Consider the following 71,226-nt stretch of genomic DNA (forward strand, 5'->3'; position numbering starts at 1 on the left):
AAAGACCTTCAGAAAGTCTGATAACGATCGCTCAAGATCACATTTTCTTTGTAAATGACAAAAAAAAACCCAAACAAAAAAAAAACAACCCCCCCAAAAAACCCACCTGGCTTTAGAATCAAAACATGCAGAAACACAGGGCGGCTCACGAGTTTTGCTCAGTATGCGTAAAAAATGTGTCTTTTTTGTTGTTAGGAGAGGAACTGTAGAGAGGTGAGAAGACTTCAACGTATTTTTCACCCAAACAATTTATTACTTCAGCACAGTTTTCGTAAATATCCACGCCTTGGGTGCAGTCACCCCCACGCTCGTACAACACTTCAGCCCTGCCTCTGCTTGTGTCTTGGATTTGTCTTGCAGAACACAAACAAACGTCCCCTCCTTATAACAAAGAAGCAGTCCTTGCAGCGCCTCTTCAGGGCAGTTTTGGTTTTCATTCCTGCAGAGGGCTGAACGCAGGGAACATGCCAACACTGTCCCAACAGAGAGGTTTCACGACGAGCCGGGAAGCCAGAAGAAGGGCGCTGGATGGAGCTGATGCTGGCCGATGATGGGAGAAATGCACGAGAACCGCCGGTGAGCATAAAGAGAGATCTGTGAACAAAGGCTGCCGGTGAGGACAAGGTCAGACGCCAGTGGCTCATCTGGGCCACTTGCCTAGCTAAGGAGGTAGCCAGATGCTTTAGCAGAAGGGGGGCCATGGCGGAAAAGCTGCAAAGAGAATTCCAAAAAAGGATATTTTTTAGTTCCTCACGTTGTGATGCAGAGCTGAAAAGATTACTTAATTTTTTCACTAGGCACGTATTAGCCATTCCTCAAGCAAAAACTATTGAAAATGTGACAGTTACTGAAACTCCACGTTCTTAATTGGGTGGATTCACCATCTGTTTAAAATAAGTGCAACAAAATCTTTTGGTCAGGTGAAACAGGGCATCCAGAGAGGTCATCTTAGTCTGGGAAGGTGACATTTCATTGGGAATCAAACGGTCACACAAAATCACAAAACATTCATTCATTCATACGGACCTATCCTGGGGTCCTTAGTTTCTCATCTGTCTAAAACATCCTGTTTTGGCTCCCTCGCCCCTCCCTTTGAGCCCGCACTCATCTAATTGGCTGCCCCTCACAAACCTAAAGTTTTAACATGAGGTGGAGCTGCGTGCCTGACATGACCACATTTGGAATACCTGTCCTAACTGACATCATACAATGTTTAGAGTAGAAAAAAAAAGTATCAAATTTGAGTTTTTTGGTCAGAGTAAATTCTTGCACATATGCCGACTTCTTTACTTGAAACCTCGGCCTTTATAACACAAGCATCACCCATTGCAACATGACACAAATGAGAGGAAATAACAAAAAGCACAATACACCGCCTTAAATAACGTTCTAATACTATTTGAGATGAACAAACTAGCCTGGGCTAACAAAGGTAATCATATTAGCATGTTTTTTAAAATACAGTCAGCAACATATTGCAGAATAAGCACTACTCATGAGGCCTAGTACGTAACACATTAACCAGCTACACACCAATTTAATAAAATCTTCCATGGGCCTTTAAAAATGATATATTTATAGGCTACTACCTTCCTTGTACAAAAAAACTCTGTACATGTAAAAATTACCACCCGGTGTCCACACAGCAGAACTATGTAACGGCCAAGGAGACGAGCATGTCAGAGCTGACCTGCTAGCACTAGACCGAATAAGCATTCACACTGTGTGAATGCTTGCGCAGAAAACATTACAAAGTCAAACAACACAAACAAACCTTTCAGAAATCACTAGAAAGTTGAATTCATGAATTCATTTATGCCCCTGTAAGTACGTGTTAATCGCCACAACAAGAACCACACTGCTTTCTTGCTTCAAGTACATACAACAGCTTCCGGTGTATAGGAGGATAGTGAGGCCCTTATTTTTGCCTTTCAGGCAGTTTCCTCTCGCTAGTTTTGTGGGAGAACACTTCCCTTTCTCCATACTAACAGTCTCGGATTCCGTCTTTTTTAAATTTGAACTATTTTACATTTTATAATATATGTCAAAATAAAGAAAGGCACCTTGCTGAGGCTTGCCGCCGGTAAAGTTTGTTTGAGCCTGAAAAGCCAGACTCGGGGCGAAATTAACCTCGGTATTAGCGTCCTTTGCGAGGCAGTCTGGGAAAGCAGATTGTTGTAAACATGGCGGCCACAGTGGGCAGAGTTCTGTCCTTCAGTAAAAATGTTAAGCTGCTCGTTTCGCCTTTGAAGCTTTCTGCAGTACCTGCTCACCGTTATAGTGTAGATGTTTCCACTACCGGCGAGCCCATCACTCACACCGGACAGGTGAGCTGAAAACTACCTCTCTGTTACTGTTATTTTACCCCATGGAGCAACGTTAGCTAACCTTAGCATAGTGTTACTGACGCCTGCAGCTCCAAATTACTCTGCTTATAAGATGTTTGATGTTTGAATGCTGGTCACTGATTATATTGCATACACAATATGCAATATAATGCAATAAATCTAAAAGTTTCATTTAGTTCCGCTCTTAAAACAGTTCTCATATTAGGACCACAATGTTAAATCACAGATAAACAAAATAACAGGATGCCTGTAAACTGCTGCGTGTAACTTGTGTTTTTCTCCTAGGTGTATGATGAGCATGATTACAGGAAAGCCAGATTTGTTGGCAAACAGAAAGAGGTAAGAAATAAGCACTTAACAATTTATTCATTTGGCTAAGCTTAGTGTAACCCCTGCTAACTGGGTTTAGGGCCTAGGTCTTTCAGATCCAAGGCCAAAACTGTGTGAATAACAAATCAAGAATTGAGAATTGTAGTCTCAAAGAAGACAAGCACTGGAATCCTGAATAGACTGTGAGGTTGCAGACCAAGAAAAACTTCAGTTTTTCAGAAGATACAACTTTAAACCAGACTGAAGTATGCTAAAGACAACCTGGAGAAAGATTAATGCTTACTGGAAGCACGTCCTTAGGTCAGATGTGGGTCATCGCTTTGTCTTCAAACATGACAAAGAGTCAGAACATATGTTGCTCCTGGTGAAGAACTGCCCCCAAAATACCAAAGTGAACGTTATTGACTGGCCTGCACAAAGCCCTGATTTGAATCCCACTGAAGACAGAGGTCAATGCCAGTTTTTGTTTTTTGCGAAATAATTGTTTCTGTGTGCAAAGTAAATTAATGTAAGCATCCAAACTAAAACTACGATGTTTGGAAAAGCTGTTTTAAGTAGCACTTGGAAAATACTTTAAAAAAAAACAACGAAAACATGCACATCAGTGCAGAGTCCCCATACCACACCTAGCGACTTCCTCGCCGAGTTTTGGAAAGTACTTACACAATTGCTTTGTATTGTTGTTTAAAGGTGAATAAGAACTTTGCCATCAACCTGGTGGCAGAGGAGCCAGTGTCTGACATCGAAGTCAGAGTGGTATCTTGCGATGGGGGCGGAGGAGCGCTGGGACACCCCAAAGTCTACATCAACTTGGTAAGACCCTGCAGACACCATTAAGATAAAACTATTTCAAGTGCTTGGTATTCATATTGCTGGGATAGGCATGAATCTCCTAAACCTAGCAGCTTTGTGCAGTGAGGGATCTCAGAAAACACAAAGGTGCTGTTGCACTGATGAAGCTGGCAGCATGATGGTTAGCACCATCGCCTCACAGCAAGAAGCTCCTAGCTCTGAATCCTCCTTTCTGTGTAGAGTTTGCCTGATGCCTCTGTGCCGCCTCTCACCCTCGGACAGCTAAGACAGCCTCCAGGCCAACCAAAACCATGAACTAGATAAGAAAAAGAAAATAGACAGATGGAACGATGAAGTTTATTTAGCACTGAGGTTGAGTGATGACTCCAAAAGACTGTCAAACCCCGTTTCCCAAAATGTTGGGACGCTGTATAAAATGTAAATGAAATTCAGTTTAATATTTGGTTTAATATTTGATTCATGATGGTATACAAACCTGGGAAAAATATGATTTTATCTGAAAATAAAATTGATCAATTTCATTTTTCATGTTCTTTCTTTCTTTCTTTCTTTCGTTCTTTCTTTCTTTCGTTCTTTCTTTCTTTCTTTCTTTCTTTCTTGAACAAAGTTGAAACAGGCCAAACAAAAGACTTGAAAGTTGCGTAAGAACCAGAAACCATTATCTCACAATGGCTTTTACCTGATTGGCCATTTCTGTAGGCACAGGACGAGGCCATAAACTAATAGTAAAGATGGCTCCGTCTCTGGAAACAAAAATAAGCTACTGATGCTATCCAGACTTGTAAGCAGGACAAAGTGTACATGTATTCTAGCAGCATGGCTTTCTGAGTCTTTCTTCCACTTACCCATTTCCTGGTTGGGGGGGCTGAATCCTATCCCAGCTGCTACAAGTAGAGCGGCGGGTACGCCCTGAACAGGTTACCAGTCTGTTGCAGGGGTCACACAAAGAGGCTGACAACCATTAGTGCTCACACACACACCTATGGCCAATTTAAAATCACCAGTTAACCTCACCCCACTAACATGCCGCATGGACTGAGCGAAAAAAACAAACAAAGTAGGGCTCTTTAGCTGAAATCTTGTTTCAAGCAAGGATTTCAAAACTAGAACAGCTGCTCTCTTCACTTCCCGAATGTGTACAGTAGTGTGTTAAATATTAAATAGGGTTTGAAAAATATGAAGATCCTTTTTTTTTTTTTTTTTTTTTTTTTTTTTTTTTTTTTGCTTTGCAGAATATACAAATGATTTATAATGTCCCCACCTTTTACCAACAGTGTGGCATCATTGTTAAAATGGATAAACTCAGCGAATTCTATGATTTCATTAGGCAAACAGTAGGTTGGAGTAGAACAGTAGGAGAGATTATAGCCTGACTCTGCACATATAATCTGTAAAATTTTATTTAGTGTTGTTTTAATCTAAGATTATTTGATGTAATGTTCCCAAACTGTAAACGCTCTTGTTTTTTGTCTTCAGGATAAAGACACAAAAGTGGGAACGTGCGGCTACTGTGGACTGCAGTTCAAGCAGAAGCATCATCACTGAAACATTTCCTCTTTGCTTCTCTGTGTAAATCGCCATATTGCTCAATAAATTATATCTTGTCTGAGAGTTCATTCTTTGTAATTAAGCATCCTGGAATAAAGACAAAGACTGCACTACACAAAGTTTTGTAGACAGTCAAATGTGTACAGGCAGTTTCTAATTATTGCTCTTGTAGATTTGAAGGCGAAGCTCTGAATAAGTTGCTGCTCTTACTGTAGATTCCCCGATGCTGCTGTACGTTTGGTTAATAGGGTGCAGTTCCACCCTGTGACAGCCAGAGGTCAGCAGAGTCCTGCATATGTGTTTATTCTGAGGCTGGAGACAGGCTGAAGGGCTTTCTTTCAGGAAATAAGACAAGTTTTACATTTTCTTCTTTGGACACAGCAAAGTTCATTTTTTTCTAATATAATGCATTGAAAGGTGATGCAAACTTGTAATTAAAATCAATGAAAATACAAGTAGTGCACCAAAGTGTTATCTGCTTTAAAGTTATGATTATTTCTTTAGTACATGAAAGAGATGATAGATAGAGGACTTTTGTCAGTTGTTTACAATGAAGAGCGCTGAAAGGACCTTAACATTCCTCCGTCGGCTCCCGACGATCCAAGCTGGAAGGTCTTGCTCTGCCAGGATACTGTTGGGTGGGGGTGGAGGGGCAGTCTGATAGGACACAGCAGCGTGGAACAATACATGTTTGAAGAAGATCATATATATATTTCATCAGGCTTATTCTCCATAGACCTCTGCATGCCAAATTGGCCTGCGCTTGGCTCGGGCTCCAGACAGCACTACCCTGTTCTGTCCCCAGTGATGCAGGCAGTGGAACTGCATTTTCCACACCACGGATCTCAGGTTGGGAAGAGTTGTCAGGCTGATATAATTGGCCCTGGTGACTCCTGGAAGTGAGGCTTACGCTGTAGTTAACCTCATCTGTAGTCAAGACCACAGTGGATGATTGAAGGGGAGAGAGGTGCACTGTTAAAATGAGGCAGGCGAGCCGGGTCAGTGTCAGAGAGCTGACTGGTTGGTCTTGCGGTTGGTAAGTCTGAGTGGTTCAGAGGCGGTGCTTGGATGGGTTGGAGGCATTGCCGGGGGCAAAATCTTCAGATGAAACTGAGCGTGTGAATCGCACAGTGTTTTAGTCCTGGGTTTGACTGCACTGCTTCATTATTCAGCGCCTTTAAATGTGCTGCTCCAGCATAATGTAATATTCTTCAGCATCATACATATATATATATCAAGGAACTCCAGATTGCAAAGGTGGATTTAACCAATTTGCAGACTGGCTCATTCATGGGTGCCGTTTCCAACTGTCAAATCAGCGCGGGATTGAACGCTACATCCACTTACCTATTTTCCTTCTCCATAATATTAGATCGTAATTGGAAATAAAACCCTTAAGCATATTATGACCTACAGTGTCGGGTCAGACCATGCAGACAAAGATAAGCTCAAATGAGACTGTAATCACAGTGAAAATGTCCCCACCACCGAGCCTCACAGTAGATAATGGAGTTAAATGCCACAAAATTCCTTAGCACGGCGTCCTTCCACAACAATCACTCACTCCACACAAAACATCCTCCTCATCGCTGTAATTGCCCTATTAAAATATTTCTCCTTGAAGATGTGTCACATTACAGACCCCGCGGCTCATTAAGGAGCTCCCTGCAGCCAATTATCTGAGCCTCCATGTCTGGAAGCCAGTGTGACCAAAAGGGGCTCAGAGGCAGATCTGGGAGCAGCCTGTCCTCCTCAAATCTACACCTACTGTATGAGAGTCAAAACAGAAAACTGACCTTTGGTCATTGTCTCGGGGCGACTCCACTCAGCTCCACTTTAGAGTCAGGTGACAGAGCGTCTGACCTTTACCATGGAAATAATGACTTGTTCTTGTGCCAGGAGCTCAGAGGGTTACCGCAGGGAGCGAGACACCTCTGGCGACATGTGACAGTTTTTGGAGGAGAGAGTTTGCACTCAGCACTTTGATAGCCCCGGAAAACCAAAGTGTGTGTGACAAGACACAAGCGACTTAGAAGTGTGTGTATATCTATGGCTGCGTGTGTGTGTTTGATTGCGCACCAGAGACATAGTGTTGAAAGGAAATAGGTGTCAGACAAGAGGTGCAGAGAGGAGTAATTTAAAGTTGTCAATACTTCCTGTGCAGACATTCCACCTGAAATTTTAAAAATAAAAGTGATTGTGAAAAAAGGGTCTGATTGTGAAGGGAAGAAGAAAAGAAACAGAATCCGAACAAACAATACATGTTGATGAAATTCGGGCAAAACATTTGCAGCTTACTTTCCAAGGTCACAAAAAAAGCCCTTCGCACATGTCTCTGTGTCAACTATCCCTCGAGACACAAAGAGCCCAAAAAACTCCCGGTGCTGTGAGACAGACAGGTAAACAGAGAGTCTAACATTCCCCGACCTGTGCAGCAACACACTGAGTCTTAATCACATTATATGGCCCAGGGAGCAGGCCTGCGTGTCAGACTGGCTGTTGAGTCGTTCGACTGTGTCGACAGCAGACATAGGAGAGGTGAGACAAGTGGAGGGACAGAGGGAGGGAGAAGACGGAGGAGGGAATATGGAGAATGGTGGAATAAGTTGGGGAAGGAGGTAAGAGGAGACACGACATAGCTGGAGTAGTTAAAAGAGAAACGTGAAAAAAACAGGCTGTTAAAAAAGGGATACAAGAGAAATGTCACGAGGAAAAGATTCATGCTCAAAACTTTAGCTGCATTTCTAGTTTTAACATTTTTGACTGGGATTTCACTCAGTGTTAAGTTTACACACGATATCCTCCCCAAAAGCATTTATTTGAAAAAACTTTTGGTCTGATTTGATACTTTAACCATTAAAAGAAGTCTTCATCTTCAGTCATTCTTCTGACTGAAATGTCATTTCATTTTTGTAATAATTTAGGTGTTTAAATTCTTTTCATTACCATAAAATTAAAGAAGATTAAATCTAAAGCTGATTTATGTGGTTTTGCTGGTGAGAGTTGTGCCACGTGGGTTACAAAACAGGGAGCTGGTTGTACCGTTTTGCAAAAAAGTGATCCCGTCATCCCCTTCTGACTGGATCACTTACAAACTAGTCCCACTTTTCTACACAACTTCATTGGATCTCATTTCTCCAGAATATCTTCATTTAATTTTTAATCGCTGTTGCAAGTTTCAACATCTTTAAATCATAGTTTTTGGCCTTGTACCTTAGTTTTTAGTTAGTTATAAAATTGCTTTTATCAGAAAAAAAGGTTGTTGATGAAAACTGTGACTTAAAAATATTGGTCAACAAAATGAGCACTGGTTAACAGCAAACTTATTGAAGTTCATGCTGACCTAGCTGAGATTTTTAAAATGTCAACTTCGCATTCATTGATAACCTTTAGTTAGCTTTAGCTAACAACAATACAAATGATTTGCCCAAATTTCATTGACATGTATTGTTTGTTCATATTCTATAAGTGAAGTTTTTTTCCTCTTTTTTATTTAAATGAAGCTAACATGGAAGTGTAAATAACTGCAGTTCCTTGGAAAGCCACTTGAGGCTGGCTTAAAAAATTAAATTAGTCCAATAGACAGCATAAAAGATTGATGTAGCTACCTTGCTTTCCTTTTGGAACCTCAAAAAGTGCGTTTTTTTCTTTTTTCTCTTTTTCTGACTGAAGCCCCCTCATTGACAAGTTGTTAGCCAAAGAAGTTTCAGTTTCATATCACAAATAATCCTCCATTTTTTTTAAACATAGTATGAGTAAGATGTTGTCTGATTGTTACTCGGGTGACTCGGGAGTGACATCATTCCTGAGTTAGTGTGTCAGAGCAGGCACAAAAACCTTTTTTACTTCTTAGCAAGGTAGACCAATTCAAGCATCACTAGCAAAGACAATAATATGTTTTTGAGGGTGGGGGTTAAAAAGACTGCTGCAGCACATCCATGGATAGAGCCAAGTCAATGCTCTGCCTGTGGCACAAGTCACAGATCCACAACAGATTAAAAGTTCAACAGTTTTACTACTGTTTGCATCCGCTGCCTCCGTTTAGGAATGTAAACTTTAGGTTGGTGGGGCTGCTCCACCTTTCCAAACTGGAAATCCCATATCATTGAATGTTCCAGATGAAAATTTTTACTTGGCACGTGGAACTCAATCTGGAACACATCAACAGAGCTGTTTGTCTGCTAATCAGAAGGTCGTTGGCTGAATCCCCGAATCCTCTAGTTTGGATCCTGATGCATTTTTCGGGAGTAAATGTTAGAAAGTGCTTTGGAATATATAAAAGCACAGTATGAGTATGTTTGTCACTGTGTGAATGAGAGTTGCCCTAGAAAGCCTGACTGTTCTACTGAGTAGAAAGGTGCTATAAGTGGTGAGTGCTATATGGTGGTAAGTACCATTCCATTTACCATTTGCAGAATGTTAATTTTTAATTTTTACTATTATTAAATCTGACCAAAAAAGAGTGAGCCCATAAGCTCAGCAGGAAAGTGTTTACCGAGGTCAAGGCTGAAAGCTTTTTCCCCCATAGATTCTGTAGGACCATTGCTATAAGAGAGAATGCAGTTTAAGGTACTTCTGCATTGGCTTCGTTTTCCTAACTTGGAAGATACATCAGTGTTTTATGGTGTCTGTAGTCAGTCCTCATAGACTCCTTTTTTAAAATGTTCAGATATACCGCATTAAAACTTTTCTTACATGTACAAAAAACAGTTTGTTCTCTATAGCTAATTCTTTTTCTAATAGCTAATTTGTTCTTTCTGGCCATTGTATGGGGGATGAATTTACACAGTTCAGTCCTCTAACCCACAGGTGTCGAATTCCAGGCCTTGAGGTCCACTGTACTGCCCTTGTAGCTTCTTATTGGCAAAGCACACCTGATCTACATATTCAGCAGCTGGTAGGGCAGGGATATCTCAAAAACAAGCAGGATGTTGGCCCTTGAGAACTGGAGTATGACACCCCTGCTCTAACCTGTTTTATGCTTAAAGTTATATCTTATCAGTTGTAACTGCATCTGAGTGACAGTTGTTTTTTCTTCAGCATTTAGTCATCGTAAGACACACTATGTTTGTTGTTCAGTCTCTCCAGTTCCTCATTCAGTTTGAAAGCTGTTTTCTGCTAGCCAAAATCAGACTGCCATCCAATATGCTAGCACTGAATTACCGTAGTACCTTGCTAACCAAGCTAATGTTAGCTAATAGCTCTCCAGAGCTACTCTATCATCCAAATGTGGGTTAAAATGTATTTAAATTAAAAGACCCCCCCCCCCCCCCCAAACAATTAGAAAAAGAAATAATCTGGATTGTAACACCAAAATTACCAAAGGCTTAAAAAAGGCAGTCCAGAAACCAAAGTATGATGGCTTCAAGTCTTTTTTTTTTGTACTAAGGCTATGCTAATGTAATCAATAGATTGTTCACTTTCCAAGAGCTGGACTATTTGAAATGTTTTCCAGCTCTTTGATTTTGGTTTTTAAGATTATAGCTCTAACCTACTATTTTGGTTCTACTTTGAGTAACAAAGAAAAAAAATGAGCCAATTTTAGTGAGGCAGACTTGCAACCAGCTAGCGAGTACAGTGGAGTGTTTATCAGCAAAATATGAATCATTTTCTTAGCAGTTATTTTAGACCACAATAGGAAATGAGTAATGCGCTCAGTTTCTGGTGGCCGTAAATTTCCACTGAGTGCTAATGTTGCACAGTGATTGAATGTGTAAGTATGCAACCTTTAGCCATGTCAGTTTTAAGTGTACATGTCAGTACTGTGGTCACAGGTTCATGCTGCTGACCCTTAGTTGACAATAAATGTGTTGTTGCTTGTCTGAATTTTACAATAAGTTTGCATATTATTCATGAAATTATATAATGAAAACACAGGCACAAACACTGTATTGAAAACAATTGCCAATTAACATATAAAGGGAAGCTGGACCTTTTCCTAACCAAAGCTAAGTCACATTGACACAACTTGATAAAATGCATATTCCTCTCCCCGTACTCCCTGTTCTCTCTACCAGAGGAAAAACGTTTTTTCTCAAACGGCTAAGGGTGAGAGCAAGTATACCCTTATATCTCTTTCCCCACTTAGCACAAAGCCAACCTCTTATCTGGCTGTCATTCAGCGTCCTTCACAACACTAGTACTTCTTCTTTTGAAGTCAAATCTGCCTCAAGATTGTTTTTAAACCAGAAACAAAATTGTACCTGTTCTGGTTCATTAAATTTGGACTGAAAAATGTAAAAATTTGAGCGAAAATATGAAAGATATATCTGCAGCCTACCAAAATAAGATCCCAGTCGCCAGCAAGCAGGAGAAAGAAAACTTTCCAGAAATAAAACGTCAGATGTCATTATTTATCATCTTAGATCTTACTTATTTATGAAGCAGAAACAGAATGAAATTCTCGGTTGAATTCATCCTGAATTATTTAATTTGAAATGGTTAATTCCATACAAAGCCCAGGCAGATCCCTCCTCTGTTCTGATAAATACTTTATCACTGCTACTAAATCGAAAACAGGATGAGCAGAAATATTGTTGGGGGGGTGAAGGAAAAAGACAACAGCTCTTCACTGTTTCTTGTTGTGCTTTATTTGTGAAATTTGTGGAGGTTCCTTTAATAATTAAAGTTGATGAAAACGCATTTTTTCTTAAAAAAAAAGTTATTTAGGCTAATGATAACTGCCTGATTTCTGTTTATTATAGCAATCTTTTCTATTTATTGCCTGCATGAAAAAGAAATCACCAGAGGGGATAAAGACGTGACACTTAGTTAAAATTACTTAAGAGCTTTTATGAAGCATTTTGCTTGTGGTGGATTTTCTTGCAGTCCCAGGTTGACAAAGTCAAAAGCCGTCTAATGAAAAGGGACGCATCGCTGATTGCAGCTATATCTGGAGCCGAGGTGGAAGTGGCATCGATTTAACAATTTAGCAGCACCCTCCTCTGTGTGTTTCCATTAGTCACGGCTGAATACCACTCACATTCCCCCTTTCTTTCCTTCAAAACACACACAAATACCCTGTCTGTGGCACACTCACACACACGCATCCAAAACTGCCGAGGTATATTCCCTTTCCCCTGAACTGGATTTATATCAGCTAACGTGATTCTACTATTGGTTCCAGACAGTGGGCAGCTAATGTAAGGGCACAGTCGGAGAACTTTGCCATGCTAAGTAACACGCCTTTTATTTCTGTGACTCAGTGCATGTGCAGGCTATCGTGCAAGTGTACAACACTGTATTTTTTCATGTGTGTGCATCATACAGCCTTGGAGCAGAGAAGTGTGCCGTGACAGTTGATCGTTGATGTAGTTTGCAACAGTCTGTAACTTGTAAGAGAGCATTGGGGATATCAAATTGCCACATTAGGATCATACACCAATAACTGACCGTTCACTAAATTCCTTCAATAAAATAAACTATTTTCCAATCATAGCTTAGCAACTGTGACTATGCAGAGCGGGTCTGCCGGGCTTTGGATTTCCTGAAGCAGTGTGCATGGGCCTTTAGTAAAAGGAATGTCTTTTTTAAACCATTCTCTGAACGAGGAAAAACAGTGCAACGGGGGATGACACTGCCTTCACTTAAGCTTGTTAGCATGGCTCAGTCTGGATTGTGAGCTGGTAAAGATACTAAGATTTTACTCTAAGCATGACATTTTTACCCACTGTCTTCAAGCCCGCAAAAACAGTTGTTGAACTAGAACTGGCGGTCCTGCCTTAAAACAAAATGGAAACTTCAACAGGCAAACAGGGAGTGGCTCTTAGTGAACGGTCAGCTGATCAAGTCACACAGTCAAAATATCGACTTTCACATTAAGTCGAGTTTAAGTCAGTCTCTCCCAACGATGGCTTGTTGATGAACTACAAAGCTGAAGCAGACCGCCCAATTTCAAAGGACTGTCCAGGTGTTCTGCTCTCTATCGTAGCTTCGTTTAGGCCTTTCCATACCTCAGCCGGTTTGGGCTGTTGGAAAGGAGGGCCGTGGAAAACGCCATCCACCCATTCTCTGAGTGTGGCGACTGGAGATTCCTGTTGCCTTTCTGTCTTGGTGAGTGCCATGTTGGTCGGATACCCGGGTGACGAGGAAGTACCGGTTGATGACAGCATACATGGCGGGTACTCAGACTGCAAGCTGGCATCCAAAGACACAGCAGTGTGAGCGATGGACCAGATTTTGGGTTTGGCATCTGTGCTTCGAAGGTCTGCATTAAGATAGAAGGAGCTGCTTTGGTGCTGGACCGGTGTGAGTTTGGGGCAGTCAGGGGACAGTCTCTCTTTTCTGTGCAGTGTATCTGGGTTGTGTGCGAGATGCACGTGGGGTAGCTCTGTGTTTGGGTTCACTTCATTGTCCTCAGGTAGAAACTGTGGCTTTGGATCACAATCAGAAGCATCAGACTCCAGCAGATCGAAGTCCTCAAGATCACTCTGCAGGTCTGCGCACTGTTGCTCTGAGAAAAAAACAAACGACACCGACAGTAAAGAGTCTGTGCATAACAGTCAAAGCTCGGAAAACCATGAAACAAAGCAAACTTTGCTGGCAGACTGATTTAGGACTTGCATACCAGGAAGCTCCTTGTCACTTTTAAGTGGCTTCTCAGCTTCATCACTGTCATCTTCACAGCCTCGGTCATCTGAGCTTTTACAAGCCCGCGGTGACCACGTCACCTTGTTCTCCTTTTTCAATCTCCTGCGTGCATTTGCAAACCACGTAGACACCTGAGGGAAGGAAGGAGAAATCAGAAGCGAACTTAAAGTTAGAAAAGGAGGAGAAGGAAAGTTGAAATGTGGGAAAATGTACTATTTGTATGGAATTAGGAAAAGGTGAAAATCAGACACATTATCATGCAACAGAACCCAAAAATTTCCCGATAAACATCAAATATTTTACAAGAACCCACTTGCGTAAGCGTCATTCTGGTGATGATGGCAAGCATTATTTTCTCCCCCTTAGTGGGGTAGGGGTTCTTCTGGTGCTCCTGCAGCCAAGCCTTAAGGGTGCTGGTGGTCTCTCGGGTGGCGTTTTTACGACGCGAAGCGCCGTCTGAGCAGGAATAACTGAGCCAGATGATGAGAATCAAATAAACAGTTAGCTCATACCAAAAGTAAGTGAAAAACAGAGGGAAAGAAAACTCGATATTCGTAAGAATGTGGTATTATAAATTACAATTAAATTTGAGTAAATTACAATAAAACACTATAAATATAATAAATCTTATTATAGTATAACACTGACTCCATAAACCTGCTACAGACAGGTTTTTCCCATCATTCTGAAGTAAATGATAATGCTGACACAGATATTTTACAGTTATCATGTTAAAAATATGTTTTAATTTAAGAGCAGTGAAAACATTCTTGTTCACTTACCCATATCTGTCATAAGGATATTGTCCAAATGTGTATTCATAAGGATAATAGGCAGGAGTCTGAGATGTCCCCACATGCACAGATGCAGCTCCTTCTTTGTGATCTAGTGGCCCCTGAAAATATTGAAGAAATTAATGCCTAATCAAGGTTAAACAAACTTTTATTTATTTATGTGTTTTCAGAAATGTTCCTGCACAAGAGACAATCTTTACACGTTTTTACTGTAAGGGCAAAACGAATAAGAAAAAAAATCCGGAAGTGAACACTTTGAAATCCGAGAATTAAAGAGTTAGAAGTGAAGTGTGACACTCACTCTGGAATAGAGAGCGGCGTCCGCAGCGCAGGTGTTGTAATAGCTCTGGCTCTTGGGATAAGGGCCGCTGTAGACTCCGATGCCTGCTCCTGGGGTGAGCTGGTGGCCCGGTGAGCGCAGCACCGGGTGGGACGGGGGGGTTCCCGGCTCCAAGCAACCGGCCAGGGAGCCTGAAGTCATCAGAAACTAAGGAAAAATGTATGAAACGAACTCACTGATATCCATAAAGGAAAGGGAATCTGGTGTGTATAGAAACTCTCTTACGTACACTGGCGCTTTAAATGTCTCCTAACTTTCACAAAGGAGCAAATGTTTAATCTCAGTTATTTTCTCAAAAGCAAAACAAAAGCTGGAATAAAACAGCACCGATGTGCTGATTTTGTCACATTTTCTCCATTGTGGACTTGTTGATGGACTATTTTTTGACCAGTTAAAATCTATTTATCCTCCTTATTTAGCTCAGGCCCTCATCAATAACATCAAAGACAAAACAATATACTACCCGTACCTGTGGCGTGGTGGAGTAGGAGTATCCCAGCTGAGAGTAAGCCATGGTTCAAATGTGACCAAAGAGGAAATAAGTGGAGTGCAGATGTGGAGCGACTTCCAGCAGCATCCGTACCAAACGCAGATTTTTAAAAATTATTTTAAATTATTTTGCCCTGACACTAGTTCAGAGATACTTTCCGGTCAACTTTGCAGCTTTTTTTGTTTTTAATTAGAATTTCATCTACCATCTCGTCCAAAAGTGGACACGCGGACATTTACGCAGCGCTTTCATTTTACGCACAAGCGCTGACGGACTTTCGAAGTAACTTCTCGGCTTCACCCGCAGTTTCCACCTCATCCACCAGACTGCTCCTGCTCTTTAAAGTGTCCCTGCTCTCTTACAATCCAACGCCAGTTTGTGTGTGTGATCAAACCACGCATCTCTCCGTGATGCGCTCTTTGGTTTTTAAGGCGCGTCTGTCTGACGTCAGCCTGGACTCCGCGCGAGTGTGTGTGTGTGTGTGTGTGTGTGTGTGTGTGTGTGTGTGTGTTCATATCAAGATGAAGAAACTCACTCCTAATTAATTCCCTCCCAGTTTCCTTTCGCCTCTTATCCAAGAGAACAGCTCTGCGCAGCGATGCTCCCGAGAGTCCCCAGGCGTAAAGAGAGTTGTGATCAATTCTCCTCTCTCTCAATAAACACAGGCGCACAGCTGCACACGTCCACGCACGCATTTACACTGGCACACATGGCCAGAGGGGGTGGGATCGGGAACGTGATGCGTTGACACCACATTGACACGCGATGATTGATGACTACAACCTGATATTAGCATAATCGTTTTGCCCTGTTGTTTAGATAACTTGTCACCACGGAGAAATCTCGCTGTCACCCATATATTCATGAGTGGGGGAATTTCAGGTCTCCTCCAAGCAAATTAATCAAAGAATAAACATTCCATGCATTCCCTTGAGTAAGCACCTTTAGTGGCTGAATGGGTTGTCATGTTTTTAATAACAAACTCTTAAGCTGCCCCGACGAAGTGGAAACGTTTTTTCCCCTTCCTCTCTCTTTCTCTCAACCCACTTTAAGGTTTTCATCATAGAGGAGGAGGAAAAGGGCAGGTGTGAAAGGGCTGTGAGGATAACAGAGAGGCTTATTGTACCAAAATATTTGGGTACACATTTGTGGCACACCGGCAGAACAGAAGTTTTTGATGTACAAGAAAGAAAAGGAGGACAGATATTAGGGACTGTATGCAAATTATTAGGATAGGAGAAGGGGCAGAAAGAGTGGTGACTTTGTTTTCTGTTTTCTTCTTTTGTTTCTCTAAAAGAAAATGTTGCAAATGATCATGCAGTGATATGAGACAGGTTTACATTTGATGTTGAATCTACCTTTAATAAATGCAACCAGTATAACCATCTCTGCAACTTTAGGACTTTACAGACATCACACATATAATATCTTCTTATGTAATTGATAAATACATTTTTATTTTAAAAATTGCAGAACCTGACTAATTTATAGGCAAGCAGATATTATTGGACATTTGCCAATCGACTGGTATCTGCATTTGTGTCAGCCGATAAATTAAAATTAAAAACATAAAGAAGAGATGGAAGAAACACCCTTCAGCCGTGTTAGGAATGATGATGTTGAATATTCCAGCCACCAGATGACCTCTTCATCTTCCCTGTTAGCAACACGTATTTGGAACGCCTTAATCACAACAACCATCTGACCTGGTGAGTGAGTAAATGGATAACTACACATAACAAATATTAGGGTTTATTAGGTTTATGTTTTGTGTGTCTGAAAGAAAAGAAAAATATAATGGTGCTTATATAGGATCATCAGCAACATCATCAACAAAATATAAATATATTTGCTGACATATCGGAACACTCAATTTTAAAATCACCAAATAATAGTATCAGTACCAGCCTGAAAAAATATCACTCTACCCTCCTCACATAGTCCTATATAAGAGGATAATCTTTACACAACCTTTCCAGGGATTTGTGTCCCCTCCCATTCTTGAACCAGTGATCTCTGGTGTGTTAGACCAGTGGTCCCCAACCCCCGGGCCTCGGACCAGTACCGGTCCGTGAGTCGTTTGGTACCGGGCCGCGCGAGTTGAGGCTCAGGTGTGAAATGTATGGTTTTCAGGGTTTTCAGTGTTATTTTGTTATCGTTTTTATCGTTAACTCAGTTTTCCTGGGTCTTTTCACGTGTGTTATGAATAAATCTTCTTTTTTTCGGTACCGGTACTAGTTTTATTTTGTTGTATTTATCCGCGACACCTTAAAGGCCGGTCCGTGAAAATATTGTCGGGCATAAACCGGTCCGTGGCGGGAAAAAAGGTTGGAGACCGCTGTGTTAGACAACTGTGCTAATCCATTTATCATCACATGAACGCTCAAGATTTTCACTGTAATGTACAAATTAGCATTGAACGAGTCCACAAACTGGTCAGGAAAGTGTTTGTGAAGGCTACATAACAAGATAGCTAGGTGTCGCTTTCACATAGATGAATTTTGTGGTGACAGGTGTCGCCCCCTTCTGGCCATCAGAAAGAGTACAACGTAAAAGCAACTGCATTGGTTTTCAGACACAGAACTTATGTCCACTTTTTGAATACAGATTTTTACTTCTACCCACATTAATTGCTTTTAGCCAGACTGAAAATTTATAGCGACATTTTCAAGCTAGGAGATTGACATTCTCTAAAAAAAAAATGATTCAGAATATCACCTTGCTTAAACTGGGTCTAGAGTTCATAGCAATAATAACAGAAGTAGCTTTTCATACAAAGTTATGTCTCATTTTTACTTCCTTGTGGACGTACACATGCAGCTTTATGGTTTGCTTGGAGCTACTTTGAAGATTTGTTCTATGCATGCTGAAAATTATATCTTAGCAAATCAGGGTGAAAAATGTTGCATCATGAGGGTCACAGATTCAGATACAGATTGCAAGAAATGTCAGCCTAAATCTAAGAAGAAGAAGAAATTGGATTCCCTTTAAAACATATTTGTTGTGCATATTGGTTGTATATGAACATATTTTCTGAATGTCAAGATCTTCAGTGCCGATCTCAGGTTTTTCACCTTTTTTGTTTCTTTTCCCACAGTCTCTAACACTGGGAGAAAGGAGAGGTTTTAAAAAAACAAAAACTTTCCGTGCAAAAATCCAACTTGAAAAAATGGATGTGGAGAAGAGGAAAAGCCAGAGGAGGCAAACTTGGAGAGCTAAAGAAATCGTTAATAGTCAGGGGATCTGAAATGGAGTGAGGGGATGTGGAGGGGTAAAAGGACAAAATATTCCCAGTGCACCCAGAGTAAGGCTGGAACAACAGAGCTGCATCACCAGAAAGCATCTCAGTCCCCACAAGGGAGAAAGCATCTGTGTACCGGCTCTTGATTGACATTCCATTTGTCCCATGAAAGGTGCTCATATACTGAACACGGACTAACTGTCTCGCCCTCATCTATGCTCAAAGCTCGGAAATGAAGTTATCTCCCTGCTCTGGCGTTGCACGTCTTCACACAAAACATACGTCACTCAAGGAAAATGGCAATTTGTTTATCCGCTGACAATGAACACGGGTGTGTTTAATGTTTGTTTGGGATGGTACACGAGGAAATAACTTGTACGTTTATTTGAATGAAGAGACTCTGCAGAGCCTGAATTAAACTTTCAAAGCTCTGTACCAGAGTATTCCACAAATAATGATTATAAAGCATGAACTGCACATAGATAGATAGACACAACAGATTCTGTTATTTCAAACACCTACTTATATATTAATATATGGTCTGTTTATAAATTCATGGCATTCCTGTGGTATACATTTCTTAAGGCTCTGCGTTCGTTAGACCGTGATTATATCTTTCTGATCTCGTTCCCCTCACATCAATCATTCATTCAAGATGCTCCGCAGGAAAAAAAAAGAAAGGAAACATTCTTATTTCCTCCCTCCTGCATGCAGCTCTAGCTATTATGCAGTAGGTGGGGCATGGGGGTTAATGATAGAAGCATGTTAATGTGAGAGGAGGAGGGCTAAGTACAGCACAAAGTGTTTGCAGTGGAGGGCCAAACAACTACAATCACAACTTCTTTCAATCACAGCGCATCCCATTTGAACATTTTCCACCTTAAAGTATGAAATCTATGCAATTTTAATCGCTGTTTAACATGTAGATGCTTTTGAGCCTTCGACTTGGTTTTAACTCTCAGTGGTTGGTGCTGAAGGTCCCAGAATGAAATCAGAATCCCTCTAATCCATTTTTTTTACGCCACAGTGAAAACTAAAATAATTAGTTTGCAGGGTCATGAAAATGCATGTAAATGCCACACCAATTTTCATCATTAATTTTCTGTGTTTATCTCAAAATATTCTTTTAATATATATATTTTTTCCTCTTTGTTTATGTGAATTTCTGCATCACAAACAAATTACTGATCCCAACCGTTTTTGTGTTTCTTTTACTTCAATGAAATGACAATAACGAAGTTACATGGTGTAGACATTGCATGCAAAAATGTGCCAGTTGCCACCTGCAGCTATAATTTCATCATATCCTTTAAGTACATCCTGCAAGTACACACACACTTTTTATAATCAAGGATTTTTACCAAAAATCAAAGATGTGACAGAAATGCAGACTTTAATCATTTTAAGTATAAATCTATTGAGTTTCCATATTTTTAATACATGGATCCTTTGCAGCCAATGAATGCCTAAACGCTAGAACTCATGGTCGTCACAACAAACTGTGTTTCCTCCCATGAGATGCTCTGTCAGAGTATTTGTTGTTTGTGGAGCTCTCTGCCTTCTGTTTTGTATTTAATAACTGAAAAGCTGCTCTGTTTGGTATCAGGTGACTGACTTGCCTTCAGAAACACTCGGGTTGCTTTCGCGGTATCCGTTTGGACTGTGAAGCGCTGTTTAATCCGTTTTGCCATATTTGGCAGAATCTGAAGAGAGAATATTGCCCTGGTGTAATTACCTTTTTGTGTTATCAACAGTTAATGCACAATAATTTTAGCAACCAATCGAATTGTTTTAATCAGCTCCAAGTTACATGAAAATGCTGTATATGAGTCTTTATAGTGTACATCTACATGTCAGTCATGCTTGCATGGCCAAACAATGAGAGTAAGTGACCACATGAACAATTTGCTACGTAAACATGCTAAGTAGCTAGTTTGAAATGTACTTGTAGGTACATTTTTACCACTGGGCTGTGGACAGAGCAAGGTTAGCTGTTTCCCCATTTTATAGATTCTAGTGTTTTTGTTAGGCTAAGCTCACCAGCTTAATTGTTTTAGTTAATAGGCTAACATTTAAGGGAAAAAAACAACTCATTGAATGTTAGGCTGTTTATTTTAACGCCTTTTTCACAAGTTTGACAGAAAAATTGAATGTTTCTTTACATCAGTGACTTTTACAGAAAGGCAAGAAGAGATAATGACTTAAACATACCTTTTTAATGATTTTGAACTGCCTGTCTTTTTTTTTTCTTCACCTTGCTGCACTACTTGGCTTATTCACAATTAACTAACAATGGCAAGTGCTAAGGAAAAAAATCATTGAGTAAAAGTAACTACAAAACACAATGAAAGAATTCACACGGGCAGTGTTTTATTATACATCATGTGATTTTTTAATGAGCTCAGAAAAAGGTGTGTGTGCATGTGTGTGTGCAATTGTGTGTGCATGTGTGTGTGTGTGTGTTAGATTTTACTGGGCAAATGCTGCTGCCTTGCTTGCCCCGACAGAAGGCCACTGCTGCTTTACATACTGTTTGTATCATATGGAATGTTTTATCTGAACCACTTTTAAAAAAGGAAAACTTGAGATACTGTAAGGTTAAGTAAAACATAATAAAAATAAAATAAATTTTCCTGTTAGACTTCTTTGTCTCGCAGTGTTAAACCAGCAAGACCAATGAAAACCAGGGTGAAATGAGGTAACGTTTCCACCTCACATTCATGCTACTGCTCTTTGAGAAAAAAGCAGAAATGTTCAGGGAGGAAGAAGAGGACAGAAGAGGATAAGCAATAAATGGATCATGAGGAAAGAAAATAGCCCTTTCTTTTCCACCACAAGACACGGTCTACAGAGGCTGCCTCTTGTTAAGCACGATGGCACCAACCAAGTACAAGTGCAAGCCAGGCTCGATCTGATCCACAAACAAGGCTGCCAACACCAAGTAACCTGTCTGACCACTGAGTAGCAGCCATGCTATCTGTGCGTGCTGCTTCTCTGCTCCTGTCTAATAAGAGGCTCATGGAAGATCTGGAGCTGCTGAACTCTGAGTGGGATACTATAAATGCCCTGGCCTTCCTCATCAATGATGTAAGACAGAGGAACAGAGACAAGCTAACCCTCTTAGCCAATGTGCAGCATGTGCGTGTGTGTGTGTGTGTGTGTGTGTGTGTGTGTGCGTGCGTGCGTGTGTGTGTGTGTGTGTTTGTGAGAGAGCGAGAGAGTCTAAGAGGTAGACACGGACAGACACAGGCAGAGAGCGAGACAGGTTTAGGCTACAGGAAGCTCTTAAGAGTGTGTACAGTTTGCGTTGAGTCCTGGGAGGCCAGCCGTATTCCTCCCTATCACTTCCACTTCATTACTTCGGGAGCGGACATACATTATTCAACTCCGCAAGCCTCAGTCCACAGGGACCGATAGAGCCTTTAACAAACACTTTAACCTGCCTTAACTCGCCCATTGATCCTGTATTTATTTGTCCATTATCTCTCGTGGACTGCTTTGGTTTGTCTTCATTTATATCTCCCTACTGGTCTCAAAACAATTACTCAACCTATATGTGACCGACAGTATCATCTGAAATAAGCTTTGTATTTTCTAAAGACGGGCTTTACTCTCTCATTATTATTATTTGGTATTACCACAGATCTCACAGTCTTTATCAAAATTGTGCAAAAATCAAATATTTCAGTTTAAATATTTCGGTTCTCTTTCTTTCTTTTGAAGGAAAGCCATTTCATGTGATTTTTTATCCAGCTGTGTGTTAGGTTGGTTCAAACCAAAGTGGGATAACCTTGAATAATTAAAATATTAGAAGCATTTTTGAGCTGCTACACAGAACCTGGGATATTGGTTATTATTTCAATGGTAAACAAGATAACCGAGGCTAAATTTCAGAATGAATCAGAAATCAAATCAAATCAAATCACTTTTTATTGTCACATCACATGTGCAGGCACACTGGCACAGCACATGCGAGTGAAATTCTTGTGTGCGAGCCCCACAAGCAACAGAGATGTGCAAACACAACAACACAAACGAGCAAAATACAAGAATGGCCAACCTGAAACTAATAAATATATGTACAATATATAATAGTGTATGCATTTCTGGATGTGTATACTAAATATTTTCCTACGTGTGTGTGTGTGTGTGTGTGTGTGTGTGTGTATACACATTTTTACAAATTAAATAGTAAAAAAATAAAATAATAATAATAATAATAATAATAAAATATATAAAATATACAGAGTTGAATATGTGCAAAACAAGTGGCATTTATATCATCACATCACAGAACATCACAGAGTAATCAGTCTGCACTGATGTGTCCACCTTAGAATCATGGATGAGGGGGAATACCATGATAATAGATTCACTATTTCACATTTTCCCTGGTGTTTCGGCTTCTGCAGTTCCACAGCTTAGACCTCAGCTGCCATCCTCTGGCAGTCTAGAGAATTACACCCTTATGACAATGCTGGTGGTGCCTGTGTGTGTGTATTTGCTTGTGTGCGGTGGTGTAAGCCTGAGGGTGCAGCAGGCTCAGTTTGCAGTTGTTATTGACCAGGGTGAGGAGGTCAGCCACAACTGTGTGAGTGACTAAAGATGACACAGTAGATCTACTTGTCTGCATGCTGTTCACTTGGGTGTGGTTGCAGATTTCATGTTACATCCATGGATGGACCTCCCAAGAAATTTGACCACCAGCAGCGTCTACCCCAGCTGAGCTCACACCATTTTTTTTATTATTATTATTTTTGTCCAATTAGCATATCATGCTACTAAAGTGCAGGAGGCCAAACAATAAATACAGTAAGGATAATATTAAAAAAATAGTCTTCTTCAGTAATGACACTATCTTAAGTTTTTATCCATATATCAAACAGAAATGTGGATTAAGGTAGACAAAAGATATTAACTAAGGCATCAATCTTCATTTCCACTGATCATCTATTTCCCAGCAAATGCTGCTAACTGTCTGATCTCTGCATTCCACATCTAGAGAGCTCAGCAGCTCCCGTGAGAGCCTTACTGTGTGCCATGACTGATCACGTGTCATCAAACGCATTTCACTAGTATAAATCCACACCAAATGCCTCAAAAAGCTATGCAATGCAGCCAACAGAGAAGTCGCATGTGATAGCAGTCGATTAAGTGCTTCTTTCTGGAGCGCTGACACTCCCCGGAGAGGAGCTGGGCAATAATTTCCTCAGATTGCCCCTATGGGAACAAGGCTGCTGGTTTTCTATGTCCACTCCAATCACATCTCTAATGGAGAGGCGGGTAAGCATCTGTGACAGTGGGAAACCAGATCTGTACTCCCCCAGTGTGTGTGTGTGTGTCTCTTGCAGATAAACAGTTGGCAGGTTTCCCCTTTCCCTGTGCATGTGCGTGAACACACACACACATCTGAGGAGGGGAAATGCAAGCTGGACAGGGTTAATACACTCCATTAAGCTCTATTACCCTAAACGACTTGGGCAAATGAATGAGGACTCACATTACTCTGCAACTGTTTGTGTGCGTTTTTGTGTGTGTGTGGTAGAATGATACAGTGTATGTACATGCACGTGCATGCATCTCAAGTGTAATTAATCTGCGAAGATATGTGACCCATGAGCCATCTATCATTATTCACAAAGTAAAGACAGCGGGGGGGAGGGGGGCTTCACCCTGTCTTAGTGTATCTTACCATATACCATGATATCATTCTATTATGAATTTAAACATATTTTTAAGCTATTTTTAAAAATATGTTGTTTAAAAATCTTTCGATACCTCCAAGATACCTCCTTTAGAGGTAATGGAAAGCTTTTCTATGTGTTTCCTTGGCAGTGCCGCAGTTTGAGGTAAAACATGCTAACATGTTCACAGTGATAATGCTAACAATGCTAACAATGCTAACGTCAATATCTTCAGTCATTTTATTTTACTTTATAACAGGTAACTTGTCTAAAAGCAGTGTGAACAAATATGACTGATATATGTGGCATTCAGTGCACCAACTACACTTGCTATGTTTCTTGTGTTATGTTTGAGGGTTAATTAGGGTTGTGGCAAGGGAGCAACCAGAATGTAGCTTTTCTTGGCTACAGCATTTGACTTGAAACTCAAATGCTGCTAGCATTAGTCAGCTAACCTTAATTAGCCATAAAATGTGTTGATAAGCCGAGGCTGCTGTGTAGTGCTGTAGTCATTGAAATGGATGTAAGTCACAGTAGATTATATTAAATCACTGGTTTTTCATGTTTAATTCCCATGGTAATAACACCTCTAATGCTAATGTTTGCCAGGTAAATATTTTACAGATTAGCGTGTTAGTAGCTTTCATGAGTTTTTGTTTCTCTTTGATGCCAAGAGCTCCATTGGGGAAAATGAATAAGAATAATTGTATAAAAATGCTGGCCACATTAGCATTGTCTTCTACAAATGTGCCACAGTAGTATGGCAAAAGCTGCCCAAGGTTGGTTGACATGGAAAGCAAAAAATCAATGTTCACCATACTCCAGGTTTCAATTATTTCACACACAGGTGAGTGCGCCACTGCTCTTATCAGTTACATTTATCAAAATCCAGCTAAAGAGGAAATTATGGTTCAGCTGTCCTAGCAGCTCATCTGTTCATTGGTAGCTACAGAGTGCCCATTTACCTGCAGAGAGTATATTGTCAGCTAGAGGCAGGGTTAAAATATGTGGTACAACTGGTCTGTGGGGTACTCACTGCTCAACTCAACTCAAAAAATAAAAAAAAAAATCCCAAAACTTCACAAAACATAACAAAAGTGATTTCAGAGACAGAAAGCATGTCTCAGTACAAACCTTTGATTCTTTTGGCCTCTGTCACTTCAGTTGTTCCATCACGTTGATGAATTTCCAAAAACACTTCTGTTTTATTCAACTTCTGTTGTGTTTTGTGTATTTTTCCAGCATTTTTCTCTTTTTGCTCATGTGCATTTGATCTGCTTGGGCCACCGAACTAATAGGTCCCTTTTAACCAAATATCTGGGTAATTAAAACTCATAAAGATGCCTTTTTTCTGTAGTTTAGTATTAGACCCATTTAAATTGATGCTGTGTCTAGAATATGATAGACATAAGTTGTTTGTATTGGAATTTTTACTTTCTTACTGTCTCTTAGTAAGTACACAAGGCTTTCATGGCTTAATAAACAAAAACTGATTAGTATAGTTTTCTAACTGTTTGCATGCTACAAAAAGTAATTTTTCACATAAAAAATGTCAAATCATGGGTTAATGGTGTTCGCGATATCCAGTCAGTGAGTCCATAGACCCTCAACAAGCATTCGCGGAGTGCATTCCCCGCAACATTTTCCCAGATATTCTGAAAACGGCACAAATTACAGAAATCCCCAAGATCTGATATTTCGGGCAGCTTCTCCGCCCCTCTCTAACACACCAGCGTGCCTCAATGGATGCTGAACAAAGACGCAGTGAGTCCTCAGCCCGCCTTTAGGACTCTCCCAGCAGTAAACTAAGCTAAGTTTCGACGCTATAACAAACCCGTGGATAAACATTGTTTCAAAATGGCTGAAAAGAGCCATCGATGCGAACACCGTACCGCAAACCTCCCCTTCGCTCCTAATCGGCTTCCTCTCTCAGATTATTGCCGTGAATGGGCAGACAACAAGAGAAAAGACTTATCACTCCCACTCTTTCATAGCATTTGTTGTGTGTATTTTCCCCCTGTATATTAAATTTGTCTGCTTTTTAAAGGCAGTGGCGACGTTTGCTGTTTGTCTGTACCGTACTCGCAGCTGCAACGCGACAATAAAGCAGGCTAAGCAGCAGCACTCTGTAAACTCAGTATTGTGGAGCTTGTTGAATTACCCATGAGTTTTGATACTTTGCTTTTGTGCCTAATTCCACTAATCCCTGCGGAGGAACAGTGAATGGTCTAAATTCCCTATGATATCTTGTCTAGGCTAAACATTTGCTCACTTACGTATACACTGGGTACAGAAAATTATTCTTTTGACAACATTACAATAGATTTAACCCAGTGCCCCGCTTATCCTGCGATGACATGCATTAGCTTCATTGCATTGGGAGGTACATTTCCATTTCAAATTACAGCTCAGCAGTTAGCATCCAGACACACACACCGTTTTGTTTTGTGTTGTTTTTTTCTGTAGCTTGGTCTTGAGCTGCAGTGTTAAAGAGTTTTACGTGCAGAAAGTCCATTAAAAATTCCACAAATATTAACTACCATGTTAATTATTACTTCTCCAGGGACTTTAACCGCGTGTCAGTCCTTTTCTTCTCCAAGCCCCTTGAGGTCAAGCTCTGTAAAGCCTATTTGGCAATCAAACACTGACCCTCCCTAACTCTCATTTCTCCCCCACACACCTCTCTTGCCCTCTTTTTCTTCCCATGGCCTTTTTCTCTGCCTCATCATCCCCCCTTTCTTTCTCCTCCCCTGCTCATGTCCCTTTCTGTCCGGCTGGCCCTCTCAGCGGGGCTATAGAGTCCTAACTTGTCTACATTTACCCCCTGCGTTGGATGACCAATGGAGCCGTTGAGCAGAGAGTCCCTCCTTCTGCGCTTCGCCATTCTCCGCAAGTCAGCTCATGCTCTCTGTTTTCACGACCTCTGACCCTAGGCCATGGCAACTGTGGCAGGAATGTCAGGAGTGATTGGCAGGATAAAGAGTGTAGGCCCTCTCTCCTGCACAAGCGGATTTGAGACACTTTGAGGGGTGAACAATGGCGGATTTGGGCTCGATTGGATCACTGATGAGCTGATGACTGTCAAAAGAGCACGTCGTCTTTACATAAGCCCGATTATCTCTGCGTGGCGGAGGAGCAGAGGGGTAACCGCTGTAGGAGGAAGGGGCAACCGGTGGGGATTTCACCCCCATGCCGAGTCCCTCGAAAAGGGGATAGACCTGCACACGAGGGCCAGGCTTCGAGGCTTGGACCTCTCTCATCCACTGGGGGCCTTTAACAAATCTATTCAGGCGACCGGGAGCCCTCATACATGTGGGCATAATCGCAGGAGGATGGCAAAAGAGTGATGAGGGGGGGCTGCAAGGGGGGATGACACATGGAGGCGATCATTGTTCAATCCCTGAACATCCCATCAAGACGACAGAGGAGCAGAGAGAAAGGAAACGCGAGGATATATATAGAGAGAGTGAGACGCTGACAGAAAAGAGCAGTGGGACACGCAAATCAAAGCCAAATCCCTTCCATAATCTGCCTTATTAATGGGGATTAGAACTCACCAAAGAGCCTATATCAGAATACCAAAGCACCAATAAAGACTCTGCTCACACTGAGAGTTTGAGGAGTTGATATGACTCTAAAACTCCACACAGAGACTCTTGTGTTGTGTTGTGTTTCTTTTTATAAACTGTTGGATTCTACCAGTCGAAAAGTTTCAGGACAATTTGGACCCTAAACTCTGATGGAGTTTGCTTTGGCACAACAAAAAAAAGAGAGAAAAAAAGAAAAACCTAATCATATTTTGGATCTGCACTGCATTTTCCACTCCTTTCATAACGCAACATGTTTTGGACACGCCGTGTAACAGATATAAAAAGGCCATTTGATGTCATTTTCAGCCCCATCATGCTAAGCTCACTGATTTCCAACTCTGACAGAATAACATATTGTTCGAAAGAGTGAAGGGGTGCGAGCGAGAGGAGCGGCTGATATTCTCCTCAGCGGTGCTGATGGCAGTCTGTCAGAGCTGGCAGAGGAAATGAAAATGGCCTCAAGTGTCTGGCTCCCTTCCACGCCGCTCTCACATCAATGACAACCCTCGCTGCATCATCTCTCCCTCCCTTATTTGCCTTCTTTAGACTTAAATTTGCTCTTTTCGTCCCTCGTTTGCTGACACTCTGGGTACGTGGGTGGGAAAGCAGAGGGACAGACGAGTGCCGTGCTGACTTTTGAGAAAGCGTCACAAGTCACGACGCTCCTCTTTTTTCCCCCACACCTCATACACACGTCAGATTTATGGCGAGGTTCCAACATCGTTATGAAACCACACTCGGCAGCCTGGTAGCTTACCTTAAAAATCAGGTTTAAAAGAATGTCCTGCCTTTGTCCAGGAGTGGCAAAATTTGCCTGCCAGCATCTCTTTGAGGGAAATAAGCACTTTATAATTTTGTCCACAGGAAAGCAAAATCAGAAAAGATGTTTTTTAAGGGAGATTTTGAGTCAGCTAACGGCTAACATATTCCTTTAAGACTGTTTATGGGGAAAATGCAAAAATTTGCTACATGTCAGTTTAAAAAATGAAAGGTTTCGTTTTTTTGTGTTTTTTATATACATATAAATTTGAGTGATTCTTATTGGAGGATTATGTGTGCTGTTTCATGTTGTTCTTTGTGGGGATGATTTGTCGGGAGCCAGCCCGAGAAAGCTTCTCGGCGGAGACAATAGAATAACTGAACTGGACTGGACCATTAATATAATGATAATTGTAAAAAAATTAATTAGAGAAAGGACTAATGTAAAATCTCAGATTTTGATCACTTGTGCCTATATTGTTTTTTAAACGTGGATCAAATTTTTAGGATAATCTAATAAAGTTAGACGAGACAAACTGTGATGTTTGAGCACAATAGATCAAATGTAGGATTTTAGAATTATAATGTGATTATAAAGTATTTTACTTGTTTTTTTTAAGACAGTCTGACTTCGAAAAACATATATATACCATGGCGATGGGCAATTTTGGTCTTTGTTCAGATTGTGGTCCTAAAGATGAAAAAACTATAGTGCTTGTGTTTTTGAACTGGAGTTCATAATAAGTAGTATTTGATGCCTGGCTTAGGGTTACTCCTCACTGCTTTACATCTAAGTCCAGTGGAGAGTCAATTAAAAAAAAGAAAAAAGTGTATCTTCATATATTTTATATCTCAGATAAAACCTTTCCAGTTTATCAAAATAAAATTAAAAAATTACCAAATTAGTTCTTTTCGCCTCCGATTGGATGGCTGTCAGGATGTCAGCTCTTTGCAAACAACAGTTCCAGGAGCTGCTCGGCTTTCAAAACCCGATCCCGCAGCAAAGGTTTGCGTATCGTACCTGAGAGGTGGTGCAGACACCACCGTGGGGGCAGCCGTGCTCTTACTTTCTCTGAGAGTCAGGTGGCAGCATTGAGCCAATCTCCAGATTCACAAATCTGGTGGTTCTGATTTTATTTTCGTCTCCTTCCAGAGCACGATTTACATTCAGATCACCATATAACTGTAGTTTTGCTCGATGCCCAATCTGGACCTCATTTAGATTAATTTCCATTCCACAAAACAGTTTAACAAAGAAATCAAAGTTAATGCACAAGCTGCTGTCCTGTTATCAACTGTTGGTGTTAAGCTACTGGATGGCAGAAAGCAGCTATCTAACATATTGCCACATATAGATTTTTCCACCTTTGAATATATGTAATTTTTTAAAACCAAATTTACTCCAAAATTTGTACTTCTATAGACTTCAGCAGTACTTCACTGCTTAAACTTCATCATACACTTTACAGGCCACATTTTAACAGCACCTTGCTAAGGCCACTTCCCTTCTTCCATCTAACTAGTAAGTGTTAATAATTTTAAATACCAGACTTTCAAAGACTTGCAGCAAAGATTTCAACAAACACGTCAATCTAAATTTTATCTGCACGTAAACCTGGAGCTGTCTGGGCCCCTTGAGAGGCCCCAAACTGTGCCGCTAAACCAAGCATCGAACCACAGCTTTGAAAGCAGTCGCCGTTAGCAGCTCTCAGACCCCCCACCATCTTCTCCCTCTCTCTCTTTTTCTCTCTATGCACCCCCCTGTCTTTGGGCCTGTGAACGTCAAGGATGCCACAAAGTGACACACAAGCCCACCACCGCCGCCCCAACCCCTTCTCTCGCCTCCCCCGTGAGCTGCTGCCCCCATACTGGCTTGCTGGCCTTTCCTCTCCGTCTGATCCATATTTCAGAGGCAGCAGTGGTGGCACAGAGGGGTATAATCCAACATTAAAGCGAGGAGGCCTGGGCTGAAAGCACAAGCGCAGGTTCACAAGGTCCTGGAAATCTTCAATTTTCAATTTCCGCAGCGTTTGCAGTGGTTTCCAAGGCACGGGCATAAGTCTTCGAGCTTTGTTGGCGAGAGTGCAGGTTTCAATAAAACTGACTTTCCTGGTAGTTTAAAAAAATAAAGGAGCTGACACTGCATGGTTCGTGTGAAACAAACTAGACACAGGGACGACGAGGTCAGCTGGAGATTAACTGCAATACTTGTATTATATGTATATTAATATAGATATATAATTACCCTTAAAATACCAAATCCACTTGAGCTCTTGAAGGAGAATTTCTCTGCATACATTAATTGCACTCTCTGTATTGTACTGGTTACTTATTGGAAATTTATGTTATAAAAATCCTAAATTCAGGCACTAAAAAAAAAAAACAATACTAATAATAATGTGTGCTTAGTTTAGGAAGTTTACAGTGCTTCTTAATCTGCATTCTGTCCTTGTTTCTTTGATTTCTTTGGCTGGAAATTGGTCCCCTCTTATTAAATACAGGTGGTGGGATTTTCTTCAGTAATAAAGCGCTATAATGACATTTATTTAGTTCCCAAAAAATATATTCTTTAAAGACAAATTCATATCCTGTATTTACAATTTTTTTTCCAAGGTTTCCATTCACAACAGAGGAACAGAGGGGGGACATAAGAGGACATAAAAGAGAAATACAAGTGATTCAGAGACTAAAAAAAAACAAAAAACAAACAAACAAAAAACGCGAACATCTCTTTTTCATGTGGAAGCTAAACAGTAATACTACAACAGGCCTCCCAGTCCAAAAAATATCCTTCGTTAAACTGTTCTCCATTAAATAAAATTATTCCTCTTTTTCTTTCTCTTCTCATATTGTTGTTGTCAGAACTCGCTGTGCTGCTGTCCCGTGGTGAGGTCTGAGGAAAGAGAAGAAGAGGAAACTATTGCTCAGAGGTGAATAAAGTCTAGACATTATAATTATATTATCTGAAACAAATTTGGCAATTTTACTCTTAAAAAGAAATCCTTCGTTTAAACTAACGAAGCAACTTTTTTAACACTTCGAGTTTGTTTCCTTCAAACGGTGTTAAGCTGTATTTATGCAAATTAAAAACCCCACTATAGGTAAATTGTTTTATGTCTTTTCACGCTCTGCTTCATTCATGATGTTGCCATCAGGGCTTTCTTTGACATACATTAGCTTCATTCAAGGGGGGGGGGGGGGGGGGGCGTGAATAAATAGCGGCAGATTATTTAAATGACTTGGTGGCGATAGCTCATTGTTGGAGGATGGGGGGGCAGGCTGGGAGGGGAGAGAGGGAGGGAAAGGCGCAGAATATATCAGACTCCTGCCTGACGAGGCGTTAAAGTGGGGACTCAATCGTATGATTTATGTGCCGAGTTCTGCCTCCCCAACCAGTCAGGTGTAACAGTGTTTACCTCTTGCTGTAAGGTTCATTTAATCGAGGCTGATGGTGTTATAATGCCAAAATTGATTTGAAATCACCTGTCAGTGATCATCTGAAAGGGGGACTTCAGGGAATCGGGCCTGTGGTCGCTCTCTTCATCTGCGGAAGGAAAGAAAACAAACTAGTGAGTGACAAGGTGTTCGTGAAATTACCTTTGAAAATAAAGTGAAACTGCCCTGCAGGAAGGAGAGCTGCTGTTGTCGCCATTTGAGTGATTCAACGGAACAAGTCCTATGAATAATAATAATAATAATAATAATAATAATAATAATAATAATAATAATAATAATAATAATAATAAGAAGAAGAAGAAGAAGAAGAAGAAGAAGAAGAAGTTGAAATCAGGCCCATACCATCTCTTTTTGGACTGAAGCTCCCTGATGACTCTACATCGCTGTCGTCTTCCGTACCCGACGTTCCCGTGCCGACCGCTGCCGGTCGTGCGTCACGACGCGCAGCCGGCACTGCGCCGTGGACGGGCAGGTGTCCGGCCGGCGCCCCTGCCAGGAGCGACCTCATGTTCAAAAGAGAGTTGGCATTCAGAAAAGCTGCATTGGCCCAGTTGTGCAGCTTGCCAATCTGGCACGTATATATTCCGTGACCCGGGAGTAAGGCCGGGTGTCCGGTGGAGGCCAAAGCCGCGTGGTGCGCAAGGGCTGCGGGGGGAGATTTGTGAGAGCTGTCGGGCGCCGTGGCGGTCTCAGCCAGAGACCAGATTTTAGGTTTGCTCTGTGCTGGTCTCTGGCACTCCTGCCTGCCGGGCGAATGATCCGCGGGAAGCTTGACACTGGGCGATTTACCGAGAGAAACACCCGCCTCGGCTCCTCTCAGGGCCTCCGCAGAAAGCGTCCTGCTGCTCTCCGAGCTCTTCGACTCAGAGGCCTGCTCGGCGGCGGACAGGCCCGCCTCGGCCTCCCCCCTCGCGGAGCCACGCTCCCCTTCGCGCTGCTCCTCGGGTCTCTCGATATCGACGGTTTCCAAATCTATCTCCTCCTCTTCATCTTCGTCGTCGCTGCCGTTCTTGCCGTGCTCGTCCTCGTTGTCGCTGCTGAAGATGCGGCCGTCCCGGTCCTCAGCGCTGCGGCCCCAGGTGACCTTGTTCTCCTTCTTCAGGCGTCTGCGGGCGTTCGCGAACCACGTCGACACCTGTAAAAGAAAAGCGCGTTTTTAAGCATTATTACTCAGATGCTGTGGTTTGAAATCTGTAGATGGGGAATTATAAAACATTTAAAAAGACATCTGATTTTATTTATTATTCCTGAGCTTTTTTCCCTCTGCAGGTGTATTAAAAACAGTCATATGGGCCAACTGAGTTCTCATAACAAATAGCAGTGGTATTGAAGGACATTAAAATGAAGAATAAAACCTTTAAAATAATGATTAGAGATTTATTTTAAGTGGGCCTGGAGGCTGATGCCCACCAAATTGTGCTTGTAAGGTGCCAGAAAGACCACTGAACTGAAACATTTTATACAAATTGAGCTCCGAAAACATATCACGCTGCCCACCTGTGTGAGTGTCATTCTCGTAATGATAGCAAGCATGATCTTCTCTCCTTTGGTGGGGTAAGGGTTCTTCTGGTGTTCCTGCAGCCAGGCCTTCAGGGTGCTGGTGGTCTCCCTTGTGGCCGTTTTGGCCCTTGACGGGTCTCCGTACGGGTACTGGCCGTAGGGGTAGAAGCCTTGGGCGGTGTGAACAGGTAGAGAAGCTGGGTGTGACCCCGGGCTGTCCTTCAGCTCATACTGTGAGCCCTGGAATGTTGTTGGGAGAAAAAAAAATGGGGGCAACTTGTTGAGCAACTCCAAAGATATTTGCGCCTCAAGTTCAGAAAAAATTGAAATTTGGAGCAAAAACGTTTTGCGTGACAAAACAAAACAAAAAACTTACAAGTTTGAAAAAAAAAAAAATCAGTAATCAGACACAGATCACAACAAATATCCTTCATTTTTAGGTCGCTTGCAAATTTCTATGATCTAGGCCTACCATATTATTTTGTTTTGATTTTTATTTAATTCAATATTGATAAATGCCTTTATGCTAAAACGTGCAGCCTACCACAGTAGACAGGTCCACATTTGTAGAAAAAAAAAGCAAAAAACAAACAAAAACAACAACATTATGTTCACGCTTTCAAAAACCATGACCTCAAATTAAATTTGAAACTGAAGTTTAGTGTCACGCTACCAGAGATCGTTCATTTGTGTTATGTGGCTATTCAGTTCTTTGCAATTCACCCAAGTATTTATAGCTCCAACACACAGACAATTAAATATTAATTATTAATAATTAATTTATCTCAGTAAAATTCACAAAAATTCTCTTAAAAAACAAATAAAAAAAGCGAACAACCCGCCATTTAAATGGTTCAAGTTGTATTTACGCATTACAGTGAAAAGCTCAGCCTCACTATTTTCTTATGAACACCTGAACGTGTATCATCTCTCACCATCTGGGATATGAGGGCGAGGTCTGTGGCTCCGCCGTACGGCAGAAAGGCACTGTAGTTATGAGCCGCCCATGGGCTTCCGTACATCCCCAGCATGGAGCCGACAGCCGCGGCGGTCGCTGATGAGCTCACGCCGCCCTCGGTGGTTCCTTCCCGGGCAGAGCCCGGCCGCTCGCCTCCGTACACCTCATGGGAGGCGCTGAGGAACTGGGGATACCCCAGCTGAGGCAAAGACATGTCCGGAGTATGCGTGCAGTAAATCTCTCCCAAAGTCACAAGAGCGAAAAAAAGAAAGATGATGCAGGGGAAAAAAAGAAAAGAAAGAAGGAATCCCCAAAAAAGAACAGAAAAACGGGACAGTTAAAAAACAAAACAAATCAGGATGACCCCCACTTAAAAAAGAAGAAACTGTCAGCCTTCCCTTCCACCGAGTTCTGTCTCAGGAGCAGTTTGGCACTTTCGAGTGCGGAGTTGATGCGTATGTCTGGCCGCAGGAGCTTCTGGATGTGGAGCTGAGTGACTGATTGGCAGCCTACTTAAGCACCAAGCTCCTCCTATGCCCGGGGCAGGCGATTAGTGCATTGGTTAGCCCAGGTCGTCTGCGTGTGTGTGCGTGTGTATTGATGTATGTGATTTAATTTCGACAGTCTTCACTGTGTCTACCGAAAAGGTAACCTGTGTGTGTGCGCGCATGTGTGCGCAGTGTATGTGTGTCTTGCGCAATGAATTCATTAATTACTACTACTACAATAATAATAATAATAATAATAATAATAATAATAATAATAATAATAATAATCTCTCCGTATTTTGGTGTCATTTTTCGGTGCTTTGACTGCTGACTCGTGGGGTATGCCCGGACATTCCTGGTCCAGCAGATGGGCCGGGAAGCATTGATATGGTCGGACAGATCCACGAGGAATGTTCGTGATTATCGGCGGAAGTCAGTGGAGCTTATGTTTTCAGAGCTGTTGAGATAAAGGAGAGTGGAGGTAATGACAGAGATCGAAGATGATAGGAGATGGCAGCGATACGGAGCGCACGGGAGCTGTGGAGTGGAAAATGACAGATGTTTGCTGAGAAGAATAGACTACTGTAGGCCCTTGGTATCAGTTGCAGATGTCGCAGAAATGTTAAAGCACCACCACTTTTCATCTCATACCTCAAATAGCAATTTGAGGTATGAGATGAAAAGTGGTGGTGGTTTTTTTTTTTTGAGGGGGGGGGGGGGGGGACCATATTTATGTGGGAGAAAGTGTAAAAATGGACCCTCACGTGTGGGAGGAGGCAGGCTGATGTGTCCTCATTGACAGGCTTAACCATCACAACACATAGCAACTGTGCTTCTTTGAACACACACACCTCCTTTCACACACTGTGTCACACACTCTATCACACACACGCACACTTGGGCAGTGCTAATGAGGTTGAGCACCCTGCACCCTGCTCTGTGGCCCTGTGGCCCTCCTGGGTCCCCTCAGAGGTTAGCGCTGTAATTACTCCATCCCTATAAATACAGATTCATCATTTCACACTCTGAGCTCCTGATGAGCTTGGCTGAGCCAAGAGAGAGAGAGAGAGAGGAGAGAGAGGAAGGGGAGGGAGAGGGGGAGGGAAGAGGGAAGAGGGGTCTAATGATTTAATTACAGTGCTTAAAGCCCACTCTGGCTAAGTGATGGTCCTCTCTGTCTCTTTCTCTGCTCTCTTCCCTCCTCAGCGCTGGCACCTAGAGGGCTTTACTCATGAATCTCAAAGCTGTTTTTCCTAAACACATATTATGACGAGCCCCGCCGCCGCCACTGCTGCCGCTGCATATGTGTGTGTGAGAAACAGAGAGCGGGAGAGGGAGAGAGGATGCTTAATCTCCATGGCATTTTAAATGGCATTCATGGAGAGCGCCTCTATCCTCATTGCCAAGGTAAATGGAGCCAGGGGACTCTCCATTTCAGCTCGATAAAAGAGCAACGTTAAAGACCCTCACCATCTACCCCTCAGCCCCCCACCCCCTCTCTCTTCCCCTCTCTCTTTCTCTCAGTCTTTGCCTCTCTCTCCCTCCCTTCCTCACTTAAAATTAATGTTTTTCTCATGACAGGGGAGGGAAACGAGACATATCCACCATCTAATAGGATAATATAGCCCCATTCACCACCACCATCACCCCTCCCTCCCTTCTCTCCCTCTTTCTCTCTCTCTCTCTCTCTCTCTCTCTCTCTCTCTCTCTCTCCCTCTCTGCCTTTGTAGCTGCCTGATTTCCATAGTGTCTCTGTGGAGAGGCAGTTAATGAATTCCTCTGAGCTGGAGAAAGGGGGAGAATGGTTTGGCGGTTTAGAGAGAGAGAGCGCGAGAGAGAAAGAGGGAGGGATAGGGGGAGGAAGGCTTTGAGCTATGCCATTCAACTTCACAGCCTCGGCCTGCTTGTGCATTCACCCTGTGCGTTTGTGTGCGCCGTGCATGTGCGTGTGTGTGTGTCTTTTAACATGAACCTGCTAAGACTACCAAATATTTAGACTGGCCTCAGACCTCTTTTTATGGCGACGGTGGATTGAGGGATCTCAGGAGGCAGCTTGACTCTATTTGAATCCCATTCCCTGCTATTAGCTCGGCCCAGACAAAGGAATAACTTACCGCAGGAAACAGACGAATAAAGTCCCCACAATCCACTCGCACTGGCCATTTCCTCTTGGGTAATTTGCAGCGGGGAAAATGAAGAAGCCTCCAAACATCACAAAGCTGTTTTTTTTCTGTGTGTTTGCTAACAGTTCAACAAAGGAGAGGTGGCAACAGTGATGCAAAAATGTTTGAATTATTAACTTGTTTGGTATTCGTAGATACTGTTTGGCCTCAGATTTGCTGTTCACACAGTCCTGCATTTGCAACAGTGACAGAAAATTAAATGAAAATAATCTACAAAAGTCATCGGTCTACAGTGTGGGGGAGCAGCAAAAACAAATGGACACACACTGAGTGTAATATCAGTGATTGCACTGCAGTATTTTACACTCTGAGGATCTTTGGCAGTGGCACAAAGTTGACTTTTCATGCACTTTTGCAACTTCAATTTTTACTTTATTTTTTTTAAAATGCTTTTTAAACATATTTCTATAATATAATGACGAATAATCATGAGGATTTCACACTTTTCAAACACCATTATTTGCCAATTAGTCAATTTGGCAGCGAACCTGATGCCATGACTGTATGCTGTCATTACTGATGTTTGATGGTTAGTAACTTTGGCTGAAGATCTACCAAAACAGGAGAAAGTCCAAATTTCTCTTTATTCTCTTAAATTAGTACTTTAAACCTGTACATATCGGTATTATGATACAAAATCCACATGTCACCATTTTATTTGGAGCAAAATGTCCTACAGTGGAATAAACTAGTAGTAAAATTATATTTACAGTATGTTTCAGCTAAAAACTCCACAGTGTTATTCTCTGCCTTTTATAAAATCTGTATGTAAAAGTAAGTCGTCACTTCCTGGTGTCAAACCTGGATCTGCATTCAGCCACCTGCTTGCCTGGATCTGGCAAGCAGGGGCGACTCCTCGGCTTACAAACAGCGGTTCAGTTGAATAGAGGTCTATGGTGAAATGCCAGTTGAGCTCCCTTGCTCTATGACCTCATTAAATACATTTCTGATGGATTTATGGTCTCATTTGCTAGTTTTAAGTCTTTCCAAATAAAACTCCACAAGAGTAAACACAGATGAAATCAGAAATCCTGACTTTCCAGTTAGAATTTTAAACTGGAATGTCCCCTCAAATCAGATTTCCAACTCAGAAAGTTCGAGAGGCCCCAATAACCTCTGATTTCTCAATCCATGTTGCAGACAGTGTGCACAAAAAGCAGCAAAACTATAGAATTTGTCATCTGTAGTATCACTGTTGTGTATTTGTAACATGCTAAAAAAGCCACACACAAGAACACTGGCCAGCATGTCTGCAGGAACACGTGGTAGTGATGTTTTTGTATTGCTAGCGTTGCAGGAATAATGACAATACTTTGTTGAGTACCCAAACAAATCATGTTTTTCTTTGATTTTCCAACTACCAGTACTAGAACACAGCCAGCTCTGGACTGGCGTCAGTCCTGTCGCTGACACCTGACTTCCAGTGGAGGTGGAGCACAACGTTATCGTGTGACTGACAAGTTGCTAGTCAGCTTGAAGATTTAGCTTGATGCTTCAAGACTTGAATTAACTAACCCGTATGTCATAATCCAGAGGCTAATTCCATCTTTTATAAGATAAATACACAAATTATAGATGTGTGACCAGAAATGGATGATTTATAAATATATAAGATCACAGTTTGAAGCTCACAGTATGGGGCGTGTTTATAGGGTGGTAAGATTTTCATATAGTAACTACTTACATAATACAATCAAAGCTCATACATATTACACTGTATTTAATCTCAAACCCACATAGTTAATGGCAAAGATATGTTAATACCAAGAATATTCCAGTACACGCAAGTTCTCCATGATCTACACAGAAAGTCAATAAAGATCTTATTGGTTTGTATGCTAAAGTTAGCCGCTGGTGAGCTTACATTGAAAACTTGCCTGGTTTGGTACAAAAGCTTTAGATTAGCAAGTTTTATAAGAAAATTTTCACAACAAATAAATTCCACTATGAATTACTAAGTGACAATTTTTTTTACTTGTACATAATATTGTACAGTGTTAGATAGAAAGCACTTAAGCACAGAGAAAAGAGTTTGCATGAATGCTATATAAGAACCAGTCCATACGTCTGTTCACAGCTACAGAACACTGGTTTTTACTAACACTGGAACAACCAGCCTGTTCACAGCTAAACCTTTACAGTGTAGTTGACAATGTAAACACTGAAAAACCACAAACTGCACAGGCACAAGTATCAAAGTCTAAACACAACACAACTGGAATAATAACCCCAACAGAATTAATGATTTAAGGTTAAGCATTAACCATCCACTTGGCAACAGTGGGAAGGAAAAACTCCCTTTTAACAGGAAGAAACCCCTGGCAGAATCAGGCCCAGGGAGGCGTGTTTACAAAAATACAATTAAAAAATCAGTGGAACTTCACTCTTATCATTTTTACTTTTGGTAAATGGCCTGTATTTATATAGTGCTTTACTAGTCCCTAAGGACCCCTAAGCGCTTTACATATCAAGTCATCCACACATTCACACACTGGCTACATTGTAGCCACAGCCACCCTGGGGCGCACTGACAGAGGCGAGGCTGCCGGACACTGGCGCCACCGGGCCCTCTGACCACCACCAGTAGGCAACGGGTGAAGTGTCTTGCCCAAGGACACAACGACCGAGACTGTCCAAGCCGGGGCTCGAACCGGCAACCTTCCGATTACAAGGCGAACTCCCAACTCTTGAGCCACGATTGCCCCTTTTGCTATGTTTTGTTGCAAAATGAAAAAAAAAAGGAAAAAAAGCACTACATGAAAGATAACCCATTAACCATTCGTGCAAAATGTAAATAAGAAACCTCTTTCTAGTGTTATCTTCTTTCAGTTCAATTCAATTCAATTTTATTTATATAGCGCTAAATCACAACAACAGTCGCCTCAAGGCGCTAGGCAAGGCTTTCAAGTAGATTTATTCCTTGAAGAAATGAGGAAGGATACACTCTCCAATCACATTTAAGCAAAAAATGACACAACGAGGGATGCTTTGGAAATAAATAAAAATCATGTTTTTCTTTTTTTCATCTGATTGCATTTCTTCATTCGGCTTGTTAGTTTGGCTAATTAGTTAATCTTTTGCTGACTTCATAATCAGTTTTCAGGATGTCGGAGACTGCAGAGAATGAAGAGGGAAGGACAAGCTGCAGGTAGATAAAGAAAAACCTGTCCTCACCTACTTGACAGCAAAGATAAGCAGTGATAGATTCAGCTCTGACCTGATGTTAAAACAGATGGATCACTCTGATGCATAACAGATAAGCCTGCCAGCCTCGGGTAATACATCCAGCAGTCAAATGATCCCTCACACTGAGCTCGTACTTATTTTTTACTCTGTAACACTTTCCCCCCCTCATAGCAGTGATATTTGACATACAGCACAGGAGATGTCATTTCTTAATGGCTTATATCACCTATTATATCAGTGGCAGTTTGACCTGACAGCAGCTCGCCTGGTGATTGAACATTTCGACCCACAGGGGAAAGCCACGACAAAAAGCCTATCATTAGCAATTAACGGGCGAGCCGGCGTTTGTTTGTTAACAGCTCCTTTAGAAGTCCAATGGGGCTCATTTACAGTGGATGGCACTGATAACAAACCCTGACCTAGAGAGAGCCGGGGTCACTTTGAATCCGTCAAAACTGTTGTCTGCTTGGGAAACTCAAACCTTGTTGTCTTTTTATTCACTGAGAGCTGCCGTTAAAAACTGTTCCATCATTCCCTATAGAGAGTGCGATAAAAACAAGCCATGTTCAACAAGATTGCTGACTGAAAAAAAAGGTGAATTCCCTCCTCCTCCTCTTTACAGAAAGACTTAGCAGGGGGCTTTTCTCATGGCCGGGGATCTGATTGTTTTCTAAACGGATTATTAACTCTTTTGTTACAGTAGGGGTCACTTTAATGCTTCTTAGGGCCCATTAGCATTGCTTTAAAGCACGCGCGTGCACACACACACACACACACACACACACACACACACACACACACACACACACACACACACACACACACACAGATTGCTGTGTTCTAGGATTTGGCGTTTCTTGGCTTTGTTGTTCACGGTGGGAGAGGAATGATACCGTTATAATGCTGTTAAAGACAATACCTCAACTTAAAAGGGGGAGTTTGAGGGAAGGGATGTGTATGTGTGTGGGTTATGATGAAAAGGTGCCCTTAGGAAGACAAGTGAGCTTAATGCAATAGTGCTGACTTCAATGGATACCTCAAAGAGAAGTGGCATTACACAGTCTTCTCTGCTGAAAATCCCCTACAAGTCCTTGAGTGAAAGAAGGATCAGCCCAGTCTTCATTTAAGAACTGACAGAGATCACTGAGCTGGAGGAGTTAGGATCAACTCAAAGCACCCACAGCAGATATTGTTTATCCAGTTTTTTTTTTTTATTCTTTGCAATATTTGCTTTATGCTCATCCAATAAGGATCTATTAAAGGCAAAAATAAGCTACCCTTGGGAAAATCAAAGCTATTCAGTTGAGGTCAAAGCATCACAGGGCCACAGAGGTGTTTGCTCTTTGGCTCATATTGACCGTATGAATGCGAGATTGTGAGTTGAGAGGGAGGAGGGCTAGAGACCCTCGGATCCTGGCTGGGTGCCTCCCCGAGCTTTGAGCTGCCGTTCTGGTGGAAGGATAAAGAGGGTATCTCTTACAGGCCTGACCTCCAGCCACCCCCTTCATCAGAGTTAGAGGTCAAAGATCAGATCAATTGGGTCCCTATGGCCCACACAGCAACACGGCTTAATCACCTATTAACTTCCAGCAAAGAGGGGAAGATGTTGGTCTGGCGTTATATTTAATCCATCTGATTTCAAATGTTTAGGCTTACATGATGTTGTATTATGTTGTGGTTCAAATGCATCACATGTCAGATATAGTGTCAAAGACAGTTTGCAGATATAGCAACATATTAGATGTATATTCAAAGATTCCTTAAGGATTCAAAAAAGATGTACCATGTGCCATGTTTTATTTTGTTTTGTAAATCATTTACTTTTTACATTTGTAATTCAAAAGACTGAGAGCTAAATGTCAACTTTACATCATAGCTTGGGCTCATTCATGCTCACGGTTCTTGCCCTCATTATCGGCACATGCACACCAAAAGTGCTGTCACGTCCGCTTGTGCAAGCTATGCTTTGGTGTCATTTCAGCTGGTTGTGTAACTCTCTTTTTCCAACCTTGTGTGGGTGTCACTGCTGCCAGGGTGAAGACTTACATGTCGGATTTTACCGCTAACATCGGTACCCACACCCTAAGTACTGGTATAAACGGTGACGGGACTGCGGTAACGTCATTGTTTTAGTGAGGGACATGACTAACGAAGTGACCATAATAAGCCCATTGGATGGTAAATTGATTGGTCCACTCATTGCAGGTCTGGCGCTTTGACCTCCTGGCTCCGCCAAATGCCAGTATGTCCTTGGGCAAGACACTGAATGCAAAATAGCTCCTGACAGAAAGCCAAAACCTTGCGTGGCAGCTCTGTCATTAGTTCGTTACTGAGTAAACACTGTAAATTGTTTGTAAATGCTATGCAAAAAAACCCAAAAGGATAATATAGAAACCAGCACAGCCACAGCCTATTTACCAATACTTTTCTAATGAGCTCATTATTCTTAAAGGTAACTTTAACTTTAACTTTAAATCCTCTTCCTCCGTGCCCCATCTTCTAAATTAAAAAGAAAAATGTTTTAAAAAGGCCAACAAAAGCCATTCTAACCATTCTGGCTTTGAAATGGAGCAAAAAAGTTGTACGCTGGCTACATTTATCTTTTATATGGGTGAAAAATAACTTAAAAATGGCTCACCCCACCAGTTTACTTGTTTTATACAATCTAGTCGTTGTTTTAAGCTAGCAAATACCAAACCACTTTGTCCACTAAACTCACACAGGCCAAACTGGTATTTACTGGTCATGAAATTTTTGGTTAACAGGACTGTTAATGCCCTGTTGTTATTTTTGGGCCATGGAAATGACTATAATTATTTCAGGTGAGATCAAGTTTTAATCCTAGCTAGCCACATAAATGATAGATTTTGTCAGAAAGCAGTTTAATTTTCGGTTTCAGCACGAACATGCTCTTCATTAGCTTCGAGTCTTATTAGAAAGGAAAATCCACCCTCAGTATCCACACCATTCATATCCTTGTCACAAATATCTGCACACTCCCTGAATAAACCAAAGGTACAGTAAAGCAAACAGATACATGATCTTGAACTAACTGCAGAGATGTGCCGCTGGGTGTGCTTCCTGCTTTTAAGCTCTATCAACTTCCTCCTAAACTCTACACCCTGCGAAACACCTCCACCCTGCAGTGAGGTTAGTCTAACCCTACTAGCTCAAAAAAAAAAATGCTATGCAGTGAATCGCTTGCAGCACACGAGATCTTTTTTCACATATTTAATAATAAGTTGCTTATTTGTAGAGGCAGCCCTCAGAATGGTTCAACATATAAGTCATATTATTACACCATCATATCCATATAAAGGCATTTTTCCATAATCTTGATCAAGATTGATTGGTTCTAACGCAGACAAGAATGAAGGTTCAATCTGCAACATTTCATGTGAATAAATGTTTGTTTGCAAATAATATAATTCAGCTTATACCCACTTTATGAATCTTTGCACTTGCTAATCTAAACACCTGGCGTCTGGTAGGCTTTCCTGGGCGAAATCCTCTGGCACGCAGGGAAGTGATGGGCTTTATCTGTTTGTCCAGAATCAACAGAAGAAGAACTGGGTAGTTTGCATCGGTACATCTAAAGCGATGGCAAGAGCAGCACACCTGCACAATCACCTTGTTGAATTTTCAAAAGAAGGATGGCGACACGTCTGAAATGCATGATTGACAAATGCACACTGAATGGAGTGGTGATGATTTGAACCTGAAATATGAATGAAGTTATATATGAGAGTGAGGAAAAGAGAAACATCAAAGTGAGGCACGGGACTATACGGTGACTGTGGGGATGTACACAGTGGAGCCCAACACAAGGCCAGGCTGTCACATATCTGCGCAAAGACTCAATAACAGAGAGTCTGTATTGCTGCTGTCTGTCAAGCCTTTGAGAAGCAACAGTGGAGGTGGGGAGCATGCATTCCTCACAGCGGCTCCTTGCAGCTCGGCCAATTAGCAGCTGAGTGGTTTGTTTAAGTCCAAGTGATGATGAGATGTTGTGCTGGGAGGCAGCCCAGTTCATTAAGCACACCGTTGTCTCTGGTTTACTCAGCTTGCTGGCTTTAACAGCCTCTCAGTGCTTGTTTACCAGTCGCAAATATGACAGACTGTATGTCTATTTGACCGTCTGTTTGTGCGAGTGTGCATGTGCGGAGGTGACGGAGGAGGTGGTGTGTTTGCGTGGGGGGGTGCGTGTGGGGGTGCATCTGTGGCGCTTTACAGGAGGTGGACACTTGTGCGATATATGCAATTCAATGTAAAAACTCTGCGAAAACACCTCAAGCATCATCCAAAAAGTTTAACCAACAGTTTTGTGACAGTGTCAACGAAAATTAACATTTCAACTTAACTTAGGTGTGGAAATACACTCCTTCCACTCATTTGGATTGTTGTAGAATCTTTTCTTTTTTCTTAATGACAGTTTTATATAGTTAGGTTCTTAAATATCTGGACAGTGACACAGTTTTGGAAATTGTGCCTCTGTACACCACAACAGTGCATTTAAAATCAAGCGGTCAGTATGTGAAAAAAGTACAGACTTTCATCTTTAATGCAAGGCTTTACAAAAGTATTCACTTTCAGTTATAGTGCCCAATAACAAGAACAGTTGCCTCAGTTCACTTTATCTTGGAAATTAAAGACCCTACAACAATCGAGAGAATACCCCAACAATCAGATGACTGCTTATGAGTAAGCACGTGGCAACAGTGGGAAAGAAAAAAAACCCTTTTAACAGGAAGAAACCTCCAACAGAACCAGGCAACAAGGAGAGGTTGCAATTCCAGTTGGGAATGAAGGGAAGGAAACAGACCAAAAGACACACTACGGAAGAGAGCCAGAGATTAAGAGCTAATGATTAAATGCAAAGTTCTGTATAAACACAAAAGAGGTGCATCATGGCTGATGCAATACACCCAGTGTTGGGGAGTAACGGAATACATGTACCACCGTTACGTATTTAAAATACAACATATGAGTAACTGTATTCCGTTACAGTTACCGATTAAAAAGGTGGTATTCAGAATACAGTTACTTTGTTGAAATAAATGGATTACACTGCGGTACTTTCCTGTTTCATATTGTCGCGGGTCAGGACTGTTTGGGTTTTGTTTGACAGCTACGTTCTTTTGTTCCAGGCGGCAGTGTTATGGTTGCCATGGTTACAGGGCGACGCTCTCTCTCTCTCTCTCTCTGCGACTGTGTGTTTCCTGGGTGAGAGAGCGCCTTTTCGTTGTTGTTGTTGTGCTAAGCTAACAGGCAGAATGCTACAAGCATAGCTCTAAAGAATGTAGCATCATGGGCAGTGTAGTCCGTGTTGCAGGGAGAATGGACTGCCATACACGTTATGGGTCTGTGAGCGCGAGGAGGGAGAAAAAGGGGAGTGGAAAGGTACGAGTTGTCATCGAGGAAAAACGGGAGCTGTAAGCATGTAAATATAATAATAACCACTTCAGCCAAGAAGAGTGCCTGACGAGCCCAGTTGTAAGCAAGCTATTAAGACTCGTACACCGTGTTCGTGTTTTCCTCCGAAAACAATAAGTTCCGTTGGAGCAGCCTTTCAACGCCTCTCTCTGTCAAGAAAAGTTGACCCACACAACAAAGTAAAGCTATTTTTCAGCTACGAGCCGACAGGGACCCCGCCATATTAGTCAGAGGTCCCTTTACTACAGTTCGGAGTCGCGGACCTTCAGTAATAGTAATAAATCACACAGCAATAGTACATTCACGTAGTTGTAAAAAGCATGATAATATATTAAGTAATCCAAAGTATTCAGAATACGTTACTGTCATTGAGTAACGTAACGGAATACGTTACAGAATACATTTTGGGGCATGTATTCTGTATTCTGTAATGGAATACATTTTAAAAGTAACCTTCCCAACACTGAATACACCTATTAAAATACTCAACCCCAACCAACTGATGTTTTTATCGCCCATTTTTAGAAACTCAAAAGCGATTGGACAAACTAACACAAATTTAAATTTAAGGATTGTTTAAATATTACATAAAATCTCCTTTGCAGGCAGTGACTTCCTTAAGTTTTAAATATCTGCAAATACTGTCATCCCATGTGATGCTCTGCCAGGGCTTTATTTTGCTTATTTGTAGGTCTCTGTGTCGTCAGTTTTTGCATGTAATAACTGAAAAGCATGGCCTATTGGGATGAGATCAGGTGACTGAATTTGCAGTTGACTTGAGAAACTCTTGGCCTGCTTTTGCATTGTGTTTGGCTCACTATACGTTTGCACTATGAAGTGCTGTCTGGTCAGTTTGGCTGTTTTTTTTGGTGAATCTGAGCAGAGAGTTTAGTCCTTCACACTTCTATCAGCACATCAACCAGAAACAGGAGTGGCCATACATGCCCAGGCCATAACATTGCCTAAACCTTGCTTGACAGATAATGTGGCATGTTTTGGATCAGAAGCCCTTACTTTCTTTCTCCATAATTTCCTCTTTCCATCATTCTGGTCTGTTACTGATTTCATTTGTCCAATTAATTTTTTCAGAACAGACTGCATTAGATTTTTTCTGGTCTAATCTGGCCCTTTTGCTCTTGACTGTAAAACCAATGGTTTGCATCTCGCTGTAAACCTGTATTTCCATTCATTAAAGCGTGTCCTAAATTTAGACATTGACAGTGATACGCACACTTCCTCGCTAGTGTTCTTAATTAGGCTACATGTTGTGAAGGGGTTCTTCTTAATCAAGGAAATACATCTTAAGCAATAAGCCTCACCTGACCACAAAACTGCTTATTATTCAATTGTTCAAGCATCTTTAAGCCGCTAGGCTAACCTATAACTGGCACCAGTTCAGATTTAAAAGAGCTGTATGAAGGCGATATTACTTGTACACAGTTAACTTCACTTTAGGGTGTGGTTAAATAACACACCTTCTGCACGTTAACAACGAAACTCTTTGAGATGGAACAAAAGACCCTGTCTTGCACATTAAAGTGAGATATGTTACATGCCCATCCACCTCCCAGCCCTCCACGCCCGTAAGGGCAACACACACTAGCAACATTCAAAGCTCCAGACCTATTGTTTTCTGTGTACATAAGGCAGCAGAGAGGCACCATCTCTGGGGTTCTAATTTCATGTCGATGCATGTTAACGTATCACATTATGCCACTGTTGTACAAAAAGCATTAGTGTGTAACACCTCACCCTTGAGCTAGCATTGGGTACATCTTTTTTATGCGTGTACCAAAAAGGTATTTGTTTACAGTGGAGCCACCCACTGGTACAGCGCTATTTGCTGCTGCCATAGTGTGCTGTATATTTACTTAATTACATTATTCACCAAGCAGTCTACTGTCTGTACTTGAGAAAATGATATCACACAAAATGATCATTCACTGGATAAGAGGGGCCTCAACTGTCACAGGCTAGCAACTGTGGCAAACAGCAACTGGGATACAAGTTTTGAAGACTTTAACACGGTTATGAAACTAATAATCACCCTTTAAATATTGACATTAGCCTTAAGAAAACTATTCATGTGTCTGAATACTTGGTAGGAATTACCTTTGCAATGTTATCCACGCAAGTAAGCAAAAGGCTCTCCTATTTGCCAACAGAGCAGCACAAAGCCACCCATTCATTCGTGAATGACCATATTAAAAACTCCAGGCTAGTTTTGTTTTAATCGACCTTAATTACTATCGCATTAGTCTAGCACTGGCTAGCTAGCTTAATTAGCATGGTTAGTAATTCATTCTGATAATAAATCAGATGGTAATCTTGATTAGTGAAAAACAACACATGCAAATGAAAACTTGAAGAGTGGACCAAATAAAACAGAATATTTTTCTCAAAACATGGATGCTCATAATAACGCATAACTCTGAGCCTTAGTACAAGCTATGCTACACTCAGACCATAGCCTTGTTGGCTTTGAAATGGTTGTTTCAAAGACAGGTACCAGGTCTGTGACCAGTTAGTCAGCTGCAGTCTTCAAAGTAACTTTGGTTTGTCAAGACGACAATAAAACAGAGTCAGTCTGCTATGAGTCTGCTGTAAATTTGTGAATGATGGGGTAAAGATGGCAATTACAAGCAATTTATTTGTAATAAATCAGCAAAAATTCTATACACAGAATTTACATTGACTACTTACCTTCAGAGTCTAGCCAGAACCTCATAAATTTGAAAAATTTCTCTTCAAAGTGAAGCAGTTGCTGCAGGATGGTGAGTTAACGGCACAATTACGTAGGTGCTCAGCAACTTTGGTTTTACATATGCATATAACCAGAATACAACCAGTCTGCAACCAGCTGAGATGAGTTCTCTCAAAAAGATACATCGCAAACAAGTTGTGCTCATTGATGCAGAATGACTCAGACTGATTGCAACATGCACTGTACTATACTGTCTGAACTATACAGCAGTTATTTGCAAATCCTCACCAATCCATCTGAGAGTGATTGCAGTCAGTCCAAGTTAGACCTTGATTTTTTGGAGACAGGTTGCTTCGACCAGGCAAACTGTTAAATTTCCTTGCAAAAGTTGTTGAAAGCGATTGAGGGAATTGCACACTCAACCTCTGTGCAACCAGTTGGTTGCCCTAATTGCCATCAGTCTCTGACAGCAAAAAATGAAATAAAAAAAAATTAACAAAACCACTAGGCCACACCCATATTTCTAAGTCACGAGCGGGGTTGTATCCTATTTTTTACCATAGTCTGACAATACACCTATTATAATACTCCTCCCCATAGTGTTATCAGTAAGGAGTAAACTAGATTTGAGAGAAAGAATTCATTTGCTTTTCTTTTGTGCTGGGCTCTATACATAATTATATTACTAACATTGGAGACTCTGGGCAATGACCTTCTTGTGGTTGAGTGTTAGTTAGAGGAACAACAGATCAGTCACCTTTATTCCCTGGTACTGAGGAAAAACCCCAGCTATTTCACTGTTTACACAACTTTTCCACAAGAGTCTCTATTATTGCAGTAAAACATAGAAATAGGGTGTCACATACTGATAAAGCACCTAGAGTTAGATATGCAAATAAAGAAGTACAGTGATGCTGAATGCGCTTACTTGGTAAATATAAAGGTTTTATCATTCTGTGCCCAACATTCAACCTGCATGTGTAGCCTTTTAGCTCAGCTTGCAACCACACTGTCCAGTAATCAATGTGACTGATGCCTCTTTGCACCACTTGGACAAATATTAGCCCAATAGTAGCAGTTAAAGTGCAATTATACCTCCCCTCCTCCCTTTGTTTTCTCATTCAACACAGTCCGTCAACCAAGTCAAACAAGCAACAATATAAGACCAGAGGATGTTGACCTAATGAGACCCAAGCGCACTCTACTCTTACTGATAAAACAGAGTGAGAATCACCCACTTTTCTCGCCGCAACACTCTTTTTCTGTGCAGACAAAGGCTGATTATGGATGATGGAAGAGAAGAAGAAGAAAGACTTGCAACTTCTCCTTTTCCATTTTCCCCCCTTCCCCCTGAAATTTTTTGAAGGGCGGTTTATTCAAGATGTCACAGCTGCCTGCGTTTTAGTTGGAGCGTTCAGGAGGGTCACGGCTTTCTGCCTGCCTGTGTGTGTTTGCGTGTGTGTGTATGTGTGTGAGTGTGTGTGTGTGTTGGAGCAGTTCTTAAAGCAGTAATGCAGTGTCCGATGACAGATCACTTCATTCACGCAAGACGAGGGCAATTACTTCAACCATGACAGATTGCCTCAGCAGAACTGAGTTTAGGATAAAACCTCTCCCTCTCTCCCTTTATATCTCCCTCACCCCTCGTCTCCCCCTGTTCAATAAGGAATCTTGTGGTTTTCCCAGCTAATGACTTCCTCCTCACTGTTACACCATTGTGCGTGTGTGTATGTGTGTGTGTGAGCAGGGGGTGACAGTACCATCTGTCTGGCTGCTGTAGCCCTTGCCCCTGCCCAGCTGGTGGGCACTGAGTAATGGGAGAGGACTTCCTCATCTCACCCCCCTGAGACACACACTCTACATTAGTATGCAACACCTACTGTCAGAGTGAGCCAGAGAATAAGAGAGAAGAGACAGAGGTTTTTTTTGTGTTTTAGAATTGAAACCCGAGCTACTCAGAGTGTCAAGTGATGAGAACTGAATGCTCCGAGTCTTGAAAAATTGGCACATACAGCAACAATTTCACCGCGCGTGTTGGCTTGTGAGTGGCAGTTTGAGGAATGTAAATGAGCGCATACTCAAGCGCTGGATTGGCTGGAAGGTAGAGAAAAGGTGAGAGAAGTTAAAGAAAGAGGAGAGGTGTAATATAGGTCAAGGATAAGGGAAACAAGTCTTATGCTGCTTCATGTGTGATATGATTACGAACATGCCAAAATACCAGAGACTGTGATTCTTACCTTGAATCTAATGTACTGGAATCTACTTAGGTATGCTGTGACAGCCAGAAATGTCTAATTATTAAAGTATTCATTAGGGCAAACTAGGACAAAATAGTACATTTGTTGGTTCAACAAATGTATAACAGGTTTACGTTACACAAGTACAAAGTAACAGAGTCTGATCTGAGTTAGCTAATACTGCAACTATATTCATGTATTTAATTAACAGATGCAGACAAACGTTACATTTTGATGAGTGTAAAACAGTTTGGCTGGAATCCACATTTAAAATAAGCTGTTACTCAGCTGTTTAACTGCACGATAAGGTAAGTGTCTAATCAGCCAATCACATGGCAGCAAGTTGACATGGCCAAGATGATGTGCTGACACTCAAACTGAGCATCAGGACGGGAAAGAGATGATTTAAGTGACTTTCAAGGTGACATGGTTGTTGGTGCCAGATGGACTGGTCTGAGTCAGAAACTGCTGATCTACTGGGATTCTCCCAGACAAACACTTTACAGAGAATGGTCCAAAAAAGAGAAACTGTCCCGTAAGCAGCTGTTCTCTGGGTCAAATAACCTTGTTGATGCTATAGAACAGAAGACAATGGCCAGACTGCTTTAAGCTGATAGGAAGGCAACAGCAATTCAAATAACTACTCATTACAACCAAGGCATGCAGAAGAGTTTCTCTGAATGCACATAAATGGATAACTCTGAAATAGCAGAAGACCACACCAGGTGCCAGTCCAGTTAGCCAAGAACAGGAAAGCTGTCTCAAAGCTCAAATCATCTCAAATTTCATTCTTGATCATTGTCATTATGAGTTTTCTGTCCTTAAATGGCCTCCCCAGTCAGATCACAATCCAATAGAGCACCTTTGGGACGTGGTGGATTGATGGAAAAGGAGATTCTCATCATGGATGTGCAGCTAACAAATGTGAAGCAATGGTCGATGCTGTCATGTCAGCATAGTCCAAAATACAAAGAATGCCTTCAGCACCATGTTGACTCTATGCCATGAATAATCCATGTGGTTCTGACGGCAAAAGGAGGTAAAACCCAGTACCAATGATGTGTAACTAATCAAATGACCAGTGAGTTTATAATGCACTTGTTTCATTAGTGACCCATGTATTGGTGCACACTGGCAAGATGTTGACTGAACTGTAAGTAATCAATTTCATTTTTGACATGTTTTTCGTGGGTGCAATCCGCATAGATATTGTCAAGAAGCATTGTTACGACAAAGAAATCACAAATTTTGTTACTTTTTGTGCTATGTTTATTTAAAGCAAAACATAAAATTTACCTTTGGTGGAAAAGTTTGAACACATTTATTTTCTATATGGGTGAAAAAGTAAAAAAGACAAAGTCAGCAATGACTGACTTTAAGAAATTGGAAGCTGACATTATTTAACAAAAAGAAAATTCAATTAAAGGTTTGTATATCTCAGGAAATTGCTGGAGTGGTTTGCAGTGCCTTCTGCGACTCTTTGGGGAAATAAAGCTCAAATCTGAGTGACAATGGCACTGATGATGTCTCAGCTTGAGCTTGGAGAGTTTTTAATCACACAATACCACATGAACAAGCTTTGGGCCAGAGATATTTTGAGAGAGCAAGATGGAGGGAGAAATGGCACTCAAAGAATTCTGAATTCAAACCTATGGGAGAATTCCTCAACAGGAAAAGTGGTGATAAAACTCCTGGGGGGAGGGTAATGCCTTATTTATTAGATTTGACAGGTGACAGGCACTTCTCTATGTCCTGCTGACCAGTAATATTAATGCTAATCTTACATAATTTTACATGACGGTTCCAAATAATTCATGTGCACCTCACTAGAAATGCAAAGACGGAGCATGCGTTGCTTTTAGTCGTATATATCTTTTTCCTTTGAAAAAAAAAGCTCACCACAACCTCAAGCGGGAATAGAGCCAATAGAAACACCGGGATACGACCACATGTTAATTAACATGTAATGCACCAGCACAAGCACAAATGCTGGCATTGGCCACTTAACGTAGGTTACATCATAGGCTCTGCAAATATTGCTTGCAGAACTCAAAATCAGGCCTAAGGATCTTGGAGGACTGCACAGGAGTCCCCTCATCAATGTTTGAACGGAAACATGTATGCAGACGGACACATTTGCAGGACCATAAATTACGCTTCAGACTTGGACTGGATTTGATCCATTTTCTTATCCAGTTCAGGTTGGCGGTGAGGCTGGAGCCTATCCATGCTGCCGCACGTAAAAGGCAGAGTGCACCCTGGACAGCTTTGCCAGTCTGTTGCAGGGCTTGATAATGAAAAAGACACACAAAAATAAATATAAGAGCAGCTGGAATTAAACATGTTAGTTTGGCATTTGACAGGAGGTTTAGACTCCTCCAACATGGCTGATTAATGTTGTTTCTTTATCTCCACACTGGCTTCATACACCGGCTTGGATCTGCTGTGTGTTGGCCAACAGAGTGCAATGCTGTCCCCCTCTTTCTAAATCTATCTCTCTCTGTTTCTATTTCCCTTCCTTGCACGCCATCCAGCCCTTTCTCTCGCTCTTCTCCTCCCCCATCCCTTTCTGTCTCAGTCTTTCTCTCTCTCTCTCTCTCTTTCTCTAACCCTCTCTCTGTCTCTGTTTCTTTCTCCTTTCAAGCGTGGAATCATTTAATTATCGCCTATAGCTCTTTTGGCAGGCTGTTGAATGCCCACCTCTCAAAGCCTGGAGGAAACAATTTACCCTGGGATATCACACACACACACATGCATGCGCGTGCACACACATGCAGACTTCAAGGAGAGGATTTATTACAGCAGGTCCATCCGCAGTTCACAGAAATCTATCACCAATCCCAGATTGAGGAAACATTTCAGGGAGGGAAAAAATAACACATTAGCCAGACCAAAAAAAATGTTTGGGGCACTGCGAGGATCCGGAGATACTTTTGCATATGTCCAGAAAGTATTTTATTTATTTATTTATTTATTTTTTACAGATGAGGGTTTCGGGCAACAGTTCACGTGTGGGGGACTGCGAGGTAATGATTAAATGTCGTAAAGCATTTAGAGCGTTTAACTCCCTATTATCAGAACAGTAGGAGGTGATTCATTTAGGACGCTTGCCTTGTTGTCCGGGTGTGTGTGCTTCTGTGTGTTTCAAATGGGAGCCTGGTTGGATGAAGGAGCCACATCGCCCATAGAGGAGAAGGTGAACAAAACGCAGAATGGAAAAAGAAAGGGCGGAAGACAGAAGAAGAGGGGAAAACAACTGGGAACTATTGAGAGGAAATTAATGGCCCATCTCAGACTGTCAGCATTGTTATTGTTTAAGGGGCTCTGGAGGGAGGGGAACGCTTTAAAATGATGTCTGCCGAGAAAAAGAGCACTAAAAAATCAAGACAAGGCTGAGAGAGGGATGAAAGGGAGAAGAGGGGCGAAAAGGCTGTAAATTTTCGACAGAGCTCTCAGTTCATTACAGGGTGATCAGAGATGAGGCAGGGCCAGACAAAGGGCTTCAGTGTTGTTAGCCAGCTCTGTCGGTGTTACACCGGGGTCAGCTCTTTAACTCGCGGGCAATGAATAACCGGGCTTTCAACAGGGACAATGGCATGCCAGCTTTCCCCAGCTCTGGGTAGGACCTGCCTATTGTTGAGGAGTTGAACTGGGGAAGTCACCAATCTGTAGGAACGCTGACAAGCCAAATGACGCGAACGACAAGTCGAGGAAAGTAGCTGCAAAGGTTTAAGTTGTGTGTGTGCCTGTGTGCAAACCTGAAGGTCAAGAGTACTCCATCATCACCGTGTCATTAAAGATTAAAGTGTGTAGCGCACGGGGACCTCAAGAATTCCAAGGCCTCAGTGCACTAGTGCTTACTGTGGTTTCTCTTACAGGTACCCACTCAAAACTTGGACTGAAACAATCCCAAGAAAACCCCATGAATGAGTCAGCACCTGTTTAGGCCAATCAGTAACCACATTGTCCATTTACTGAACGTAAATGACCTGTAGTAATACAGCTACAAATCCTGAGTAGCCAGTCAGCTGTCAACCAAGCAGCATAAAGTTAATTTTGCATGTGGTTAACTGGTGATTCTAAACTGCATGTAGTTACAGTGAATAGTTGCCTATCCCTATGTGTTAGCCCTGCAACAGATTGCCTGCCTGCCTTGTGCCCTTGTGACAGCTGGGATAAGTTCTGGCCCCCCATGAGCCTGAATTAGATAAGTGGAAGAAATGGATAAATTGACGGACTGACTTTCTAAAATCATTTGTGAAAGTGGGAAACTCAAGTATTTGACTTATGGATCCTTATATCCTGGTTTGCCATTTAAATACAATCCAAATGACTGAGGGGAGTTGTTGAGTATATCCTAAACTTTTCTGTCAGTTAGCGCTCCTGTTTTTTTCCGCTGTTGGCTTCTGTTAGCTGTTGTTAGCTGTTGTTAGCCTCTGTTAGCGGCTGTTAGCCAGCATTAGCTGCTGTTGGCTGGCATTAGCTGCTGTTAGCCGGCATCTTTGACGGGGATCAAACATTGTTCGTTTTTGATAATGAATGAACTCTCATTTGATTTTAAGAAAATGATTTGTTAGAGGAAGAGTGTGATTATTAGGACACTGTGATGGACCGAGCAGTGAAGGAAACTTAGGCACAGGTTAAAGTCCAAAAAATGATTTTTTATTTAACCCAAAAAACATAATTGGTTAACTCATGCAAAAAGAATCAAAATCTTGGGCCCATAAAAGAGGTCAAACTAACAAAACTCTACTCAAAGTTGACAACACAACTGATAACTCAAACAACCTGACCCAACTTAATGAGACAAAGGGGAAACTTAAATAGTGGCTGATCAGCCCACAAAAACAGGAAAAGGGGTAAAACACACAAAACCTAACTAAACCAAACATAATGAACTCCAATTCCCCCCCATGGTCCTGAATTATGGCGTGAACCAATTTGTAGCCTTCCTTTAAAGCTCACTCCGCCCCTTTTCCACCTCTTGGCTCCTTAATCAAGGGACTGGAACCGCTGCAACTAAGGTAACTCAGAAAACAAAAGATTAATCATACATAACAGTGTAAACTAAAATGTGCGCACTTATTTTAGAATGCAGCGTTATGTGGATATGTGAATTAACTAAACCAAAACCAGTTATTTATTGTCCTGTAAATAAATCCCTATATTCAAAGAAAGAAATGTGAATGCAATGTTACTTATAAGCCTCCACACTAACATGGTGGGTATTACCACTGTGTGGCTGTAAGTGCAGCCATCACAGACACTCAAGCCTAACATTAACTGGTATAACGTTCACTTGTAACCAACTGTTCTTGTTGGTTAGCCAGCTCGTTGTCAGCTGTCTGGAGATGGAAGGGTTGCATGTCTAATCTGCTGACATTAACTAGCTGCAACAATATCAGGAATAAAGAAACCTGTTTATGCACGTCTTTGAGCCCTGACTTCCCTTCAGGAGTTGTGCTTTGGGGTGAGAAGGAAGAAGTTGATGTTTTATCTAAAACCGGTCATGTTATCTATTTCCTTCACATTTTTGCAACCACTTCCCAGATAATAAAACATGTATATTCCTTTATATGTTGAGACTAAACATGCAGAGACAAATTAAAATTTGCCTCCATGTCAGGCAAGTTCTCTTCTCCTGCCATCAACAATGCCCATCTAAGCCACTGTTTTCAAGATGGCGGGGAAACAGTGGCTTTCACAAACCAAGGTCTGCTTCTATGTATTTTAATAGACTAATTGTACGTTTTTGAGAATGTATCAGTTTGTTGGAAGATGTAATTAAACACCAATTAAATACCCTCAAAAAACTACTGACTGCACCTTTAAGTACAATGCAAATCATTAAAGGACCCAGTCTTAATGAGGTTTTATCCAATATAACATCAGTGATATTCAGGAACTAAATATACAGAACACTTTTAAGGTTAACAGAGTAACCTGTTTTAAATCTAGATGCTGTTTTAGGCTGATTCAGTGATGTCAACTGTGGAATGGGAAAAACATTATTTCAACTAAATAAATAAATAACAAATCACATTGTTCAATCATACAAACACACACATACACATTAATCTTTTTAAAAGTAGCCTAATGCGAAGCCTACAGCTTGAGTAAAACTGGATTCAGCACAAATTTTTCAATAACACATCGGCGAAGTTGTCCAGTCTTCCTTTATCCAATAACCCAAAATTAAATCAGTGCTCCCAAACTACAACCTGAAGACGCAATTAATACCTTGTCAAGGTGAGATTGTTGCGATTCCTTTCTTTGTGGTATGAAGGAAAAGCACTCTGTCACCTACATCTACTCTAGTTTAGGATACAGCATCTCAGCTCCTTACCAGTTTTAGGAGCCAGCAGCAAATAACCACAAACGTCTCTCCATTACCTCCCTGGTTTAGAATTGATTTTAAGATTTTACAAATCCCTTTTGGTTCATCTGTGGATCTGGTCCCATGCTACACAGCAAATAAACGGACACCATGTGAGACACTTTGCACCTTAGATCCTCAGCTGGGGCCTTTCTGGCTTTTCTGAAATCAAGAGTTAAATCTAAAGGCCATCCTTTCCCCATCACGACCCCTTGGGTATTGCAGAATCACTTGAAAACACTTTTAAGACATGTTTTATAGATGTTTTCATGGGATGCTGTTTTTTTGCCCTTTCATTATTTTATTTGTTACTGTATTTTTGGTTCAGCTCATTTTTCCTTACACTTGCTTTATTGGTCTTATTCTTCTGTTACTGTGCATTAATTATTTTGACATTTTGCATTTTTACTGGGATGTTTTCATCTGTCTCGATTGGCTTATTTTTATATTTTCCTTGTTTTGTTTCTGGCACTAATCTCTGGCTTCATGTTTTAATATAACATTTTGTTTTTTGCTCATTTGTGAACTAAAGCTATTAAAGTTAGTATTGCTGCATTTTTATTATTATCATTGTCATTTTAAAGTTTTGCTGCTTGCCGGTTACATTTCCAAAAACACGTCTTTCCCTCTCAGTTTCAGCTCTAAGTCTAAATGGAGCTTTTCCAAAGCTGAAAATGCGTGCATGTGGTTTCAGTGTGTACGGGGTAAACAGAGCTTTTCCAAAATGATGATGTAAGCCAAGTCACTCAGGATCGGGGCTGTGTGCCACATTGTCAGTTAAGTAAAGAATACAACCTTTTATTGTTATTGATCAGTTTAAATGTTAATTTAGTCAAATACATGGCAGAGAAGTTGCCATTAAACAGCAATTTTAGGTGATTCTGTCAAATATCGTTAGATTCTTTAAAAAAAGAAAAAAAGAAAAGAAAAGGAAAGCACTGAGGAACATGCAGTGTTTACTGAAAATATATCAACATGAACAACAGTGCTGTGAATTTAGCTCAAATAAAACAGAGGGAACCATTAATGGGAGGAGAGAGTAGTAACAAGGATAAGAAGACACATTTTTTCTTCAACTGTAGCTTTATCTGTGATTGTATACTTTAATTAAACTGTAACTGATATTTCACTTTAATATTATTAACTAAGATTTGGTGTTTACTTAGATTTACCAGTCCATCCACTTTTCAACTCTTATCTGTGGCCATAAGGTCTCAGTAATAACCGAAAGAGTAAGGTTGTGAATATAAGTGGCCGAAATGAGTTTCCCTCTGTAGGGTGGCTGGGCTCAGTCTTGGAGATACAGTGAGCAGCTTGGGCATCTGGAGGGATCTTATAGTAGAGCCGCTGCTCCTTTGTGTTGAAAGAAGCCAGCTGAAGTGGCTCAGGCATCTGGTATGGATGGTTCCTGGTCGCCTCCTCTTGGAGGTTCTCTGGCACACCCAACTGGGTGATGACCTGTGTGTAGACCCAGAACCCACGTGGGAGATTACACATCTTGTCTGGCCTGGAAATGCCTCAGGATTCTTCAGGAGGAACAGGAAAGTGTTGCTGGAGGACATCTTGAATACTCTACTTACCCTGCTGCGACTGCAACCTGACTTTGGATGGTGTGTGGAGGTGATCCCAGTGCTATTCCAAATCTACCTTAATTCATGCCTGGATTTTGAGTCTACTGCAAAAAAAATTTCAGCACAAAAATTAAAGCTTAATAAAAAGAAATTAAAAGGTTTTTCACTCTCATATTCAACAGGGCACTCTCAAAAAATCCTAAATATATTTTTGCAGAGTTTCAGACATATGTTTGATCTTCTACATCAGAATCCCTCACGAAGGTGAGATCTGAAACATCATTTAACTTACTGAACTGCAGTCATGCACGGAGAACTACAAATCACAGCATTCTGCTAGAAAGCTTGATATGCAGGGCATCTCTGAAGAAGTGTTTTGCTTGTGGCTTGTGGGCTTTGCAGCTGATGACACAGCTGCTGTAATTGGCTGATAGTCCTAAGTGAAAAGATCCTAACTTGACTGCAGCTCACTGCATGAATCAGAAATTAAAAGACAGTCCATGATGCTGTGAAACATAAGAAAGGTGAGCTGTTTTCAGATATTTATTGAAAGTCTGCTGTTCATATAGGTTTGCAGAGATGTGAGAACACACAGATGATGAACCCTTCACAAGAAAGCAGACAAAGCAGCCAAAAGTCCATCATCAACGCAGACTGTTTTCTTTGTTTGACAAGCAGAAATATACTGTAGCTGCCTATTTATTTATTCATGTATTCGGTTGACAGCATTTTTGTGATGTTGCATTTCGAGATTATTGCATATTAAATATTTAAGTTGAGTGGCATGCCTCGCTGATGGTGTTATTCAAACTAGGGATTTATTTCTGGAATTAAAAAGAGGACTTGACCGTTTGCATTTTGAACAAAACATGGAAATCTTGACCATTTTTTATTATTTCATAATGTTTTTAAATGTTCTTGTTGGTTAAAAATCGAAATAATTTAGTTTAAATTTGCAATAAATCTATAAACATCCTATTAACACACTAACAGACTTCATGAATATAAGCCAACTTTGGTTCCTGAATTCTTTTCAGAAACATCTCCCTTTATGTATTTATTTTTGAAATTGATCACAGCCTGCAGGTCAGAAAACTTGCCTGTGCCTGAAAACACACAAAGCCTTTAAAGACTGCAAACCAAGATCATCTTCTCAGGCGTGTCCAGAAAACCTTTAGCATCTACGTTCTCTTCAAAGTGATCGAGTTTTATCGAAAGGATAATAACTAGAGATGAGCGCCAGATCTCTGATCTCTGGCTACAAGGTTACCACTAGGGATTTTTCTGGCAACTAATTTCTTAGTTGACTAAACGAGAAAGAAGTTACATTAACAGACAAGTCTAAAACTAAGAAACACTCAGATATCAAGTTACATTTGAGGACCATGTTGAAAACATCTAAATAAAAGAATTTGAAAGCATTAATCAGATTCTTCAGTAATGAATCAAATGCCAAATGCTGCTTAACTGTGTAGCAGCTTACATTGTGCATTATGATCATTGTGCGCTATACTTTATACTTTGTAATAAACTGCGGCTGAAAAGTGTAGCACATTGTGCTGCACATGATGAATGATGCACTACAGTTAATGACACCCAGCTCTATAAAAGTTATATAAAATATTAAATGATGACAATACAATAAATCATCCATACTTCTGGTTTCTTTCGCCCACCGAAGGCCTAAGCAGGAACCCCAGACATTCCTCTCCCCTGCCAGCTCATCCCGGGGAACACTGCAGTGTTGCAGGGCCAGCCGAGATCTAACATCTGCAGCATGACTTGGTCTTCCACGGGCCTCCTCCCTATAGGACATACCCAGAACACCTCAGGAGGTGACCACATCAGCTGCCTCCTTTCAATGTGTAGGAGTAGCGTCTCTACTCTGAGCCCCTCATCACCCTACGCTGAGGGAAAGTCCATCTAACCTTCGGAAGATGCCCATTTGCGCCCTTTATATCTCATATCTCATTCTGCCGCCTTCAGAATAATTAACAGTAATAGGCCTGATAAACAGATCAGGCCTAGATTACCAGAATTATGACGTCTTTCTACAACAATGTCAGGGCTGCAGCGCCATCTGGTGGAAGGACACAACAATTTCCCCATATTGTGTATCAAATACAATTACTTTAAACCACCTTGTAGGTCTGGTGCCGACTAGTGACATTATCCACAATTAGTCAATCACACAACCCTAGCTACAACTGAGCAGTTTCTGGTTGAAGAGTTAGATTCATGTGAGGTATGGAGTGAGGGTTGCAGCTTGCTTGTCCAATATTTCTGGTATTTCCTGGGCTGTGCACCATATACCATATAACTGCCAGGCTGAGAGTGTTGAGAGATCTAAAAACAGCAGCTAGAAGTGAACGAGAAGCCGATCTTCAACAAGAAATTGGCCCAATTTAAATTAAGTAAGCTTTTTACGAGCCGATTTTTCAGAACTTTTTGATTTGCACCTCGTGTATCTTTAAAGTCAGCCGTTCCTTCCAGTCTCAAGCTGGTTATGTTATCTATTGGTAAATAAAGAAAACATATCCCAGCTGCTTGTTTGTGTTTGAAATCTATTCAAACATGTCCTTCTGTCAATATTGTGCTCTGTTGGTGATGGACACCTGCCTGCTGATTATTAACTGTCATTCAGGCGGCGATATTTACAGCCCAGCATCGGCATCCCACACATAGACTCCAGTACATTAAAGAACTCTTTCGTAGTGCAGCCCTCTGACTGATTGACTGCACACTCCAGCCTTGCCTCTTAACACTTGATTCAGTCCATCATCTTAAACCCAGAGTGTTCAAAATGTATTCTTTTTTTTTTTTTTTTTGGCCAACAGCTGCGAGATCATTTAATTTGTTTCCTATGCAAATCGAGTCATGTGTGGGATACCACCTCAAATCTGAAACATTTGACGGACGGGTGGATGCACAATTACTTCACCCTCACTGGCAGAGGAATAAAAAAAACTCTTAAGCTTGCAGTTAGTGCACACACACACACACACACACACACACACACACACACACACTCAGAGCAGCTGTCTGAGGCAGGCAGGGTCAAACGGTGGTTAATTAGTCCCGTCACCTGCTCAGGTCATCACACCTTCAGCTCGGCTCGACTGAATAATAATCCTGCAATATTAACACTGTCACATTGGCTGGGTTGCTGGAGTGAACCTGTTGTTGATATAATACATTACATCCTGCTGTCTCGCCTTCCTGACACAACACACACACACTTTCCCTATCTCTCCTGTGCTTCCCCAGCTGACTGAAGGGCCACCAGAAACTGTCACTTAGCACTAATGACTGCAACAATGGTGTGTGTGACAGGTCTCCTCTCCGTCTCTATCCTTGCAGCGGCATCACATGCGATTCCGTAATGTCTCGCTTCCTATCTGTTGCTGCTCTCTGTAAATTATATCAAATGTGTACCACTGTCGTGGTGGTCTGTCAAACTGCGAACCGGTTTTGAAATCTACTCTCTGAAATGTGTCTCATTAGCCCGATCTGTCTACATATTCCGGCAATGGGAGTTAATGATGTATTGAGACTATTCTCGGGGTGGGAAACAGTAGGTTTCGGCATCAAAGCGTGCGCCAGGAGGCTGTTTAGTGTTTGTTTCTCCGGGAGAGTCACTCTGCATGGAAAACAGACAGGTGCTTCACGGACACGGGGGGAAGTGGGAATGATTTCCCATCTGTCTGCTCCATAGAGATTTAAGAGGGCCATCTTATATGAGGTGGAGCGCATCTCCTTGCAGTGTGAATGGGGCAGAAAACCTGCCTTCCGCTCCTCAAAGTCCAACTTGGAATTCTGGTTTCAAATAATCTGTGACTGCCGGTATTTCCAGGTCCTTCTGATATCCTTATTACTGACGTCCATTTATGCTTACAAATAAAGGGGGGGAAAGCTTCTTATGTTAATATGCATTTTTGATGCAGATAAATACAATAAATTTAGTCTAAGATACTTAATGTGCTTCCTCGCAAGCAAGTGTATGCACACACATGTGGGGGATAGAGTGCTGGATGAACGCCAGCCAAGCCTCATTAGCTCCGAGCTGCCTCTCTGGAAAGACAGGCACAGCGAGAAAGGAGAGGGGGGAGGCACAGGGGGGGTTAGATAAGAAGAGCAGCGTTGAAAGAGAGTGAGAGGAGGCAGAAGGAGAGGAAAATCAGGTTTACTGAGCCCAGCACGGTGACCTGTTGGATTAAGACTATTAGAAACCCATCTGGGGCTGCTTGACCACTTCGCTGTCAGATCCTCCCCCAGCAGCCGCTCACCTGACCCCTACTGACACAATGCACCCCTGGGACACTCACAATAACACACACACACACACACACTGAAATGCTCGTGTCACTCCTGAAATGCCGCATGTTATTATATCTGACAGACGGAGAGATGACCCCTAAGTCAAATATAGCTCAAATTTAGGGATTGTTTCGTACCGGGGTACAAATTTCATTTGGGCACGTGGACTATAAAACTGCGTTAGCTACACAGCAAAATCGCCAGTGTTAAATTGACACTGTGAGTGTTAAATTTAACACTAGAAAAGTGTCTATATGTGTCCACTCTTTTGAGTGTTAAATTAACACTTTTCAAAGTGTTATATTTTTAACAACGAGCTAGTGTTATTTTAACACTGCAAAGAGTTAAAAATTAACACTGAGTAACACTGACCAGTGTCAAAAATATTCTACACTGGTGTTAAGTGTTAAAAATTAACACCGAATAGTGTTGGTGGTACTTTACACTAGCCCTGGTGTTAAAAAATTCAACTCTGAATAGTGTTAATTTTCTAACACTAACACTAGTGTCAGTCAAATCATTAATACCACCAGATTACAATAAACTCCCATTAATCTCTGATATCTCTACTGCTACAATTAACCCCCAACATCCACCCATTACAAAGAAATACAAGACATTAACGTTCCAAAATACTTTGTATTCAGATACACCACAAGTAAACAAGTCATACAAAATTACAGTATGGGACAATGTACATTTTGTCATCAGTGCCATTTGAAAATTGCCTATCATAAGGTCTATAGTACACCAGATCATCTACAGAGATCAGTGCAAAGACATCTAATCCATCCTCAATAACAAATGCATTTAAGTGATCATTGAAATATACTGTTGAGACCTTACAAGTTAGAAGATAAGTATTGAAATCGCTAACAATTATACTGACAATCTTACTGAACAAAGGCATCTCATTTTCAACACCAGAACAAACATACATCCCAACTTGATATTCTGTACCATAACTTTTGACCCAGGAAGTTGTAGAAACAATAGAAGAAACATCAAACATTTTATTCAGTGCTTCACTGCCTTTTAAGCTGCTGGCCAAGACTTCATTAATGGGGCCGAACTGTAATCTTTTAAAATAAAAATTTTCAAAATGAAAGGCTAATTGATTCTGATGTTTTTTTTACTAGTGTTTTTGTGATATTTTTAAAGTTCTTTACAGATCTTTTGAAGAACTTGTGCTTTGCTTCAAATCTCATGCACCACATATGTATGAGTGGCCCAATTTTTCTAATGCAGCGTGGGTAATGGATCATTAGGTGGTGCTTTGGAATCAAATTCCGTTCTGGAAAGAGAGATTTGAAAGCCTTGTGATGATCGGCAATCAGATGTTTCAAATAGCAAGTCATGCCATGAGTTATAATGGGTGAAAAAACAATGTTCACAATTTGAACTAACAAAAGTAGCAAGTTCCAATGTCCATCATTTCTGCAAACGATATCTCCAAAAATCAATGGGCTATTCCGCAAAAGACACCATGACTGCACAGCATTAAGCCCAAGATCTTTGCTGTTGTCATCCAGTTTTAGCCCACCTGGCCTGTTCCTTCTCTGTGCATATCCGTAGTTAAAGCTTATAATTCTCTGTGACAATGAATTCAAGGATATCAAAGAGGTCTTAATCAAGTACTGAAACACAAGCTTTAACTCATACTGCACCACTCCCTCTAGTAGATCATGCATTATGTCTACAGCATAGTTGTCTGAAATATGGAACAGCCGAAGTGAATTGAGTAAACAATTTCTTTTTACACCAAATGTTGAGGCCAAAGCAGGATTTTGTTGAATGGCACCACAGTGTTTGTAATGAAGTTCTTTGGAACGCAGTGTTAAGCCTACATGATCTTCACTAAAAACTGACTGCAACTCTGTCTTATCAGTTAAACAAAATCTACAACAATAGTTTGCACTAAATGATTCAACAAAACCAAAAATGCTATGTAAAGCCAAGTTGTCACCTGTAATCTGAAAAAGCGAACCTCTCACAGGTGTGGCTGAAAAGGGCACTTGCATTCCTTCAGTCTCTAAAATCTTTAGATCATCAACAAGTGGCTTTAGGATAGGATCAAACCCATATTTTTTTAAGTCTTCTGAATGAAAAAGGGCTACAAGATGAATGTTCATCAACACAGAATTTAACTCTGGTGGCAAATTTCTCAAAACAAAATAAATACAACCAAGTTTGTGCACCCCCTTTTTTGAGCCTAAAGGATTAGCAGTTTCAAAATCGTCATAGTAGAGCTGGATCTGGAGAGCATGTTCTTGTTGTGAGAATAAACTGTGATTTTTGAAGTAGGAGCCGTCATTTAAATCTCTGTACAATCCCTCCATGTTTAGTTTTTTTTTCTGGAAACTGCTACAAAGTTCACTGTTTCGAAACATAGATGAAAGGGATCCCATGATAGGAACGTACATGAATTTATCATTGACAGGAACTTGCCTGTATGTCCCTGTTGTTCTATCTTTGCGTACATCAAAACGCACACCAAGAACATGCTCTATGGGTTCAACTATTTTCCATTTTTGCTCAAAATATCTTATCCTTTTAGATTCTGTGTTAAGACATGAAAATGGATTTTCAAGCTGATCAAAGCAATCCTCAACTTTTTCTAAGGGTTCTCTTGATGTATCAGTTGACAAACAGTCGACAACAGATTGTTTTGCATGTGCATGGATGTCATTAACCAGTTCCTCCAATGAACCAACTAAACACTGTACAGTACTTTCAGGAACTCCTGATGATTGTACTTGAGCAATAACAGAGCTGCACATGTTCAGTATTTGCCTTTTTTCAACTGGAACCGGTGTAGTTATTGTCATGGGATGAGCCACATTTACAGGCTGTGAAACAGAGGTTCCATCGTTAGGTACAGGCTCAAAATTGTTGATGACCTCAGAGTGAACGCAGTCTCCATGTGCTCGGAATAAGTGCCGCTTGTAACCAGAGTACGTGTGAAAGATAAATGAACATCCAGGCTCTCCACAGGTCAAACGTAAAAACTTTCCTGGGTACAAACCATGCTGGAACTTCAAATGTCTAAATAACACTGAGCAACTTGTGTGGTGTATCTTGCAAATGTAACAGATGAACATTTCCAGTCAAAGTGCTGAATAGTGGATATCTTTAAACCGTACAGTGAAGACTTCCTCTTGTTTCATTGACCCGAGGACTGTCCTTCACGCTGCCAACATCAATGCCATACACTTGATGGTCTGGATGAATGTGTAGAAGTTGTCCAATGCCTTATCAAAGGACACGGCAAATTAAAAAATGTGCCTTGAAAAGTTTTGCCTTGTCAAAACCTGCATCTCCCATCTGTGTCACACAGGGAATGACCTTTTGATCTAGGACAATGTAGAAACTTTGGGTAGAAACTTTGGATGATGTTCTTTCTTTCTCCAACCCACAGGACGAATGGCTGAGTGGGGCCAGCCTTAAGAAAAGCCTCTGTGCTACCTCCCACCTGAGGGAGAGAAAGAAACCAAGTGATTCACATTAAACAAAATTGATAATCTGATGTTGAGGCATTGCTGTTTGAAATTATGACAATATTAAAATGTTTCACTCCGCGCGCACAATTATTTTTGTTTCAATGTGTACATTTAGTTTTAATAGAAACAATGACATGTCAGTCCTGCAACACCAAGCTTGTCTGGGATAGATACATCTGCTGCAGGTTGGATCACCTTGCCATCTTAAAATATCAGCCGTTGATAATTTGCATCTGTTCTCATCAAAAGAGAAATATACAATTCTAAAAAGCATACCTTGATGAATTTCATTAGGTGGTGAGCAGCATCTGATGTGCTAATCTTTGAAGACGTCCTTCCCTTAGATGTTGGAGTGAAGTGAAGCAGCAAAAGATGGCAGCCGCCTCGCAGTCCCAAACTACAGAATAGAAATTAAGATCATCACAATTACTGTCATTTACAGGACCACAGCAGTCATTTTTCCACGTTATGTAATACCATGATGACATTTTAGACACCTGATAATTTTTCTAATAAGGCAGTTTTCCAGCGCCTTGGTATAAAAATTCATTTCTAGAGACTTAAAATCTTCTGGCCACCAAGTGAAGTAGATATCGAGTCATAACAATAGTAAGATTATGTAACTTTTTTTGTGTTCAAACTACATTAAATGTCATTTCAGGTTTAACATGTTTGTAAGCTTGTTTTCATACCATACAGAAATGAGTGATATATTGTGTTGTGGGAATTAAGCAAATGCTGTAAAGGCATGCAAAATCTACCATTTCCAACTTACACTTACCAGCCTCGTTAGAGTAACGCTGTGCAGAAATGAGCAGCTCATCCAATTCTGTACTCTGGGACAGATTTTTGCAATCTTTGATGATCCTTGGCTTGAAGAATGTTGGCCACTTTGCAAGGAACTTACCAGACACTTCCTCCCCAAAAAACAGCATTGTGAAGTCTTGGTCAATCTTAAACACAAAGTGTAACAACAGAAACAACACATTAACAAGAAAACAAACAAAGGAACCACAAAGCAGTCATTAAATTATTTTATGCCTTACCAAGCCAGGTGTATCCAGAAATCTTGGGAAAAGGTCCAGGACAGTAGAAGCTATGGCAGGTTCTTGAACCACTTTTTGCCTATGTTGAAATGTCACCTTCATGTTGTCTTTGACATGTTTCATGTCAGTTGAGTGCCTCTTCCTTGCATTTATCACCTGACAACGGCCTCACATTTGAACACAAGTTGCGAAGAGTCTTGGGGCTGTCTTGAAAAGCTGACTTTGATTAGTTCATCTCTTCTCGGGAACCAGCATATCACCACCTGCCAAGAGTAAAATAAGGTCCAGCATATAACGCCATTTCTTTGCAAAATATCTAGCATGTCTAGTCCCTTTAGACTGAGTTAAAATTAATTTTGTTAAGAAAAACATCCTTGATCCATTTTTTAAGTAGTACAAGCTGTGTAACATGACTGCAATACAGTATTCTCTCAACTATCACAGGGGTTAGTAGGAACCATATTTCTATTTTATTATTTTTTATATATTTTAAGCGATAAAAACCCTCCCCACAAATATTCCTGACAATGTAGCGTTTGGTTTGTTCGTTTTTAAATTTCAAATATTGTATAACAAGACAAAACTGCAAATATGAACGCATCCCCCCCTCTCCCTCTTAACTAACCGATGCCTTTAATTGAACTACCAAATTAACACAATGGTCCTCTCTTTCTGGTCAGACACTTTGCAGCACTTCTGCTGTAATTTTATTCATATTTAACAAAATAAAAATGCAGAAATAAGTGTACACATTAGTTTTTGACTCTCACTGAACTAACAAAGCCAATCCCTCCACATGTTTGTACTCTCTTGTTACCTCGGCCAGGTCCGCGGCTCTGAACCGTGGTAATGACACCTCTGGCCAATACGCTGGGTTGTCGGGCTTGTAGCTTTACTGTCAGCGAACACAGTGTACAGTCGAATCTTAACAGCTTTCTTACAAGCAGGCACTCATTTTGGCGGCAGTGGTTATTATTATATTTACATGCTCTCTTCTTCCATTTCTCATCGGTAACAGCTCTTACTTTCTCCCTCTCTCGCGCTCAAACACACAACGGGAGGGGCAGTTCCACACGTTCTCCCCGCAGCACGGACTACACTACCCATGAGGGCCGGTAACACTCTGCCCTCATTGCCTTTATATTAAATCATTTTTGGCTAATGACAAAAAAAAGTCACTTTAAGGGCCAAATTGCATTATACTTCTTCACCTCACCTGACGTGGGCCGCAAGTGGCCTTTGGGCCACGAGTGGCCTCTGGGCCGCGAGTTTGAGACCACTGACCCTAAGGCTTTGGCAGTTTAATTCGAAAATAAATAAAAGGCATTTAATAAAAACTGAAATATATTAACATGTAATATTCATTACAGTCTGCCAATAGCCAGATTATGCTAAATGAATATTAGGAAAGAAACTGGTACTTTGCAGAGTTCTAGCTAGCAGTAGCCCAGCTTAACAAAAACAGTTAAAATTCAAATATGACACTTAAAGATGATGTATTTTGATATAAATACTATTTCTTTTACTAGTTATCATGTTACTTGTTCTAACATCAATCTAAAACTTAATATTTAACCGAATAAAACTTACCGCATCAGCAAGAAAAAATGGCGACCGAAGATTCTGGATTGCGAAGCTCCACAGGAAATGAAGGTGTGGTCTAATTTAACACCCACAGTGTTAAAATGCAGTAACGACTAAAATCTACACTTACACTTTTCAGGAATCAACTCCCGATGTGTTATTTTAACTCGATTAAGTGTTGAACTAACTCGGAACGCTGTTGAAATCTACTAACACTGAAAAATCAACACTGGCATTTTTGCTGTGTAGTCGCCATGGATGTTCTGGGTGACCCAGTTACTACTTCACCAAACAAGGGAAGAAAAAAATGAGCTGACTGCTTTCTGAAGGTAAGAAAACTGTCCAGTTAAAATTGAGCACTGGGGTCTAATGAATGAGGTTAAACATTTCCGATTTTAAAAGAACGCGTTTCATTTCACAGACTTGAGTTGGGAATGCTATTGCACACACAATGACAGGTTACTGTGGCTAATGTTAGCACTGCTGGCTAATGTTAGCATTGCTAGCACCATCACCCTCCCTTTCTTGCAGGTTAACTTGTCAGCACCTGTGCAGGCAGAATAAAGGTACATGTTGCTGTGATTGAGTAGTGATGTGGCAGTTTACTGCATACACACAGTTGAAAGTGCTGTTATCCATTGTTTTGATTTTTTCCACCTTAAAAATGAAGTTCTGGTAGTTCCTTGCCCAGACTGTGTTGTAATTATTAGATAAAGTTTTCATTAATTCACAGAAAATTTGGGGTTTTAAAAACAACAACAACAACAACAAGAAAACACAGAAATTTCTTTAGCAAATAGATACTTTTCTGTCGTTTAATTGTTTATCTATTACTTAATGGGAGGTGGGGGTCTTTATCAATGAGAAAAGCTGTAAAACTTGTTAAAATAGAGTTAAAAGTTCCAAATCTATGCGCACCTTCACATTTTATAAAGCCGTCTAGTGGCCTTATGTTTCTCACCCCTGGCTTAAGGCTACTGAAGATCAAGTTAGTTAAACTGTCAGCTTGTGTGCAAGCAGTATTGAGTTTAACAGCTGGAGAATAAGGTGTCACCTCAGGGAGAAAAGCGCATCGGTCTCATCAATTAGTTCCATGGATTAACGAGTTCAGGCCCAGACGAGTAAACCTGCTACAAAGCCCGCCTTTTTCTGACAGGTTAAACTGTGAAATTCGCTTTTTTGTGAACAATACCAAACCTGACATTCACAGATGACCTTTTCAACTTAGTCAGACTTAATTTTCCGAACTATGTGAAACTTAATTACTAGACGTGTGTCATCATCCAGTTGTGCAGAATACTTGTCTAAACCGCTGCAAGTTGGTTTTCAAATGTATCCGGTTTTCTGGGCCTCCTCCTTTCTTCCTGCTTGTATAAAGTTGTTCCACTTACTTAGACAGGTGCTTGTAATAAGGAATCAGACACTGTGCTTGATTTATCTGCGTAGGATAAAGTTCTGCAATACAGAAATGTAGTTGAACTATCTCAGCTTAAATGACTGCTAAAAGGAGACCAAAATCAAAACATATACGCGATTAGCTATTACTTATAATCAGAGTTTGGTTAATGGCTTTAGCTTTACTAGGGACACCAACAGCCCTCAGCCTAAGGGCATCATTTGTTAGGAGATGCTTGCTAATACTCAGATGGTGTCAAGCAAGCTAATGACAAGCAAATATCTCTTCTTAGTCAAAGAAGCACTGGATCTAATGTGGTTTGTTGACATAAAGGAATTGGGTGGGAAATGAGTGCTTTTAATACACTATTGTCCTTTTAGCAACAAAACTAAGTATTTTGCTATTGTATGACTTTATTTTATATGTGTATTTTATTGTATTATGTGTTTATATTTAACTCAAAATCACAACAACCGTCACTTTGATGTGCTTAATATGTAAGACCATACAGTTAGAGAGAGAAAACAATCAACACCGGCCAAGCACGTGGCGACAGTGGGAAGGAAAAACTCCCTTTTAGCAGGAAAAACTCTTCCAGCAGAACCAGTCTCAGGGATGGTCAGCCATCTGCCATGACCGTTTGGGTTGAAGGATGGGAGACAAGACGAAAGATACAGTGGAACAAAGCCAGATACTGATGATTAAAGTGGATTATAAACACAAAGTCAAAGTTCACCACATTTTATACCTAATAAATCTTATTTG

At 41.1% G+C, this 71,226-nt stretch overlaps 4 protein-coding genes and 1 long non-coding RNA gene across 8 annotated transcripts; 1 reads left to right on the top strand and 4 right to left on the bottom strand.

Moving 5' to 3' along the window:
• Positions 1 to 232: 232 nt before the first annotated feature.
• On the bottom strand, positions 233 to 2,198 carry mrpl36 (mitochondrial ribosomal protein L36). Of its 3 annotated transcripts, none has more exons than XM_085262528.1 (2): positions 2,064 to 2,198; positions 233 to 711 (listed from the first exon to the last, which is right to left on the bottom strand). In XM_085262528.1, exon 2 carries the CDS (start codon positions 699 to 701, stop codon positions 321 to 323), a length of 381 nt encoding a protein of 126 aa, XP_085118654.1. In that variant the 5' UTR covers positions 702 to 711; positions 2,064 to 2,198; the 3' UTR covers positions 233 to 320. The 3 variants fall into 3 exon arrangements, with proteins under 3 accessions (XP_085118654.1, XP_085118653.1, XP_085118655.1); XM_085262527.1 differs by lacking the exon at positions 2,064 to 2,198 and adding an exon at positions 1,775 to 1,922; XM_085262529.1 differs by lacking the exon at positions 2,064 to 2,198 and adding an exon at positions 1,590 to 1,684.
• Positions 2,184 to 5,102, top strand: ndufs6 (NADH:ubiquinone oxidoreductase subunit S6). Its single transcript, XM_085262530.1, has 4 exons — positions 2,184 to 2,327; positions 2,634 to 2,687; positions 3,369 to 3,491; positions 4,968 to 5,102. Exons 1-4 carry the CDS (start codon positions 2,184 to 2,186, stop codon positions 5,034 to 5,036), a joined length of 390 nt encoding a protein of 129 aa, XP_085118656.1. The 3' UTR covers positions 5,037 to 5,102.
• Positions 5,103 to 11,606: 6,504 nt separating this feature from the next.
• Positions 11,607 to 15,913, bottom strand: irx4b (iroquois homeobox 4b). 2 transcript variants are annotated; one of them, XM_085263178.1, is made up of 6 exons: positions 15,788 to 15,913; positions 14,724 to 14,909; positions 14,411 to 14,523; positions 13,942 to 14,098; positions 13,606 to 13,759; positions 11,607 to 13,491 (listed from the first exon to the last, which is right to left on the bottom strand). In XM_085263178.1, exons 2-6 carry the CDS (start codon positions 14,901 to 14,903, stop codon positions 12,905 to 12,907), a joined length of 1,191 nt encoding a protein of 396 aa, XP_085119304.1. In that variant the 5' UTR covers positions 14,904 to 14,909; positions 15,788 to 15,913; the 3' UTR covers positions 11,607 to 12,904. The 2 variants fall into 2 exon arrangements, with proteins under 2 accessions (XP_085119304.1, XP_085119303.1); XM_085263177.1 differs by lacking the exon at positions 15,788 to 15,913 and adding an exon at positions 15,232 to 15,752.
• A 15,154-nt stretch (positions 15,914 to 31,067) lies between these two features.
• On the bottom strand, positions 31,068 to 34,938 carry irx1b (iroquois homeobox 1b). The gene is made up of 5 exons (XM_085262957.1): positions 34,418 to 34,938; positions 33,480 to 33,722; positions 32,325 to 33,117; positions 32,010 to 32,070; positions 31,068 to 31,419 (listed from the first exon to the last, which is right to left on the bottom strand). The coding sequence occupies exons 1-5, from the start codon at positions 34,652 to 34,654 to the stop codon at positions 31,371 to 31,373; spliced, it is 1,383 nt and encodes a 460-aa protein (XP_085119083.1). The 5' UTR covers positions 34,655 to 34,938; the 3' UTR covers positions 31,068 to 31,370.
• A 31,015-nt stretch (positions 34,939 to 65,953) lies between these two features.
• On the bottom strand, positions 65,954 to 67,708 carry LOC146549777 (uncharacterized). Its single transcript, XR_014890569.1, has 4 exons — positions 67,482 to 67,708; positions 67,217 to 67,388; positions 66,712 to 66,832; positions 65,954 to 66,407 (listed from the first exon to the last, which is right to left on the bottom strand). It is a non-coding gene; the product is annotated as an uncharacterized LOC146549777 (long non-coding RNA).
• Between the last annotated feature and the right edge of the window lie 3,518 nt (positions 67,709 to 71,226).

This window comes from Mchenga conophoros, linkage group LG22 (assembly GCF_057382185.1).
Source record: "Mchenga conophoros isolate Kocher_MC1m ecotype Shallow Benthic linkage group LG22, M_conophoros_male_GT1.1, whole genome shotgun sequence".
NCBI classification, from domain to species: Eukaryota; Metazoa; Chordata; class Actinopteri; order Cichliformes; family Cichlidae; genus Mchenga; species Mchenga conophoros.

Bases quoted from the DNA above. Each gene is read 5' to 3' on its own strand.
- irx1b (XM_085262957.1), bottom strand. From the start codon at position 34,654: ATGTCTTTGCCTCAGCTGGGGTATCCCCAGTTCCTCAGCGCCTCCCAT. The intron at 32,071-32,324 runs GTATGGGCCTGA...TTCCTTCCGCAG, and splicing joins CTTCAGTCCAAAAAGAGATG to ATGAAGAGAGCGACCACAGG. The intron at 31,420-32,009 runs GTGATTTCAAAT...CTCTTTCCTCAG, and splicing joins TTTCAGATGATCACTGACAG to ACCTCACCACGGGACAGCAG.
- mrpl36 (XM_085262528.1), bottom strand. From the start codon at position 701: ATGGCCCCCCTTCTGCTAAAGCATCTGGCTACCTCCTTAGCTAGGCAA.
- irx4b (XM_085263177.1), bottom strand. From the start codon at position 15,276: ATGGCTTACTCTCAGCTGGGATACTCCTACTCCACCACGCCACAG. The intron at 14,524-14,723 runs GTGAGTGTCACA...CAATATTTTCAG, and splicing joins ACGCCGCTCTCTATTCCAGA to GGGCCACTAGATCACAAAGA. The intron at 14,099-14,410 runs GTAAGTGAACAA...CATCTGGCTCAG, and splicing joins TATCCTTATGACAGATATGG to TTATTCCTGCTCAGACGGCG.
- ndufs6 (XM_085262530.1), top strand. From the start codon at position 2,184: ATGGCGGCCACAGTGGGCAGAGTTCTGTCCTTCAGTAAAAATGTTAAG. The intron at 2,328-2,633 runs GTGAGCTGAAAA...TTTTTCTCCTAG, and splicing joins CCATCACTCACACCGGACAG to GTGTATGATGAGCATGATTA. The intron at 2,688-3,368 runs GTAAGAAATAAG...TGTTGTTTAAAG, and splicing joins TTGTTGGCAAACAGAAAGAG to GTGAATAAGAACTTTGCCAT.